The sequence below is a fragment of the Gobius niger genome, assembly GCF_951799975.1.
Source record: "Gobius niger genome assembly, chromosome: 11".
NCBI classification, from domain to species: domain Eukaryota; kingdom Metazoa; phylum Chordata; class Actinopteri; order Gobiiformes; family Gobiidae; genus Gobius; species Gobius niger.
In genome coordinates, this window is record NC_136862.1 from 2,577,522 (window position 1) to 2,640,752 (window position 63,231).

The 63,231-nt window shown below is 43.5% G+C and overlaps 3 protein-coding genes and 1 long non-coding RNA gene across 5 annotated transcripts in view; 1 reads left to right on the forward strand and 3 right to left on the reverse strand.

The window, feature by feature from the left end:
- The window catches only part of pou2f3 (POU class 2 homeobox 3), a gene marked incomplete at its 5' end in the record, with an annotated part of 20,693 nt that extends 14,201 nt beyond the window's left edge, over positions 1-6,492 (forward strand). The window contains 4 exons of the mRNA XM_079566760.1: positions 717-878; positions 2,371-2,413; positions 3,243-3,333; positions 6,372-6,492. Coding sequence (XP_079422886.1) covers positions 717-878; positions 2,371-2,413; positions 3,243-3,333; positions 6,372-6,411 — 336 coding nt within the window. The 3' untranslated portion in view covers positions 6,412-6,492. The remainder of the gene's footprint in view (positions 1-716; positions 879-2,370; positions 2,414-3,242; positions 3,334-6,371) is intronic.
- Positions 6,493-8,816: 2,324 nt separating this feature from the next.
- On the reverse strand, positions 8,817-33,102 carry slc37a2 (solute carrier family 37 member 2). The gene is made up of 18 exons (XM_079565653.1): positions 32,729-33,102; positions 27,970-28,051; positions 23,754-23,844; positions 23,485-23,563; positions 21,447-21,582; positions 19,318-19,394; positions 18,031-18,197; positions 17,921-17,958; positions 17,571-17,651; positions 14,342-14,432; positions 14,178-14,240; positions 12,471-12,556; positions 12,348-12,396; positions 12,213-12,286; positions 12,051-12,129; positions 10,817-10,914; positions 9,016-9,080; positions 8,817-8,934 (listed from the first exon to the last, which is right to left on the reverse strand). Exons 1-18 carry the CDS (start codon positions 32,785-32,787, stop codon positions 8,919-8,921), a joined length of 1,431 nt encoding a protein of 476 aa, XP_079421779.1. The 5' UTR covers positions 32,788-33,102; the 3' UTR covers positions 8,817-8,918.
- Positions 33,103-33,358: 256 nt separating this feature from the next.
- Positions 33,359-33,826, reverse strand: LOC306969928. The gene is made up of 3 exons (XR_013793362.1): positions 33,785-33,826; positions 33,709-33,752; positions 33,359-33,548 (listed from the first exon to the last, which is right to left on the reverse strand). It is a non-coding gene; the product is annotated as an uncharacterized lncRNA (long non-coding RNA).
- Positions 33,827-35,302: 1,476 nt separating this feature from the next.
- On the reverse strand, positions 35,303-60,105 carry ccdc15 (coiled-coil domain containing 15). Of its 2 annotated transcripts, XM_079565683.1 has the most exons (10): positions 59,848-60,105; positions 51,275-51,409; positions 45,834-45,899; positions 45,666-45,731; positions 45,529-45,600; positions 43,892-43,999; positions 43,667-43,770; positions 36,422-36,598; positions 36,213-36,361; positions 35,303-35,514 (listed from the first exon to the last, which is right to left on the reverse strand). In XM_079565683.1, exons 1-10 carry the CDS (start codon positions 59,977-59,979, stop codon positions 35,465-35,467), a joined length of 1,059 nt encoding a protein of 352 aa, XP_079421809.1. In that variant the 5' UTR covers positions 59,980-60,105; the 3' UTR covers positions 35,303-35,464. The 2 variants fall into 2 exon arrangements, with proteins under 2 accessions (XP_079421809.1, XP_079421810.1); XM_079565684.1 differs by lacking the exon at positions 45,666-45,731.
- Between the last annotated feature and the right edge of the window lie 3,126 nt (positions 60,106-63,231).

The window sequence follows — 63,231 nt, forward strand, 5'->3', positions numbered from 1 at the left end:
TAACTCTTGTTTTAGCTAAAGAGCATAAAGCAAAACAACAGTTTCCTCCACAGAGACTGTTTTGGCTTCTACAGGAAGTTCTAAGCACAAACTAACTAATATTGATTGTTTGTTGGAGGAGAGAGCCACGCCCCCAGCCGCTGACATCACTGCTGCTCGTTTCTTGGTCCAGCTTTTAATTGGTTCCCAACCGGCACCAGCTTTTGGAACCAAGAGCCAGCGTTTTTTCAGTGGAAAACGAAAGAAACCGGTTCTGAAACTGGAATTGTCCCAGAACCAGCACTGGCACCAGCCTGGTGGAAAAGGGCTATTAGAGACCCGGCCTCTGTTAGAGACCCGGGCGCTAATGGATTACAGGCCAGTATTAGAGAATTTACGGTACATGCATTACCATAGACCATAGATATAGTATAATAAAGATGAGCGGGTCCCATTCAGCCCCATTCATTGAAAAAGGTTCCCGAGTCCTGTGTGAACCTTAATGGCCGCCCTGTCTCCTCCTACGCAGCCTGTTCTTTATCAGACAGTCACAAGATGGCCGCCACAGCCACCTCTTTCACCTTTAGAGTTTTATCATAGACCTCGCTCACAGGTCGGTCAGGCACAGTTTCAGATGATTTTATTTGACAAGGCTGTGAAATAACATCATCACCATTTTAGTTTGACACGCTGAGACTCCAGTGTCCTCCGTCCCTCACGTCTCTCTCCGTCCTCAGAACCCGAAGCCGAACTCCGAGGAGATCACGCTGATCTCGGAGCAGCTGTCGATGGAGAAGGAGGTGGTCCGGGTCTGGTTCTGTAACCGGAGGCAGAAGGAGAAGCGGATCTACTGCCCCGTGGGCTCGCTGCCCGTCAAGCACAACTACTCCTCCAGGATGGTCAGGAGAAAGATCTTTACTCAGGACTTTTTTACTTTCATTTTGTCCTTTTACTCTATATTATTTATTTACTTTATGAGAACCTAAAAGTTTGCAGATTCTGTTCTTCAGCAACAAAGAAAATGTCTCTAAAATGTGATTATGAAGCGGCTTTTCCCATAGAATTATGAAACTGAATATTTGGTTAGTGAAATGTGAGCAAATGCTTTAAATTTGAGTGTAATTATTAAAGAAAAATTAGCCACGATTAATGATAAAAAAGTATCGATTGACTAATTACCACAAATGAAGTCTAAAGGTGAATTAAAGCCGTTACATTTGGAGCTCGTCCTCACGTTGGTTGACCTTGGTTTAGTTTTAGCTAAAATGTATTTCATCGGTTCATTAATTTGGCTGCAAAGGTTTTAGGCGAAACCAAAGGGAGTCCCACAGGGTTCAGTACTTGGTCCAGTCATGTTTACCTTCATTTTTGATATAAATAATGTTGAGTAAAGTTTGTTCTTTTAAAGGGGGGGTGTTATGCAAAATTGACTTTTTCTGTCATTCCCTCATTAAAAACATGCCTGAAGTGTTGCCTTGGCACATTCACATGTTTTTGAGTCACCTGTAAAAACTCTGATGGCGGCCATTTTAGGGATAGGTTTGCCTGAGTCCTCCTAGGAACGCCCCCACCTCCTGGAGACGCCTCCGAGCTTTAAGTAGGGGGTATTATGCTTTTTTCAGTCACATATCCCCAGTCTATATCACACTACAATGATGACAAACCTTCTGTTGGTCTGTAAATGCAGTAAATTAGAATAACTGCCTTGTATAAAATGTCTCTCTCAAAATGGCTGTAGTGAATGTCTTGAAATAGGCCTCTGTCTCTTTAAGAACCTCTGAGCCTTTTAGACACGCCCCCTCCACACGCTGTCTGTGGCATCAGTGGGGAGGGGGTTCTGCTGAGGAGCAGTGGTTGGTTACTCGGCTGGTGACGAAAGCTCGGAGGCGTCTCCAGGAGGTGGGGGCGTTCCTAGGAGGACTCAGGCAAACCTATCCCTAAAATGGCCGCCATCAGAGTTTTTACAGATTACTCAGAAATACGTGAATGTGCCAAGGCAACACTTCAGGCATGTTTTTAATGAGGGAATGACAGAATAACATGATGGAAAGCTTGAAAAAGTCAATTTTGCATAATACCCCCCTTTAAAAAGCATTAAATCAGAGACAGAATTAGAGACAGAATCCACAACAATGAGTGTTTTTACAGCGTACATTTGTCAAAAACACAAAAACAATAGTCTAAAACAAATTCAGCAGCAGTTCTGGATGAAATGTTCTCTTTGGCTCAAACATTTCCCTGTTGTGTCTAATTTAGTTTTGAATTTTGATAGTAATTGTTTGTCCTTGCTAAACTCTTACGTTAATAATTGAATCCTCAGTTTTGTCCTCCTTGATTCTGACTGAAGCTCCGACGAGTTTCCGAGTAAACGTGTCTTTGTTTCTTTCTCAGGCTGGAGCTCCCAGGTCCTACAGCCCTCTGGCCTCCAGCGCAGGTGAGGCCTGTTCCCCCAACCTCACACACGCGTGTTTACCGTGTTGCCTTCAGGGTCTGTGGGCAGATACAGTGTTGGTGACATTAACCCCTTAACTCCCACCTGAACCGAGCACATTTTCTCCAGTTTGGCTTTACCCCAGTCCAAAAGCTTCTGGAAAAAAGCTGTGAAAATAGAAACAAAACTGAGACGAAAACAATGATGGAAATGTGACAAAAAAGTGATGAAAAATTGATGAAAAAGTGGCAAAAATGTCACAAAAATGTCACAAGAAATTGACAAGAAATTGACAAACAATTACAAAAAAAGACAAAAATTGGATAGAAATTTGACAAAAAATAAAAATAAAAATAAAAAAATGGACGAAAAAATGACAAAAATTCAACAAAAAAATTACAAAAATGTGGAAAAAAAATGTGAGAAAAATTTGACAAAAATTTACAAAAAATTGACTAAAAAATTACAAAAAAATTATAAAAAATGTGATTAAAAAATGACAAAAAAATGAATAAAAAATCGACGAAAAAATTACAAAAAATGTATTAAAAAAATACAAAAATGTGATAAAAATTTGATTAAAAAATTGATTAAAAAAAAGACAAAAAAAGACAAAAAAAAGACAAAAATGTGATGAAAAAATTACAAAAAAATGACAAAAAAGTTACAAAAATGAGTTGGATACCTAACAAAAAAAAAGATGGAAAAAAAATCCAAAAAAAAGGAAAAGGATCCTCTCGGTTCAGACGGGAGTTAAGAGGTTAACACTGTGTTGCCTTCAGGGTCTGTGGGCAGATACAGTGTTGGTGACATTAACACGTGTTGCCTTCAGTGTCTTCCAGCTCGTCTCCCCCCAGTCCCGGTGGAGGAGGGTCCCCCGGCAGCTCCCCCTCGGTCGGCTCACAGGTCCACAGCTCCACAGGGTACGTCACTCACCTCTGTTACCACGGTTACTAAAGTGAAAATACAGACGGTGTCTCTGGAATCGGGGAAAACAATTTGGAGAAAAATCTAAACTTTCTCTAATTATTCAAAACTACTTTAACAAAAGCTGAATTCTGAATATAGTTGCTACTAAATAAAGATACAAAGACATGAAGTGGTTCAACAGCCCATAGATACATAAATAACATGAGACTAAAACTATGACTAAAATGTCCAGATATTTTAGTCGACTAAAATAAGACTAAATAAAAATGAAAAGGAGAGACTAAAATCATCCAAACTTCTATTGAGCGTCTGAAAGAGCCTCAGATCATGTAAATTCTCTGCCAAATGAACAGGTTTGTGCTTTATTCATGTGGAGCAGCTCCATGAAGTCGAGGTCCACGATTAAATATGATTATAATGAATATTATCAATGCAAAGTCGACTAAATTGACGTGTAATTTTAGTCGACTAAAACTAGACTAAAATTGCAAAGCTTTTTTAGACTAAATCTCGACTAAAATTAAATTACATTTTAGTCAAAAGACTAAAACTAAAACTAAAATGAAATATGTTAAAATTAACACTGGTGCTAATGCTAACGGCTAGCTAGCACTAGCTACGACTGCCATTTTTTCACTTATACTGAACAATCTGCTGTGAGAAAATATCCATATGGGCCCGATTTACACTTGGCTTTAGTTATGTGTGGTAAATAAGTTTATATTAGGGATGGGCGGATCGATACCAAAGTATCGATATATCGATAACAAACGGCTACTTTTTAAATAGCGATATTGGGCAAAAAGTATCGATGCTAATTTGCATATGTAAAAGGAAGGCGGGGCAGCAATTATCAACACAAAAGGATGATTTATTTCTTTGTTCTGAGCCAAAACTGTCACAACAGCAAAGGATTGAACTGAGCCGGGCTGATCATTCTGGTTTAGGTTCTGTTTGTCATTAAAGTATTAATTTTAAACTTTGTTTATGTATTTAATTTCACATTAACATTGTTTAATTAACCAGTTAAAGTAATATAATTTTAATGGACCAATTAATTATACAAAATAACCAGTTTTAGAAATGTATATTGATTGAAATACATTCACCCATATGAAATGACCAGTATCGGTATCGACAAAATAGACCCCAAAAGTATCGGTATTGTATCGATTCCAAAAACTGTGGTATCGCCCATCCCTAGTTTATATTCCATCAGAAAATGGTTAAAAAGAGTTGAAAATTGTATTTTCCCCCTTGGTGAAGCCCCGCCCCCTTCTATGACTCGATGCGTCTGTATCTATTTCCCATTGACATAACCTGCTGGCCATGGAAGTGAAACAATAAACATCACAAAAATGGTCAAACTAAAGAAAGCCACAATCTTCAGCAAAATCTTAAATATAATAACTTTAATAATGTTTTAGCAAAAATTGTGTCTAATGTGTCTTTAAACAAACTCCTGAAAGCTGTGCCATGTTTTTTCTAAAGCATTAATTACAATCCCATCTGCATGTACAATAATCAGAGGTCGAATTACTTTATTTCATTAAAATGTAAAATGTAATGTAAGTTCATACTACAGGCCAATATTACTCCAATAAAAGTAAAAGTTGCTCTGTGATATGACACATTACACAAACTACACTTAGATTTTGTTAGTTTGACTTTTTTTATTGTTTCACTTCCTTATTGGAAATACAGGAAGTAAATTCTATAACTGAGTCAATAGCGCCACCTACTGTTCATAGAGCATTTATTATTTGGCTTTTAACCTCTTAACTCCCGCCTGAACCGAGAGGATCTTTTTCCTCACGTCATCAGATTTTTTTTCCATCATTTTTTTCTTCGGTATTCAACTCATTTTGTAATTTTTTTTGTCACATTTTGTCACATTTTTTGGATAATTTTTTATCAAATTTTTTTCAATTTTTTTTCAAATTTTTGTTATTTTTTTGTCACATTTTTTCATCAATTTTTCATCACTTTTTTGTCACATTTCCATCATTGTTTTCGTCTCAGTTTTGTTGCTTTTGTCACAGCTTTTTTCCAGAAGCTTTTGGATTGGGGTAAAGCCAAACTGGAGAAAATGTGCTCGGTTCAGGTGGGGGTTAAGGGGTTAGAAGTAAAAGTTCATACTACATTACTCCAATAAAAGTAAAAGTTGCTCTGTGATATGACACATTACACAAACTACACTTAGATTTTTTTTAGTTTTACTTTTTTTTTATTGCTTCACTTCCTTATTGGATATACAGGAAGTAAATTCTGTATCTGATCAATAGCGCCACATTTTCATAGAGCATGTAGTATTTGGCTTTTAACCTCTTAACTCCCGCCTGAACCGAGAGGATCTTTTTCCCCACATCAGATTTTTTTTCCATCATTTTTTTCTTGGGTATTCAACTCATTTTTGTAACTTTTTTTGTCAAATTTTTATCACATTTTTGTCACATTTTGCCACATTTTTTCTTTTTTTTGGTCAATTTTTTATCAATTTTTTTGTCACATTTTTGCAATTTTTTTGTTGAATTTTTATCACATTTTTGTCATATTTTTGTCATTTTTTTATTCATTTTTTTGTCCATTTTTTATCAAATTTGGTCATTTTTTTGTCACATTTTTGCAATTTTTTGGTCGAATTTTTAACACATTTTGGTCATTTTTTTGTCATTTTTGTCACATTTTTGTCATTTTTTTGCCAACGTTTTCTCGCTTTTTTGTCAAATTTCCATCATTGTTTTCGTCTCAGTTTTGTTGCTATTTTCACCGCTTTTTTCCAGAAGCTTTTGGACTGGGGTAAATGTGCTCGGTTCAGGTGGGAGTTAAAGGCTTAATATGAATAAAACACCTGGACAGATTAACTTTTTACTTTGGAGCCTTTTTAGAAATGTAGTGGAGTTTAAAGTATTTATCGTTCAAATGTTGCAGCGTAAAAGTAAGAAGTTCTCAACACAAATACTACACAAGTAAAGTACAGATCCTTTACTTTGACCCCTGACCCCTGACAGTAACTGAGCTGTGTTTGCAGGTCGTGGTATCGGACGTGGAACGGGGCCTATCACCACTAAACCCTCGGGGACCGGACAGGGGTGCCCCTTACGCCCTGCTGTTTTTACCTTCTTCTGTTGATAGAATCTCCTCGAAAACCCCCCTGTTTTTTTGGTTTTTTTGATTGTGATAGTTTTGGATTTACTGATTTATTTAAAGAGTATTATCTATTTAACTTTGTTCTTTATTAGTTTGAGTTCATGAAGCTTTTTTATTTAATCTAAAAGGGAGTTTAAATAAGCAAAATTACCAAAGAACAGCATTTGTATGTAGAGTTTACCGCGGGGGTGTCCAGTTTCTTTAGATAGATCTCATTTGGGACAGATTTTTCTATTATTTTTTAAGCAAATGAGCACGAGTAACAGCAGAATACCAGCCTTTTGCACTAAAATAATTTGACAGATCAGAAAATGAAAGAAAAACACTACTCCAGTTGTTTGTAGACGAGGGCACAACTTTATGACAAGTTAATTTAACACAATATGGCACTTACAGAAATGCTTCGTCGACATGTTTCTCGTACCAGGCAGAAATAAGACCCGTGAAAGCACTTACGATTGAGTTAATTCTCGATAAAATAAAATAAAAATGTGGACACCCCTGATTTAGAAGCCTTGTAGCAGCTCACAGTCTGGATTTGCGATGTTTTTTGGAATGTTGTAATAATTAAAAGCTTTAAAAAGTCCCCTTTGCCGGTTTCACTTCTCCTTTACATTATATTTTAAAACGTAAAACCGTAATTTAAGGGGAGACACTGCAGGCAAAACTCAATTGTTTCAGTTTGCAGGTTTATGGAGGGCCGATTTTCTTCATTTCCAAAACACCAAGGGCCCAAAGTAACGCAGTTTTTCTCTACAAATATAAGTTTTGCCCCTGATAGATGTTTTGCTGGGAAATGTGAAAATATTGACAGTATTTTCCACATTTTAGAGCCCTTTTCATGCGTTTGGTCTCGGATTTAAAATGTTTCTTCAAAATTCTCTCCTGACGTTGCCTACCCCTGCGTTACATTGTTGATCTCCAGTCGAGAAGCTTTTAGATTTGGGTAAAGCCCAGTATAAAAAAACACGAATCTAAAAGGAATTCCGTGGAGTATGGTGCACCACAAGGTTCCATTTTGGGGCCGTTATTATTTATTATTTATATTAATGATTTTGCTTCTGTTTCTACGACCGCCTTTCCAGCAGGGATGGGCGGATCGATGCCAAAGTATCGATATATCGATTCCAAACGGCTACTTTTTAAGCATCGATATTGGGTAAAAAAGTATCGATGCTAATTTGCATATGTAAAAGGAAGGCGGGGCAGCAATTATCAACACAAAAGGATGATTTATTTCTTTGTTCTGAGCCAAAACAGTCACAACAGCAAAGGATTGAACTGAGCCGGGCAGATCGTTCTGGTTTAGGTTCTGTTTGTCATTTAAGTATTAATTTTAAATGTTGTTTATGTATTTAATTTCACATTAGTATTGTTTAATTAACCAGTTAACCCCTTAACTCCCACCTGAACCGAGCACATTTTCTCCAGTTTGGCTTTACCCCAATCCAAAAGCTTCTGGAAAAAAGCTGAGACAAAAACAATGATGGAAATGTGACAAAAAATGGTCGAAAAAATGACAAAAATGTGACAAAAAAATGATTAAATTTTTTTTTTTTTAAATGACAGAAATGTGACAAAAAAAGAAAAAAAAAAAATTAAAAACTAAAAAAAAAAATGACAGAAATGTGAAAAAAAGAAAAAAAATGGATTAAAAAAATGACAAAAATGTGACAAAAAAATGACAAAAAAATGATTAATTTTTTTTTTTTTAAATGACAGAAATGTGACAAAAAAAGAAAAAAAAATGATTGAAAATAAATTTTAAAAAATGACAGAAATGTGACAAAAAAAAGAAAAAAAAATGATTAAAAAAATGACAAAAAATTGACAAAAAAATGAAGAAAAAATTTTACCAAAAAATGTGACAAAAATGAGCTCAATACCCAACAAAAAAATGATGGGAAAAAAAATCTGATGACGTGAGGAAAAAGATCCTCTCGGTTCAGGCGGGAGTTAAGAGGTTAATTATATAAAACATATATATCACCCACATGAAATGACCAGTATCGGTATCGGTATCGAGAAAAATGACCCCTAAAATATCGGTATCGATTCCAAAAAATGTGGCGTCGCCCATCCCTACTTTCCAGTTCTTTTGGCTGATGATACCAATCAAAAAAATAATAATAAAAATCCGAACTGGGGAAAATGCACTCGTTAATGCTAAGGCGGGGGGTAAGAGGTTAAAATACGTATTTGTGGAAGTGTCGCATTTACGCTGATTTGGGCCCGGCTGGTCAGAGTCCAGGGCTGGTTTTCAGTCCCGGTCCGGCCCTGGCTTTAAGTGCAGTAAAAGTGTTTAAGCTCACGCAGAACATCCCGGAGTCCAGGACAAACAGTACGGTTTACAGATAAAAGGATCATAAATAATTCAAATGGTGATAAAACGGTGATGTTTCCCTGAGAGGTTGTGGCCGCAGACGGTTCAGAGCTGCTCGAACCTGCAGAGGAAACACAGGCCGTTAGTTTGGAGGGAAAGTGAAGCGGCGTGAAGGAGGGAAGAGAGAGGGGGCGTGGCTTACTCTCGGCGCCGCCTCAGACGCGAACACCAGCTCTGGACCTCTTTGAAGACCAGACGGGACAGGAGCTGGAGACACACAACATCAGGACACGTTACATTTGGACTGGAGATTATGATCTGACAGTGAGTGGAGCCTGTGGAGCGATCGGGTCGTGTGGAGGGGAAAAAACTCAACAAAAAAGGCACAAAAGAGCAACAAAAAAGTGAGAAAATAGTGTTGAAAATGTGGCTAAAGCCTCGGGGACCGGACAGGGGTGCCCCTTAAGCCCTGGTGTTTTTACGTTCTTCTGTCGATAGAATCTCCTCAAAAGACCCCTGTTTTTTTTGGGATGTGATGGTTTTTATTTACTTATTATCTATTTAACTTTGTTCTTTATTAGTTTGAGTTCATGAAGCTTTTGTTATTTTCTTTAAAAGGGAGTTTAAAATAAGCAAAATGACCAACTTGAACCTGACACAATCTGAAAAATGGTTAGAAACAGGTTTAACCTCTTAACTCCCGCCTGAACGGATTCAGTTTGGCTTTGCCCTAATCAAAAAGCACCAAAACAGCCACAACAAACAAAACAAGAGAAAACAGGGATGTAAACGCAACAAAGATGTGACAAAAACTCAACAAAAAAAAGACAAAAATTCAACAAAAATGTGACAAAAATTAAATAAAAATGTGACAAAAATTCAACAAAAAGCAACAAAAATGTTAGCCTGGCTAACACCAGACTAAAATCACAAGTGATGTTTAGTCTGGGGACAGCAATTCATTTTCTCGTAGGAGAGGTGTGGTTTACGAGCGTCCATAGTCGATTATTGGGCGATACGAAAAGGAAAAAAAAGTCTATCATGCGTCTGCACGAGGCCACAGCCAATCGTATCCTCGTATGAGATGACGTATGACGTACCCGCTGTAAACTTTTGAGATAAATTATTTACAACAAGGTCTAAAGCTCGATCGAAAAATACCGTTGTGTCTGCTGCTGTCACGTTGGATCCGTAAATAAACTTTTTCTTTTTAATCCGTAAATAAACTATAAGCTTCCGTATATCGAATAGCGTCATCATCTCGCCGTCCCTCCTCGTTCTGTGATTGGTTCCCAAATCCATGCGAAAATTTGGGCCATGGTCCCCAGGCTGTTGTGCAGTTCCAAATGATTCAAGCGCACACAGCAGCGTGGCGTTAGCCAGGTTACGAAAATGTGACAAAAAATCAACAAAAAAGTGACAAAAAATCAACAAAAATGTGACAAAAAATCAACAAAAAAGTGACAAAAAAATCAACAAAAATGTGACAAAAAATCAACAAAAAAGTGACAAAAACTCAACAAAAATGTGACAAAAAATCAACCAAAAAGTGACAAAAAATCAACAAAAATGTGACAAAAAATCAACAAAAAAGTGACAAAAACTCAACAAAAATGTCACACAACAAAAAACAAAGAAAAAGATCAGTTTTGTGGGTCTTAATTTCAAATGAGGTGCTACACAGGCCTATATAATGGCCAAAGAGGACAGAAGGCATTTGGTTCAGGCGGGTGGTAAGAGGTTCACTCAATATTCAAATCTGAAGAGAGTTTGAATTTGTATTTTTTACAAGCTGTGAGTCAGAATCCTCCGGCAAAGTGAGACGTATCGACCTGTTATTTGTTAGAACTTTGATAATTATGGCTCAGCTCATGAAAACTCCAAATAAAACATCTCAGAAAACAAGAATATTTTGAAAATGGACTAATTGTTCAAGTTTCAGGGGTGGTTATGGTTATGGTTCTGGTTCTGGTTATGTTTATGGTTATGGTGGAGACACTAACCAGACAGGCCAGCACGTCTGCGGTGATCAGCATGTAGAAGACGTTGTTCCAGCCGCTGGGGGAGATGACGCCGGCCAGGAGGGGGCCCAGAGCCGCTCCTGAACACACAGAACACCATCAGAAGAGGAGCAGGAAGAGGAGCAGGGAGAGGAGCAGGAAGAGGAGCAGGAAGAGGAGCAGGAAGAGGAGCACCAAGAGGAGCAGGAAGAGGAGCAGGAAGAGGAAAAAATGACCAAAAAATGACAAAAAAATTGACAAAAAATGGATAGAAAAAAGACAAAAAATGTGACAAAAAATGGATAGAAAAATGACAAAAAATGTGACAAAAGAGGAAGAGGAGCAGGAAGAGGAGCAGGAAGAGGAGCAGGAAGAGGAGCAGGAAGAGGAGCAGGAAGAGGAGCAGGAAGAGGAGCAGGAGGAGGAGCACAAAGAGGAGCAGGAAGAGGAGCAGGAAGAGGAGCAGGAAGAGGAGCAGGAAGAGGAGCAGGAAGAGGAGCAGGAAGAGGAGCAGGAAGAGGAGCAGGAAGAGGAGCAGGAAGAGGAGCAGGAAGAGGAGCAGGAAGAGGAGCACAAAGAAACCGACCCACAGAGCCGCTCCTGAACACACAGAAACACCATCAGAAGAGGAGCAGGAAGAGGAGCAGGAAGAGGAGCAGGAAGAGGAGCAGGAAGAGGAGCAGGAAGAGGAAAAAAAATGACAAAAAATGTGACAAAAAATGTGACAAAAATGACAAAAAATGGATAGAAAATGGATTTTTTAAAAATGACAAAAAATTTACAAATAAATGACAAAAAATGGATTTAAAAAATGACCAAAAATTACATAAAAATGACAAACAAATTGACAAAAAATGACAAAAAATTTAAAAAAAAATATACAAAAAAATGGTAGAAAAAAGTGACAAAAAATGTGACAAAAAATGACTAAAAACTGTCAAAAAATGACAGAAAATGGATAGAAAAATTGATAGAAAAACGGACAAAAAAATGTGACAAAAAATTGATTTAAAAAATGACAAAAAAATGTGACAAAAAATGTGACAAAAGAGGAAGAGGAGCATGAAGAGACCGACCCACAGAAACACCCTCACTTTGGAGTCTCAGTTTCAGTGAGGGAGAGGAGCGCAAAGAGGAGCAGGAAGAGGAGCAGGAAGAGGAGCAGGAAGAGGAGCACAAAGAGGAGCAGGAAGAGGAGCAGGAAGAGGAGCAGGAAGAGGAGCACAAAGAGACCGACCCACTGAGCCGGTCCCGTCGATGATGGCGGTGACGGTGGACAGCGCCCTGGAGTTCCCCCTCAGGCTCTCGTGGGTCCCCTGGAACAAAAATAAATAAATAGCAATGAGGAAACAAATATGGGAAAAACGTGGCATATGTTATTTGAAAAGAAGCAAAGTACCAGGTCTGCGGACACGGCTGTGGTGATGAGGGCGTAGGGGCCGTTCACCAGAGCTCCACACAGCATCAGCATCCCTGAGGAGCAACAACACGTCAGAGAACATCCTTTTGTAAACACAGGAGACGAGCCGCTCACCGATGGACACGCCCAGACTCTGCTGCCCGATGCTGTTGTACAGGAACAGCTGGAAGCAGAAGCAGAGGCGCCGTTTACTCGTTTACTCGGGATTAAAGGAGCGAGTCCTGATCCGACACTCACCATGGGAGCTGCAGCGACCAGCATGACCCAGCAGGTGGCAGCGCGAGCCCCGGTGTAATCCGACACCAGTCCGGCCACGATCCCCCCTGCACAGACAACACCAACAACAGTCAGGCTCAGCACCCACAGTCAGGCTCAGCACCCACAGTCAGGCTCAGCACCCACAGTGAGTCTCAGCACCCACAGTGAGTCTCAGCACCCACAGTCAGGCTCAGCACCCACAGTCAGGCTCAGCACCCACAGTCAGGCTCAGCACCCACAGTCAGGCTCAGCACCCACAGTCAGGCTCAGCACCCACAGTCAGGCTCAGCACCAACAGTCAGGCTCAGCACCAACAGTCAGGCTCAGCACAAACAGTCAGGCTCAGCACCCACAGTCAGGCTCAGCACCCACAGTGAGGCTCAGCACCCACAGTCAGGCTCAGCACCCACAGTCAGGCTCAGCACCCACAGTCAGGCTCAGCACCCACAGTCAGGCTCAGCACCCACAGTCAGGCTCAGCACCCACAGTCAGGCTCAGCACCCACAGTCAGGCTCAGCACCAACAGTCAGGCTCAGCACCCACAGTGAGGCTCAGCACCCACAGTCAGGCTCAGCACCCACAGTCAGGCTCAGCACCCACAGTCAGGCTCAGCACAAACAGTCAGGCTCAGCACCCACAGTCAGGCTCAGCACCAACAGTCAGGCTCAGCACAAACAGTCAGGCTCAGCACCCACAGTCAGGCTCAGCACCCACAGTGAGGCTCAGCACCCACAGTCAGGCTCAGCACCCACAGTCAGGCTCAGCACCCACAGTCAGGCTCAGCACCCACAGTCAGGCTCAGCACCCACAGTGAGGCTCACTACGACTGTGGAAAAGTCTCTTAACCCCTTAACTCCCACCTGAACCGAGAGCATTTTCTCCAGTTTGGCTTTACCCCAATCCAAAAGCTTCTGGAAAAAAGGTGAGAAAATAGCAACAAAACTGAGACGAAAACAATGATGAAGATGTGACAAAAAAGTGAGAAAACTTTGACAAAAAAGTGACGAAAAATGACAAAAAAGTGACGAAAAATGACACAAAAAAATGACCCAAAAAAACGACAAAAACAACAAAAAATTGACAAAAAAAAGACAAAAAATGACTTAAAAATGACCCAAAAAGTGACAAAAAATGACAAAAAATGACCCAAAAAGTGACAAAAAAAAGACTAAAAATGACTAAAAATGACCCAAAAAAATGATTAAAATGACAAAAAAAGACACAAAAAATGACAAAAAAATGTTTAAGAAAATGACCCAAAAAGTGACAAAAAATGACAAAAAAATGACCCAAAAAGTGACAAAAAAAGACCAAAAATTACAAAAAAAAGACACAAATAATGACAAAAAAATGTTTAAGAAAATTACAAAAAAATGTGACAAAAAATGACCCAAAAAATGACAAAAAATTGTTTAAGAAAATGACAAAAAATGTGACCAAAAAATGACAAAAAATTATTAAAAACATTACAAAAACGTTACAAAATTGATGAGAAAAAAAATGGAAAAAAGATGGAAAAAAATCTGATGACGTGAGGAAAAAGATCCCTTTAGATGAGTTTTGTAGGTCTTAGCTTTCAAACGAGGCGTTACACTGGCCTACAGGATTTGGGTAAAGCTGAACTGGAGGAAAAGCTCTCGGTTCAGGCGGGAGTTAAGAGGTTAAACTGAACGGGTCTGAACGCACCGACGATCCCTCCCACGTCGAACAGCGTGGACGTGTCTCCGGCCTCTTTGGGGTCGAAATGAGCTGAAAGAAAAACCCGGCACACGGTGAGAGACGGACCCGGGTTCGAGAGGCGGATCCGGGTTCGATCGTGGACGGCGCGGCGGCCGAGCGTCGACACTCACCCACGTTGGAGATGTAGAGCGGGAGCCAGTACAGGAACGTGTAGCTGACCAGTTTGGCAAAGAGCAGACAGAAGGAGAACTCCAGCACGCCCTGGAAAACACCACGCTGTTACTGTGAAAGTGTCATCGGGTCAGAATCTCGGTGAAAAATGAAGGCAAGGCAAGTTTGTTTGAGGAGCACAATTCATACACAAGGCAATTCAAAGTGTTTCACTGTTAAAGCAGCAGAAAATATAAGAAAAACAAATACAATCAATAAAAACATCAACATAGAATTAATCAATTACAGTAAGAGGCAAGAGTGCAGATAAAATACTTTCATATGTATTTTAAAGTCTTGTTTTGACTCGCTCTGTCTTGAGAACTATTTTAACCTCTTAACTCCCGCCTGAACCGAGAGGATCTTTTTCCTCACGTCATCAGATCATTTTTTTGCTGGGTGTTCAACTCATTTTTGTAACTTTTTTGTCATTTTTTTCGTCAATTTTTTTTATCAAATTTTGGTCATTTTTGCTATTTTTTTGTAGAATTTTTATCACATTTTGGTGATTTTTTGTCAGTTTTTTAATCAAATTTTTGTCATTTTTTGTCATATTTTTGCAATTTTTTTGTAGAATTTTTATCACATTCTTGTCAAATTTCTGTCACATTTTTGTCATTTTTTGGGTCATATTTCTGTTATTTTTTCTTCAATTTTGTATCAAAATGTTGTCATTTTTTGTCACATTTTGTATCAAATTTTTCTCATTATTTTCTCTTTTTTTGTCACATTTTTGTATTTTTTTCGTCAATTTTTTATCAATTTTTTGTCATTTTTTCGTCATTTTTTCTCTTTTTTGTCACATTTTTGTCATTTGTTTCGTCCATTTTTCGTCAATTTCTTGTGACATTTTTGCCACTTTTTCATAATTTTTTTGTCACTTTTTTGTCAATGTTTTCTCACTTTTTTGTCACATTTCCATCATTGTTTTCGTGTCAGTTTGTTGCTATTTTCACAGCTTTTTTACAGAAGCTTTTGGATTGGGGTAAAGCCAAACTGGAGAAAATGTGCTCGGTTCAGGTGGGAGTTAAGGGGTTAAGTCTTGTTTTGATTCGCTCTGTCTTGAGCACTATTTTTTCTTGCTCGTTCACACAAAGTTACCTCTGTTTTGTCGCTCCTTCTCCTCAACATCAACATACAATTAATCAATCACAGTAAAAGGCAAGCGTGCAGATAAAATACTTTCAGTTATATGTTCGAGTAAAAAGAACTGTTTTCAGCCTGGATTTGAACATTGTCAGAGTTGAGGCCTGTCTCACATCCTCATGACTGTTCCAGATTTTAGCTTGAGCCTCAGCGTGTTTAGTCCTGACTCTGGACTCTGGATGTTCTGCAGCTCTGACACTGGATCTTTTCACACTGAAGCTTAAAACCTCTTCATCCCGCACTGACCAACCGGACTGACCCTGAACTGCACTTGTGAAAACCTCCCTCAGTCCCTGCTCTTTGTTTAAGCCGTTAAAGCCGTTAAGGCCAAACCGAGACGCTTTGAACGCAGTGTCATCACATTTCTATGCTGAGGTGATGAACCGCAGGCTTTACCTCCTGCAGAGACACAGACATGTGGCCTGAGACGGACACAGAGACGGCTCTGAGCTTTGTTGGGAAGCATGTGAGGGCAGGAGTGGGTGTTTAGAGCAGGAGTCTCCAACCTTTGTTAGAGAGTTACTTATATTCAAATAAGACTTAGGTGGAGTTCACCCAGAAGAATGACTTGCCAATGTGGTATTTCAGAGAAAGTTTAGTTTAGTTTAGTCCTTATACTTTACTATATTGAATCAGATCACAGATTGTGTTCAGCAGGTGCAGAACAAACAGAAATGCATCTAAAATTTGAGTAATGAAGCGTGTAGAGATGTAGAAAGTCTTTGAGCTAGCTTTGAGCGAGCTACTGATTGGAGATATCTGATTTAGAGGTACAGCTAGGAATCATTATTATTATTTATTTATTTTTCCTGTTAGTTAGACTGTGGCTGGAATGTTAGAGTGTGAGCTCACTGTTTGACCCATCCTCTGAAACAGTAGGTGGCGGTAATCTCTCTTAGAACACGGACATACGTGTGGTGTTTTATGTTTGATAAATGGATAAATCGTGTGTTTAAAACAGTGTGAGGAAAGTCTTTGAAGAGGCGCTGCGTTCTGTTGCGCTGGCCTTTAAAAAACTCGGGACTTGTCTTGTGCAGGTCTCTAGGGTTTCTTTCCCAGATAATAATTGAGGACAGAGACATGGGATGATACTAGCCTAATTTATAACCAATCACGGCCGACCTTTGCTTTAGCCGACCACGTTTGCCTTCGCCCTCGGGCCCCAGGGGTCTGATGGGTTAATTGGGGGGGCGTGTTTCACACACTGGTTGTAGCACCTTTTTAAACTATTTTAACCCCTTAACTCCCACCTGAACCGAGCACATTTTCTCCAGTTTGGCTTTACCCCAATCCAAAAGCTTCTGGAAAAAAGCTGTGAAAATAGCGACAAAACTGAGACGAAAACAATGATGGAAATGTGACAAAAAATGACATAAATTTGATTAAAAAAATGAAAAAAAAGAAAATAAATTACAAAAATTGACAAAAAAATGAAAAAAATTTTTACAAAAATGTGACAAAAAATTACAAAAAACGACAAAAAAATGAAAAAAAATGAAAAATTTTTACAAAAATGTGACAAAAAATTACAAAAAACTACAAAAAAATGAAAAAAAATGTGACAAAAAATTGATAAAAATGTGACAAAAAATTACCAAAAATTGACAAAAAAATGACAAAAAAAATTGAGGAAAAAATGAAAAAAATGTAACAAAAAAATGACAAAAATGTGACAAAAAATAAAAAAAAATTGATAAAAAAAAATTGAGGAAAAAATGAAAAAAATGTGACAAAAAATGTGACAAAAAATGTGACAAAAAAATTACATTTTTTTTTTTTAAATGACCAAAAATGTGACAAAAAATTGACGAAAAATTTACGAAAAAAATGCGACAAAAAAATGAACATTTTATTTGATAAAAAATTGAAAAAAGTTACAAAAGTGAGTTGAATACCCAACAAAAAAATGATGGAAAACAAATCTGATGACGTGAGGAAACAGATCCTCTCGGTTCAGGCGGGAGTTAAGAGGTTAAATTTTAAAGATCCAGAAACGACAGTCATCCAAACACGTAAACCCGGCTCTGTCCGCTCCCCACTCACCGGGATCCTCAGGGCCCTGCAGAAGCCGATGGCCTCGCTGTCCTCCGGCGCCGCCCCCGCCTCCACCACCTCCTCTTCACTCTGCAACACAAGGCAAACTGAGCGTGAAGCGCAGAGCGAGCACCAGGGGGAGCTCTAACTGAGAGGTGAACGTGAAGCGCAGAGCGAGCACCAGGGGGAGCTCTAACTGAGAGGTGAGCGTGAAGCGCAGCCCGAGCACCAGGGGGAGCTCTATAACTGAGAGGTGAACGTGAAGCGCAGCCCGAGCACCAGGGGGAGCTCTAACTGAGAGGTGAACGTGAAGCGCAGAGCGAGCACCAGGGGGAGCTCTAGCTGAGAGGTGAACGTACGTGCTGCAGCGGCGAGGCGCAGCCCACGTCCTCCGGCTCTGCACACACACAAAGGTTCACAGGGTTTAGTACCAGGACCCGGGTCACGGTCGCGGAGCAGTGACACTTACTGTCCACCAGGAGGCAGAAGCAGAGCAGGCCCGTGGCGGCGATGATGGCCCCGGGGACGATGAAGGAGAGGCCCCAGGCGGACGACACGAAGGCCCCGGCGATCAGGGAGCCCAGGATGTTCCCCACGGAGGTGTGAGAGTTCCACACGCCCATGATCAGCCCACGCCTGGACACAGGAGGCCGGAGTCAGAGGAGGTTATGATGGAGGAGAGAGGAGAGAGTGGAGGACAGAGGAGGTTATGATAGAGGAGAGAGTGGAGGACAGAGGAGGTTACGAGAGAGGAGAGAGTGGAGGACAGAGGAGGTTACGAGAGAGGAGAGAGTGGAGGACAGAGGAGGTTATGATAAAGGAGAGAGTGGAGGACAGAGGAGGTTATGATAGAGGAGAGAGTGGAGGACAGAGGAGGTTATGATAGAGGAGAGAGTGGAGGACAGAGGAGGTTATGATAGAGGAGAGAGTGGAGGACAGAGGAGGTTATGATAGAGGAGAGAGTGGAGGACAGAGGAGGTTATGATAAAGGAGAGAGTGGAGGACAGAGGAGGTTATGATAGAGGAGAGAGTGGAGGACAGAGGAGGTTATGATAGAGGAGAGAGTGGAGGACAGAGGAGGTTATGATGGAGGAGAGAGTGGAGGACAGAGGAGGTTATGATAGTGGAGAGAGGAGAGAACCAACCAGACGCTGCAGGAGAAAATCAACCCTCTGGTCTTTCATTCACAAACACTGACATGTTTGGTATCCACGTGTAGCTCGAAAGGCTGTGACCGAGATGACGCTGTGATCCAAATATGGTCATTTCCTTTGTGGGAGACGCAGCGGCTAAAGACGGGAGGAATATACACAGAGCGCATGTGCAGACTAAACTTTAGGGCCGTCACAGCCTTTCGAGCTACACATGGATACCAAACAGGTCAGTATTTGTGAATGACGACGCCATGTTGGAGCTTATTTCAGACTGTTTTTCTCCTCAGCGTCTGGCCCGACGTCCTCAGGTTTCTCGTGTCTCCAGTGGCGGAGTCTGTGTGACGGCGTGTGATTCCTGATTGTTTGTGTGACGGCGTGTGATTCCTGATTGTCTGTGTGACGGCGTGTGATTCTGATTGTTCGTGTGACTGCGTGTGATTCTGATTGTCTGTGTGACGGCGTGTGATTCTGATTGTTCGTGTGACTGCGTGTGATTCTGATTGTTCGTGTGACTGCGTGTGATCCTGATTGTCTGTGAGGCGGCGCCGACTGAAGGCTGAGTCAGCGCCGCCTGTGGACGCTCCTGACTCAGAGATACTCACTTCCCTTTTCCAAACCAGTTCCCCACACAGGCCACGACGGCCGGCCACCCGGTGGTCTGAGCCAGCCCGTTCATCACCTGCCAAGAAAGGGGGCGGAGTTATGCAAATACAGAGGCGGAGTTATGCAAATACAGAGGCATCGAAGAAGAACGTCCTCGTCATCGACCCGGACATTCTGAGCAGGAGGACCCGGACAGAAGGAGCAGCTGATGCTTTTGTTCTAAACCAGGGTCTCCAGGGTCTTGGACTGGGGGGCCAAAAATACGAACCCAGTGTTGGTCGGGGGCGACAGACGAAGCCTTTAATATTAAGTCAATTATGATTTAGCAACTTTTTATTGTTTGCTGTAATATAACTTAAAATAGACTCTACATGTTTAAGCTTCCAGGGGTTTCCAATCTGCCAAACATTTACTGAGCTTCTACATTTGAAATGACAGACTTAGACAATTAGTTTTTTTGTAATGAATCCCATTTTGGTTCAGGGCATCAGTGATGTTTCAGGAGTCAGGTCTAGTTTCTGTCTGTGAGCCTGTTCAAGAAATGCAAAATGTACAAATGTCATTTTAATTTAGTGAAGAAAAGCCCGAGCAGGGACTGGAGCTGATCATGAGCACCAGCAAAACCATCAGCTTCAAACTGGTTTTGTTCTGTGTTTATTTTCAATAATAAACACTTCAGTGAATGAGTCGACTCGGACACTTTTCCAGACTCTGGAGTGTCTGAGATCAGCTCAGTGAGATTCAGCTCATGTAAATAATGTGGAGTCTCTGACCTCTGACCTCAGGCCCGTTTGTGACCGACTGTTAGAAGTGATGGGCTTATATTTTTACTGTCAATGTTGCTGAAATTATTTACAGTATTTTAATACATTTCCATATTCTCTATTTTTAATTTAAAGCTATAGCGGAGGATGTTCTATTTCCGGGTGGATCATCAAGACGATTGGTCCTCATTGTCATTCATTCTGGTGATCTGCCTACGTAAGGCCGTCGTGCGCGCTCGCCTTTTGTTAATTTCTGCGCATGCGTGAGTTACGCTGTTAGCCGTTCATCGCTGCTGCAGAAGCACCGAGTCGTTTGAAAATGGCAGAGGGGCAAGAGAAAAAGTGTCTTCGAAGTGTCTGAGAAGAAGAGAAAGGCTTCAGAAGAGAGAAACAAGAGAGTGTTTTTGGGAGATTCTTCCTCCTCGGAGGCAGGGAGAGCAATTATTGTGCAATTATTGTGCATTATTTTTTAAAAGTGGAGAGGGCGGTTCTTTCCTAAAATTCGGGAAAATCCTCCTGTATACCTTTAACTCTGGATCATGTGTCCTTAATAAAGATTAGATTCATGGACATGATAATGTAGCTCTGAGAGAAAAGGCTCCTCACTTTGTGTTCACTTTGTCCTAAAGGTAAATATGTAAAGGTGCTTTTTGTCTTTCTGCTGCTGTAACTTTTCCAGCTCATGTTTAGCTGAACATCTGAAGTTTCTCCTCATGTTCTGAGTCTCCTCCTGTTTCAGAAGCTCCTCCCTCTCAGTCGCTGCTTTAGTTTCTCTGTTGAATAAAGTTGATGAGTCTTTTTGCAGAAGCGCCGCGTCTCCTCCCGTCTGATGTTCACGTTCTCGGGAAATGTAGTTCTAACGTGTTTAATGCATTTGGCCCCCGGGCCGCATTTGGCCCCCGGGCCGCGTGTTTGAGACGCCTGTTCTAAACTAAAGGTTCCTCAAGGTCGACCTCATGACGTCGCCTCAGAGGTTTGAGGAACAGGAGGAACGAGAAGGAGGAAGGAGAAGGAGGAACAAGGAGCAGCCACTCTCTCAGAGCTTAGTCAGAGCTCGTGTGACCTGCTGAGAGTCATGTGACCTGCTGAGAGTCATGTGACCTGCTGAGAGTCGTGTGACCTGCTGAGAGTCATGTGACCTGCTGAGAGTCATGTGACATCAACTGCAGACGCCTGTGACATTCTTTAACGCTACACTTCAGCTGCTGTCGGCTCAAACGCTGAGGGGGAAGAAGGAGGGTCATGAAAAGTGGGAGAAACAAGATGGCCGACGGCAAAAAAACGTTATAAACCGTCACCGGGAAACGAGTATAAAGATAAAAGACACACTGACGAACGTGAGTCCTGTGGCGGGCGGGGAGTACCTGTATGAAGGCGTAGTACGTGAGCGAGTGGATGTTCCAGTAGAAGCCGAGGCCGAAGAGGCAGGTGAAGAGGCCGCTGAGGAGCATCCCGACCGTGAGGTAGAGGCGCAGGGGGAGGCGCTCGCCGAACATCCCACTGAGACACAACACAGTCAGACTCGAACCAGGTGGAGAAAGAAGCTAATGAGCTCTTTCAGTAATATCCGCACAGTAAAGTGAAGATATTACTGCTCGGGTGTCGAACTACGACTACGGTATTATTACGCCTTATGACATAGTTCCCCTTTTTAGAAAATCCACATTGTTTAATTTTGAGAGCTTGGTATAGGGTTGTGCCGATGGACGATGAACTTTGCAGGGATTGCACTGTAAATTAAATCACGGATGTAACTAATATACACGCTAGTTTCAGTACCTGCCAGAAGACATGATGTGTTGGCCGTAATTATTAAAGTAAAGACGCAGATGCTGTTTCTGACGCGCGGAGCTCTCTCTCTCTCTCTCTCTCTCTCTCTCTCTCACCGTTTTAAAATGACGAGATGGCTCTCACATCGGAGCGAGCTGAGCGCGCATGGGTTTGGATTATTCTCACGAAGAACCGAGAGAGAGGAGAGAGAGGAAAGAGAAAGAGGCGGTGCAGGAGGTACGAGGTTTACGAGCTCACGGACCGGGCGGCGCCTGGAGCGGCTTCAAAAACGTGGCTACGACGCAAACTTCTAAATATTGTCCCGTTCACCCACTGCTTCTTAAACATTACGTTTACATTGAGCAAATGCAAATAATAAGCTCTGATTTACATTTGTGTTAGTGTGATGAGAGTCTTGGTATTGAGGAGTTGACTCTGAATAAGTCGTTCTCTCAGACTTTACGCACGAGTTTTAACACATTTCTGTTGCAAAAGTCGTGTCCGTGACTCTGTTCAGATCATGTTTAGTTTAGATCCATTTATCCTGAGATCTCACATTTTCCTAACATTCATAGTAATATGCAGCTTCTATATAGGCGATGGAAATGTCTTTAAAGATGCTTATAATGAGAAATGGACGATGTCATCACGATGGTTCACTGTAAACATCGTCAACGGCCAATTAAGGGACATCGCCCAAGCCTAACTCGGTAGCTTCTGTCTCCACCTGGTTTGGAGCCATAGAGGAGGAGAGGCTAAATGCTAACGCCGTCTGTGCTGTGTTTACGTGACTGAGGACACGCGTGACGACCAGACAGATACACATGAACTCGTCTAAGCTCAGGTAAGAACACGTCTCAGTCTGGAAACACGCTGGCCTGTTCCTTTAACCTCTTAACTTCCACCTGAACCGAGCACATTTTCTCCAGTTTGGCTTTGCCCAAATCTAAAAGCTTCTTGAAGATAAGCACCAAAATAGAAATGAAAACGAGATGTAAACAAACAAAAAAGTTACAAAAATGCCATAGAACACTTACAAGGAAGTGGCAAAAACTGGTAAAAAAAAGCAGAAAAAATGGTTGAAAAATATGAAAAAAAATGTTAAAAAAGCAGGAAAAAAATGTCAAAAAAGCGGAAAAAAATGGTTGAAAAATATGAAAAAAATGTTTAAAAAATATGAAAAAAATTGTTAAAAAATATGAAAAAAATTGTTAAAAAATATGAAAGAAATTGTTAAAAAATATGAAAAAAATGTTTAAAAAATATGACAAAAAATGTCAAAAAAGCAGAAAAAAATGGTTAAAAAATATGAAAAAAATGGTTAAAAAAGCAGAAAAAAATGTCAAAAAAAGCAACTAAAACCCAACAAAAAGCTGGAAAAATGCAACAAAAATGTGACATAAACAGAGCAAAGAAAGTGTCACTGTGATAACGACGCAGTCTCGCTCACAGATCAGCCGAACTCTCCAGTCAAGAAGCTTTCAGATTTGGGTAAAGCTGAACATTATAGCGGGAGTCCAGAGGTTAAAATTGCATAAAAATGTGCTTTGGATTTGCCTTGAAACTCCTCCGGCCTGTGGCTTTGGGCAGCAGGTGGCGCTGTTTCCCCAGTGTGGTTAATGAGCGACTCACCTGAAGAACATGCCCACGGCGTACGCCACCAGGAAGCAGTTATCCAGCAGCCCGAACAGCGTCTGGTAATTGTCCTGGTCTGAACACAGAGAGAGAGAGTCAGAGACAGAGACAGACAGGGGGAGCTGCAGACAGACAGACAGGGGGAGCTGCAGAGAGACAGGGGGAGCTGCAGGCAGACAGACAGGGGGAGCTGCAGACAGACAGGGGGCGCTGCAGACAGACAGACAGGGGGCGCTGCAGACAGACAGACAGGGGGCGCTCCTTACCAAACGGGGCCCAGTCGCACCACGTGGCATTATCGCTGACGTTCAGGTCGGCCGGGCGGATGATGTTGGAGCAGTTCCTGTGGAGCTCGCTCTGAGGAAAAGAGAGTTTTTCATCACTTAAAGCTCTGAACTCCCGCCCTCTTAACTCATGTCATAAGATTTTTTTTTCCCATCATTTTTTCAACTCATTTTTGTCAATTTTTTGTCATTTTTTTGTCAAATTTTTATCACATTTTTGTCAATTTTTTGTAATTTTTTAGTCAATTTTTGGCCATTTTTTTTTTTCATTTTTTGCCCTTTTTTCGTCAATTTCTTGTGACATTTTTGTAATTTTTTGGTCACATTTTTTGACATTTTTTTCATCAATTTTTTTTCATTTTTTTGTCAATTTTTTATTTCATTTTTGTCACATTTTTGCTACATTTCTGTAATTTTTTTGTCACATTTTTCATTTTTTTGTCAATTTTTTAATCACATTGTTGTCATTTTTTGGTAAATTTTTTGTCATTTTTTGGTCAATTTCTTGTGACATTTTTGACATTTTTCTGTCAAATATTTTGTCATTTTTTGTCACATTTTTTACATTTTTTTCATCCATTTTTTGTCAATTTCTTGTGACATTTTTGCAACTTTTTCGTCCATTTTTCATCACTTTTTTGTCAATGTTTTCTCACTTTTTTCTCACATTTCCATCATTGTTTTCGTCTCAGTTTTGTTGCTATTTTCACACCTTTTTTCCAGAAGCTTTTGGACTGGGGTAAAGCCAAACTGGAGAAAATGTGCTCGGTTCAGGTGGGAGTTAAGGGGTTAAAGGGATAATATTTCAGGATTTTTCACACAGGGCCTTTCCTAGTTATCCAGAGTGTTGCTGATTTCTGGAGATAGTGTTTTTTTAGGCTAGTGCTAGGCTAGTGCTAGGCTAGTGCATGTCTATGGTAACTAGTAGCCTGCATTAAAAACCTCATTATTCAGTCACACAGACATTTATATGGTTAGTCTGGTGTTAAAAGTGATTTACGTCAGGCGCTCTGTGCTCGGGTCAGACTGTTTTTAATGGAGGCTACTAGTTACCATAGACATGCACTAGCCTAGCACTAGCCTAGCATCAAATATCTTCAAATATAAGGACTGCATGAATTAAAAAGATATGTACATCTCCAGAAATATCCCTTTAACCCTCACCAGAACCGAGCACATTTTCTACAGTTTGGCTTTGCCCAAATCTAAAAGCTTATTGGGAAAAAAAGCGTCAAAATGAGAAGAAAAATGAGAATGTAAACGCAGCAAAAAAAGTTCAAAAAGTGACAAAAATAGCGACAAAAAACCAACCAAAAAGCAACAAAAAAGAGACAAAAATGTGACAATAAATTGAAACAAAAAAGCGATAAAAAGTGACAGAAAAACCCAACAAAAAAGTGTCAAAAGAGCAGCAAGAAATTAACAGAAGTGCAACAAAAAAGTAGCAAAAAAGTGACAAAAAAAGTTGTCAAAAACGAGAGGAAAAAAACATGAACATATTGACACAACACGGCAACAACGCGAGGAAAAACATCAGTTTTGTGGGTCTTAGCTTTCAAATGAGGAGTTACACAGGCCTTTAGGCAAAGAGGAGAGAAGGCATTCGGTTTAGGCGGGTGGTAAGAGATTAAAACACTGACACATTATTCATCATTTGTAAAGTATTTGTTCTTATTTGTAAAACATTTCCTGCACTTTCGTTTGTTAATCATTTATAACCAAACCACAACAGCGTTATCTTTACAGCTCAGACCAGGGACATGTTCAGACCCTTTTCCTTCAGCAGAGTCGCCAACTGTAAACTGTACTTTCAGAGTATCCTGAGTAATGTTGTAATGCAGGTGTCGTAGCATGATGTGTTTTTTACTCATTAATCGTCCGTGAGAGTAAATCCTACGCTGACAGTAAAGACAAAGGGACAGAGGGATATTGTTTCACGATGGAGATTATTTGTTTCACTCAAACCTGGCTGTAAATACAGTTTAACCTCTTACCACCCGCCTGAACCAAATGCATTCTGTCCTCTTTGGCTGTTATATAGGCCTGTGTAACACCTCATTTGAAAGCTAAGACCCACAAAACTGATTTTTTTCCTTGCGTTGTTGCTGTGTTGTGTCACCTTTGTTGTTGAATTTTTGTTGAATTTTTGTTGAATTTTTGTTGAATTTTTGTTGAATTTTTGTTAATTTTTTGTTAATTTTTTGTCACATTTTAGTTGAATTTGTGTCATTTTTTTGTTGAATTTTTGTCATTTTTTAGTTGAATTTTTGTTGATTTTTTGTCACATTTTTGTTGATTTTTTGTCACATTTTTGTTGAATTTTTGTCATTTTTTTGTTGAATTTTTGTAATTTTTTTGTTGAATTTTTGTCATTTTTTGGTTGAATTTTTGTCATTTTTTTGTTGAATTTTTGTCATTTTTTGGTTGAATTTTTGTCATTTTTTTGTTGATTTTTTGTCATTTTTTAGTTGAATTTTTGTCACATTTTTGTTGAATTTTTGTTGAATTTTTGTCCCATTTTTGTCGCATTTACATCCTTGTTTTCTTCCAATTTTTTTGTGGCTGTTTTGGTGCTTGTTTCCCCAAGAAGCTTTTGGATTCGGGTAAAGCCAAACTGGAGAAAATGTGCTCCGTTCAGGTGGGAGTTAAGAGGTTAAATGGTGCTAGCTCACAGTTAACTTTGCCCGTTAGCCTGTTAGCTTCTTCCTCGTGATTCCATTAGTGTATATTGGTGATTCCGACCTAGAGGCAGGAAAGTTTTCTGCTCAGAGACACCAGGGGAGATGAAAGACCCTCCAGTCATCCCTTTAACACTTGTTTTACGTGCATTACCCCCAGAGGGACTACGGGGCGTCAGCTCAGAGCTCGGCTGTAACGTCTGCAAACATACACTTGATCAAACACAAAAAACAGTCACTAATGTTCACGGCAACGAGGGCTGGGAAAGTCATCGGAAACAATCGAAATCGCAATCTCTGCTTTGGACTTTATAATCAGGTTTACAGACATTTCTTTGAGCAACTTATCAAAGCTGGGAAAAGTCCTGTAACCTGTAGTTTACTAATCGATCTCATTGATCTGGAACATCCTGTTTGCAAGAAACGATAAGAGGTTATTGATCCGACACTGGAGAAACCGGAACATTCACTTTCTCTCAGAGACACTTTTACTGTGAAGCTCTTTGTGAACATGTCTGTGGAAGTGCTATAGAAATGAACCTTTTAACCTCTTAACCCCCGCCTGAACCGAGAGGCTCTTTTCCTCACGCCATCAGATTTTTTTTCCATCATTTTTTGTTGGGTATTCAACTCATTTTTGTAACTTTTTTTTGGTCATTTTTGTGGTCATTTTTGGTCTTTTTTTTTTTTTGTCTTAAATTTTTTCATAAATTTTTTGCCTTTTTTGTCAATCTTTTGTAATTTTTTTGTCAATTTTTTATCACATAATTGTCACACTTTTTTGTTATTTTTTTGGGTCATTTTTTGTCACATTTTTTTAAATTTTTTCGTCAATTTTTTTAAATCAATTTTTTTTGCCTTTTTTGTTACATTTTGGTCTTTTTTTTTTTCTTTTTCTTTTTCGGCAATTTTTTATAAAATTTGAGACTTTTTGTACATTATGGTAATTTTTTGGTAATATTTTTGTCGCATTTTTTTCATTTTTTTGTCATTTTTTTTGCCTTTTTTTGTCACATTTTTTTCAATTTTTCGTCAATTTTTTATCAAATTTGTGACTTTTTTTGGCAATTTTTTTTCTCAGTTTTTGTCATTTTTTTGGTCATTTTTTTGCCTTTTTTGTTACATTTTGGTCTTTTTTTTCTTCTTTTTTTTTTGTCAATTTTCTATTAAATTTTAGACTTTTTGTTACATTTTGTCATTTTTTTTGTCGTATTTTGTCACATTTTTTCGTCAATTTTTTTTAATCAAATTTTGAACTTTTTTGTCACATTTTTTTCATTTTTTTGTCATTTTTTGTCATTTTTGTCACATTTCCATCATTGTTTTCGTCTCAGTTTTGTTGCTATTTTCACAGCTTTTTTCCAGAAGCTTTTGGATTGGGGTAAAGCCAAACTGGAGAAAACGTGCTCGGTTCAGGCGGGAGTTAAGGGGTTAAGAAAGTCTCTTGGTATCGGTTAATATCAGATATCGGCCGATACTCAAACCCCGACTATCGGTGCATGTGTAATTGTGTGCGTTACCTTGACGATGCTGATGGGTTTCCTGGACAGGTGATAGGACGTGTAGAACAGGAAGGTGAGGACCAGGGTGAGGCCGCGGTACCTGCACACAAACCCACAGAGAGAGGCTTTAATCGGGGAGAGTCTGACGAACATCAGGGTCTCAGGACGCGGAGAAAACATGTCCCGCCCCGAGGAAACCGAAGAATCCAGAACAATAAACTGTTTAAAGAGTAAAGTTATGCAGGTAAATCCTCTCCACTGTCATCATCGTTTTATTTTAAGTTATTTTCTCTCAGAAGCTTTGCCTTTAACCTCTTAACTCCCACCTGAACCGAGCACATTTTCTCCAGTTTGGCTTTACCCCAGTCCAAAAGCTTCTGGAAAAAAGGTGAGAAAATAGCAACAAAACTGAGACGAAAACATGATGGAAATGTGACAAAGAAGGGAGAAAACATTGACAAAAAAGTGACGAAAAATTGATGAAAAAGTGGCAAAAATGTCACAAAAATGTCACAAGAAATTGACAAAAAATTGATGAAAAAATGACAAAAAATTGACGAAAAAATTTACAAAAATGTGACGAATAAATGACAAAAAATGACAAAAATGTGACAAAAAATGGACGGAAAAATGACCAAAAAAAATGGCAAAAATGGCACAAGAAATAGACAAGAAATTGACGAAAAAATACAAAAATGTGACAAAATGTGACAAAAAAATGACAAAAATTTGATGAAAAAACAAAAAAAAAAATGACAAAAAATGACTAAAAAAGACCAAAAAATGACCGAAAAAATGACAAAAATGTGATGAAAAAAATTTACGAAAAAATTATAAAAATGTGACAAAAAATGTGACAAAAATTAGTTTAAAAAAATGATATGAGGAAAAAGATCTTCTCGTTTCAGGCGGGAGTTCAGAGGTTAAGAGGAAGCTTCACACTGTCCTCTGACTCTTCACACTTTGCTGTCGCTCCTTCTGAGGCTTAAGTAAAAGTTTAATTAAATGTGGAGGCGACGGTGGCTCAGAAGGTCAAAAATCTACATCCCCAAAGTGAACACGAGGAGCCGTCAGACAAACACCTGCTTAATACAAATACCAGCTCCAGTGAGACGGAGCTGAATAACACTCTGGACATGTGGATTTGGACGAGATGTTTTCTTTTCTCTTAGTGAGGATTTAGTCTAAACCAGGGGTAGCAAGTTTGTGTCATGGACGATTTTCTTAATTTCCAAAACGACATGACCCAATCAGGTGTTTTGCCGGGAAATGTGAAAATGTTTCACATTTTAAAATCCTTTTCATGTGTTTGGTCTTTGATTTATGAATAAATGTTTCTTCAAAATTCTCTTGGGGCCAAAGGGGAATTTCCTCACTTTGAGTCTTAGTGAGGACGGTGCTGCTCGAGTCCTGACCAGAACCAGGAAACACGACCATATTAGTCCAGTGCTCCGGTCTCTGCGCTGGCTTCCTGTCGCTCAGAGAATACACTGCAAAAAGTGGATTCTAAGCAAGTAAAAAATGTCTTTCTTTAAGAAATAAGTTCTTATTTTTTCCCTAAAAAGTAATAATGTCTTGTGTGGCAAAGTTTTCTTGAGAAAAAAAAATCTTATTTTAGGAAATAAAATCTAACCATTTCTTGTTCAGATAAATTTGCTAAAAACATGCTGATTTTATCTGTAACAAGAAAGAAAAACTTTTTGAATCTTCTTCAGCTTTAGACAAAGAATATTTATTCTTTTGTTAAGAAAGATCAACAGCTCTTAATGTAAGAACTGATTCTCACAGAGAGATAAAACATTCCATTCTTTAAAGTGGCGGCTCGGTGGCACAGCGGTTAGAGCCTCAGCTTCACAGCTCGAAGGTCCCGGGTTCGATTCCCACCAGGACGGGGCCTTTCTGTGTGGAGCATGTTCTCCCCGTGTCTACCACTAAAAACATGTACAATAGGTGAATCCTCCAGCAGGTGATTCTGACCATCAGCCTGGCTCCACATCATGGAGACGGGTCCCCGGGCAATATTTTCCTTAAATATAAGTATTTATTAAGAACATTTTGCTCAAAAATGTGAGTCATTTAGAACATTTTACTTAAATCAAGCAACATTTAAGTAAAATACCCACAATTTTTCACTAAATAAGAATGTTTTCCTTAAATTATTCCATTTTCTGAGGACATTTTGCTTAATTGTAGCCACTTTAAGATTTATTTTAAGATTTTTTTCCTTGTTTTTAGTCGGGTACTTTTTGCAGTGTGGACTTTTAAAACAGCTCTGCTTTTTACAAGTCTGTTCATGGTTTAGCTCCAAAGTCCATCTCTGACATGTTACAGCCGTATGAACCATCTCAGGGAGGGGAGGGGCCTCCTGGTGGCTCCCAGAGTCAGGACTAAACACGCTGAGGCTGGAACAGTCTTCACGAGGATGTGAGACAGGCCTCAACTCTGACAATGTTCAAATCCAGGCTGAAAACACTTCTTTTTACCGATGCATATGACTGAAAGTATTTTGGCCTGTCACGATCATTACTATATCTTATTGTTCAGTAGATAACAGGTAAACATTATTATATTTCATGTTTATTGCAGCTTGTGTTGTTTTTTAGGATATGATGATGATGCACTTTTAGAACAAAGGTTTACTGTCACTCTTAAGCCTGAGAGTCGACAGTATCGTCAGAGTCAATAACATCGTTTATCGCGATACTTTCCTGACTCAATATATAGAACTTCAGATTAGTTATCGTGACAGACCTGACTGTAACAATGTGTAATAACCTGTTCCTATGGGTCAGATACACAAACTTGTATTAGTACTTTGTAGGTACATCATGTAATAGGACACGAGAGTTATTACACATTGTTACAGAGCTCATTTTTATTGTACTCAATTTGTTTAACCTCTTAACTCCCGCCTGAACGGATCCCATTTTCTCCAGTTTGGCTTTACCCGAATCAAAAAGATTCTTGGGGGAAAAAGCACCAAAACAGCCACAAAAAATGAGAAGAAAACAAGGATGTAAACGCAACAAATGTGACAAAAACTCAACAAAAATGTGACAAAAATTCAACAAAAATTCGATAAAAATTCAACAAAAATGTGACAAAAACTTCCTTACCACCCGCCAAAACCAAATGCATTCTCTCCTCTTTGTTTTTGTCACTTTTTATGGCACTTTTGCTACATTTTTTGTCACATTTTTGCCGGATTATTGTCATTTTTTTGCTCTTGTGTTACTTATTTGCTGCTCTTTTGTCACTTATTGTTGAGTTTTTGTCATTTTTGTCACTTTTTTTGGTCACTTTTTAGCGCTTTTTTGTTTTTTGTGTTTACATCCTCATTTCCTTCTGTTTTGAAGAAACTTTTAGATTTGGAGAACTGGAGAAAACATGTTCAGGTGGGAGTTAAGAGGTTAAAGTAGGACAAAAAACTAAACCTCTGCAGAATCACGTGACTCACATGTTGGATGTATTTGAATGATTATGTTCTTTGATTTGAGGAACTCTATTCTAAATATCCTCAAAGGAAAGAGAAACTGCAGAATATAGTTACTCAGACTGAGCATGTGTGTCCATTACCTATACTGTGCACATGGGCGCTGTGTGGGCACTGTGTGGGCACTGTGGGGGGGCCTTGGGGGCCGTGTGGACATGTCCAGACCTATATTCCATGTGGAGCTCGTGCACAGAAGCTTCAGCAGTGACTTTAACCTCTTACCACCCGCCTGAACCAAATGCATTCTGTCCTCTTTGGCTTTTATATAGGCCTGTGTAGCGCCTCATTTGAAATGTTTTTTTTTAAATTTTGGTTGAATTTTTGTCACTTTTTGGTTGAATTTTTGTCACTTTTTGGTTGAATTTTTGTCACATTTTGGTTGAATTTTTGTCACTTTTTTGTTGAATTTTTGTCACTTTTTTGTTGAATTTTTGTCACATTTTTGTCACATTTTTGTTGAATTTTCGTCACTTTTTTGTTGAATTTTTGTCACATTTTTGTCACATTTTTGTTGAATTTTTGTCACTTTTTTGTTGAATTTTTGTCACTTTTTTGTTGAATTTTTGTCACTTTTTTGCTGAATTTTTGTCACATTTTTGTTGAATTTTTGTCACTTTTTTGCTGAATTTTTGTCACATTTTTGTTGAATTTTTGTCACTTTTTTGCTGAATTTTTGTCACTTCTTGGTTGAATTTTTGTCACTTTTTTGTTGAATTTTTGTCACTTTTTTGCTGAATTTTTGTCACTTCTTGGTTGAATTTTTGTCACTTTTTTGTGGAGAAAATGGAATCCGTTGAGGTGGGAGTTAAGAGGTTAAACGGTGTCACTTGAAGTTCACACATTATTAGTGCTTTCTTTCTGTTTCCATGCGCTCGTGACGCATCTCCGCACTTCTCAGTCACAGTTTCAGTCTCGTGAACTTCTTCTGATTGAGTTTCAGTCCGCGGACTCGTTACTTTGGCTGAAATCACGGCGGAAGTTTGAAGTCAGAGGGAGAGAATCACCCTCCACATCGATCACTTTGGGGAAACAAACTTCTCTTCATGTGAAACAGGTTTGGGAAGAGTCCGCTAACATATGTTCCTTTTGCTAAATCAAAACAATATCAGGTTTGTTCGCGTAAAAGTGGCTAAAATTCCAAACTTCCTCCTCATTGGGGAGAAGCTGGAGTTATTTTTGTGGGAAGGACAAATCCGGGGCATTGAACTCCGCCTGAACGAGCTGCCGCTGCACAAACTTTTCAAGCCTATTCCCGGTTCCAAAAGCCTTTACGCGCAGACTTACCAAGTGTCCCGGGACACGGAGGTGGCGAGGCGGATTCCCGGAGCCAGCGAGGACTTCATTGTTGCTGCTGTGCGCGTTATTACCGCGTCCTAACACGGAGCCGACTGTGGAGCAGGAGCTCAGACCGGGACGGAGCCGTGGTCCCCGGAGAGCGCGCGCTGGCCCGGCTCCATGACACTCTGGTTATAGACGCGTCCGTGCGTAAAAGAAAAATGTGCCCAAAATGGTTCGGTTCGGTTCGGCGCGCGCGTGTGTTTGTCCGCGTCCTGCGTCCAGCCCGATATGCTCCTGCTGTTTTTCCCAACGCGCTGAGGCACCGCCGAGGTCATGTGACTCGGAGTGACGTCACAGGAAGAGTGGTCAGCGCGCGGGTGGGGGAGGAGGGAGGGGGGGGGAGGCTGTGGCACGTTTACGCACGGACTGAGGTGGACGCAGGAGCAAGTTTACGCTTTGGTTTGGTTTCAGGAAAGTTATAAATAAATGTTTTCACTATTTCCAAAGTTCTAAGTTTGAGAATTACTGTATATAAATACTCTATTAAACAGAAGAGTCTGTTATAAACTCATTCATAGTTATAACACTGAGCAGCTGATAATAAAGCGCTTAGTAAGAAGTACAAGTTATTGGTACTTTTACTTTACTTAAGTACATTTTATGGTGAATACTTTTTACTTTCTTCTCCACTACATTCGTAAATTGTGTTAAAAGTAAAAGTATTTTATTTTCAAAGTGACTTTTCTACAATGAACTGGTTTAGTCCCAGTTTAGACTTGGTTTAGTTCCTGTTTTTGACCCGAGTTTGTGGTTTACTCCTTTAGACCTGGTTTAGACCTGGTTTAATCCTGGTTTAGACCTTGTTTAGACCTTGTTTAGATCTGGTTTAGACCTGGTTTAGTTCCTGTTTTTGACCCGAGTTTTTGGTTTGCTCGTTTAGACCTGGTTTAGATCTGGTTTAATCCTGGTTTAGTCCGGGTTTAGACCTGGTTTAGATCTGGTTTAGACCTAGTTTAGTCCGGGTTTAGACCTGGTTTAGACCTAGTTTAGTCCAGTTTAGACCTGGTTTAGTTCCTGTTTTTGACCTGAGTTCGTGGTTTACTCGTCTAGACCTGGTTTGATTCAAATGATTTCAAAAAATCCTTAAATCCTTTTACTTTTGTACTTTTACTTAAGGAAACATTTTATCAAATACTTTTACTTTTGTACATTTTTGGTCCTGTATCTGTACTTTTACTTAAGTAAGAATATCGAATACTTCTACTTCTTCTACTCTGCTTCCAAGTTTTTAAAAATGTGGCTAAAAACTCTGTGGCCTGTGGAGAAAAAACAGACTAAAATTTGGTTTAGGCGTTTACTCCTCTGGACCTTGTTTAGATGTGTTTTAGACCTGGTTTAGTCCCGGTTTAGACCTGGTTTAGATGTGGTTTAGACCTGGTTTAGACCTGGTTTAGATGTGGTTTAGACCTGGTTTAGACCTGGTTTAGACCTGGTTTAGACCTGGTTTAGACCTAGTTTAGTCCGGGTTTAGACCTGGTTTAGATGTGGTTTAGACCTAGTTTAGTCCCGGTTTAGACCTAGTTTAGTCCCGGTTTAGACCTGGTTTAGATGTGGTTTAGACCTGGTTTAGTCCCGGTTTAGACCTGGTTTAGACCTAGTTTAGACCTGGTTTAGACCTGGTTTAGACCTGGTTTAGACCTGGTTTAGACCTAGTTTAGACCGGGTTTAGACCTGGTTTAGACCTGGTTTAGACCTAGTTTAGACCGGGTTTAGACCTAGTTTAGACCTGGTTTAGACCTGGTTTAGACCTAGTTTAGACCGGGTTTAGACCTGGTTTAGACCTGGTTTAGACCTAGTTTAGACCGGGTTTAGACCTAGTTTAGACCTAGTTTAGTCCTGGTTTAGACCTGGTTTAGTCCGGGTTTAGACCTGGTTTAGACCTGGTTTAGACCTAGTTTAGACCGGGTTTAGACCTGGTTTAGACCTGGTTTAGACCTAGTTTAGACCGGGTTTAGACCTAGTTTAGACCTAGTTTAGTCCTGGTTTAGACCTGGTTTAGACCTGGTTTAGACCTGGTTTAGACCTGGTTTAGACCTAGTTTAGACCGGGTTTAGACCTGGTTTAGACCTGGTTTAGACCTGGTTTAGACCTGGTTTAGACCTAGTTTAGACCGGGTTTAGACCTGGTTTAGACCTGGTTTAGACCTAGTTTAGACCGGGTTTAGACCTAGTTTAGACCTAGTTTAGTCCTGGTTTAGACCTGGTTTAGTCCGGGTTTAGACCTGGTTTAGGCCTGTGGAGAACAAACAGACTAAAGTTTAGTTTCGTGGTTTCCCGTTTGCAGCCGATGTTTCAGCCATGTTTTTGAGGAAAGTCTGGAGTAAAAAAAAAGTAAAGTCAATGTTTTTACGAAAAACAGAATTTTAATCCCTGAATAAAACGAAGAAGAACGAAGAAAAGTCCAAACATGAGAGGCCATGGAGCCAACAGGAGGTCAGACGAGGAGGTGCCGGCCTGAGGTCAGAGGAGGTCCCGGCCTGAGGTCAGAGGAGGAGGTCCCGGCCTGAGGTCAGACGAGGAGGTCCCGGCCTGAGGTCAGAGGAGGTCCCGGCCTGAGGTCAGAGGAGGTCAGAGGAGGTCCCGGCCTGAGGTCAGAGGAGGTCCCGGCCTGAGGTCAGAGAAGGTCCCAGCCTGAGGTCAGAGGAGGTCCCAGCCTGAGGTCAGAGGAGGTCCCGGTCTGAGGTCAGAGGAGGTCCCAGCTGTGGATGGCGGTCTGTAAGGCCTGGATGTAGGCTGTAAAGAGCAGAAACAGTATTTGTAATGTCGTCCTCTTGTTTTTACGTCATAACAAATGGCCTCGTGTCATTAACGCGTTGCCTGTGAGGTTTAGGTCAAGTCAAGGTCAAGTTTATTTCTATAGCACATTTACAACAACCACAGCTGCCCAAAGTGCTTCAAAACACAAACAGATGATAAAAACTATGAATACAAATACGTCAAAATCAAATTTAAACAAAAATACAATGGAGAAACAGTGTAACATATTAAAAAGCCTGTGTAAAGAGGTGGGTTTTAAGGGAGGACTTAAAACTGCTTAGAGTCGGGGCCAAACGGATGCTGAGGGGCAGACCGTTCCACAGTCGGGGGGCAGCAGCAGAAAAAGCTCTGTCTCCTCTGGTTTTCATGTGCGTTTTGAGCACATCCAGGAGGAGCAGGTCAGCTGAGCGAAGTGCTCTGGACGGGGCATGGACAGAGAGTAGCTCAGACAGATACAGAGGTGCCAAGTTTGCCATTTAAACATTTAAAAACAATTAAAAGAATCTTAAAATTGATTCTGTGACAGGTTTAGTTTAATTTTAGTTTCTTTTCAGTGGGGATCTTCACACACAGACACTTTGAGGAGCAGGTGCACAGCCAAGGGGGCGGGGTCTGTGCAGAGTGAAGGGGGCGGGGTCTGTGCAGAGTGAAGGGGGCGGGGTCTGCGTTCTCACCTTTGGGGTTGTTGTGGAAGGTGCAGTTGTTGGCGCAGGTGTCGGGGTGAGTCTCCCAGAAGGATCCGCAGCAGCAGAGCGGCGGCGGCGGCTCAGGTCCCGCCCCCGAGTACAGCGCCCTCAGCTGGGCGCGCAGGGCACTGACCCGCCTGCAGAGACACAGCAGTGACGGTTCGTCCACAGGGGCGTGCGAGCTCTGGGGTTTGTACCTGTCTGTCTTTGGAGCCTCTGCCGCGTCCCCGTCTCCAGGCTCCGCCTCCTGCCGGAGCGCCGCCTGCACCTGCCGCTCCCTGAGGTCCAGCGTCTGCCAGGCGGCGGACAGGAGGCGCTCCTCGCCGAGGCGCCGCTCCTCCTGCAGCCGCGCTCGCTCCTTCTCCTGCTTCAGGCTGTACACGGGACAGAGACACACGGGACAGACACACACACGGGACAGAGACACGGGGCAGAGACACGGGACAGAGACACACGGGACAGAGACACGGGACAGAGACACGGGACAGAGACACACGGGACAGAGACACACGGGACAGAGACACACGGGACAGAGACACACGGGACAGAGACACACGGGACAGAGACACACGGGACAGAGACACACGGGACAGAGACACACGGGACAGACACACACGGGACAGAGACACACGGGACAGAGACACACGGGACAGAGACACACGGGACAGAGACACACGGGACAGACACACACGGGACAGACACACACGGGACAGAGACACACGGGACAGAGACACACGGGACAGACACACACGGGACAGAGACACGGGACAGAGACACACGGGACAGACACACACGGGACAGAGACACACGGGACAGACACACACGGGACAGAGACACGGGACAGAGACACACGGGACAGAGACACACGGGACAGAGACACACGGGACAGAGACACACGGGACAGAGACACACGGGACAGAGACACACGGGACAGAGACACGCGGGACAGAGACACACGGGACAGAGACACACGGGACAGAGACACGGGACAGAGACACGGGACAGAGACACGGGACAGAGACACGGAACAGAGACACACGGGACAGAGACACGGGACAGAGACACACGGGACAGAGACACGGGACAGAGACACGGGACAGAGACACACGGGACAGAGACACACGGGACAGACACACGGGACAGACACACACGGGACAGAGACACACGGGACAGAGACACACGGGACAGACACACACGGGACAGACACACACGGGACAGACACACACGGGACAGAGACACACGGGACAGAGACACACGGGACAGAGACACACGGGACAGAGACACACGGGACAGAGACACACGGGACAGAGACACACGGGACAGAGACACACGGGACAGACACACACGGGACAGACACACACGGGACAGACACACACGGGACAGAGACACACGGGACAGAGACACACGGGACAGAGACACACGGGACAGAGACACACGGGACAGAGACACACGGGACAGAGACACGCGGGACAGAGACACACGGGACAGAGACACACGGGACAGAGACACACACGGGACAGAGACACACGGGACAGAGACACGCGGGACAGAGACACACGGGACAGACACACACACGGGACAGAGACACACGGGACAGAGACACACGGGACAGAGACACACGGGACAGAGACACACGGGACAGAGACACACGGGACAGACACACGGGACAGACACACACGGGACAGAGACACACGGGACAGAGACACGGGACAGAGACACACGGGACAGAGACACGGGACAGAGACACACGGGACAGAGACACGGGACAGAGACACGGGACAGAGACACACGGGACAGAGACACACGGGACAGACACACGGGACAGACACACACGGGACAGAGACACACGGGACAGAGACACACGGGACAGAGACACACGGGACAGAGACACACGGGACAGAGACACGCGGGACAGAGACACACGGGACAGAGACACACGGGACAGACACACACGGGACAGAGACACACGGGACAGAGACACACGGGACAGAGACACACGGGACAGAGACACGCGGGACAGAGACACACGGGACAGAGACACACGGGACAGAGACACACGGGACAGAGACACGCGGGACAGAGACACACGGGACAGACACACACGGGACAGACACACACGGGACAGAGACACACGGGACAGAGACACGGGACAGAGACACACGGGACAGAGACACGGGACAGAGACACGGGACAGAGACACACGGGACAGAGACACACGGGACAGAGACACGGGACAGAGACACGGGACAGAGACACGGGACAGAGACACGGAACAGAGACACACGGGACAGAGACACGGGACAGAGACACACGGGACAGAGACACGGGACAGAGACACGGGACAGAGACACACGGGACAGAGACACACGGGACAGACACACGGGACAGACACACACGGGACAGAGACACACGGGACAGAGACACACGGGACAGAGACACACGGGACAGACACACACGGGACAGACACACACGGGACAGACACACACGGGACAGAGACACACGGGACAGAGACACACGGGACAGAGACACACGGGACAGAGACACACGGGACAGAGACACACGGGACAGAGACACACGGGACAGAGACACACGGGACAGACACACACGGGACAGACACACACGGGACAGACACACACGGGACAGAGACACACGGGACAGAGACACACGGGACAGAGACACACGGGACAGAGACACACGGGACAGAGACACACGGGACAGAGACACGCGGGACAGAGACACACGGGACAGAGACACACGGGACAGAGACACACACGGGACAGAGACACACGGGACAGAGACACGCGGGACAGAGACACACGGGACAGACACACACACGGGACAGAGACACACGGGACAGAGACACACGGGACAGAGACACACGGGACAGAGACACACGGGACAGAGACACACGGGACAGAGACACGCGGGACAGAGACACACGGGACAGAGACACACGGGACAGACACACACGGGACAGAGACACGCGGGACAGAGACACACGGGACAGAGACACGGGACAGAGACACACGGGACAGAGACACGGGACAGAGACACACGGGACAGAGACACGGGACAGAGACACGGGACAGAGACACACGGGACAGAGACACACGGGACAGACACACGGGACAGACACACACGGGACAGAGACACACGGGACAGAGACACACGGGACAGAGACACACGGGACAGAGACACACGGGACAGAGACACACGGGACAGACACACACGGGACAGACACACACGGGACAGAGACACACGGGACAGAGACACACGGGACAGAGACACGGGACAGAGACACGGGACAGAGACACACGGGACAGAGACACACGGGACAGACACACGGGACAGACACACACGGGACAGAGACACACGGGACAGAGACACGGGACAGAGACACGGGACAGAGACACGGGACAGAGACACGGGACAGAGACACGGAACAGAGACACACGGGACAGAGACACGGGACAGAGACACACGGGACAGAGACACGGAACAGAGACACACGGGACAGAGACACACGGGACAGAGACACACGGGACAGAGACACACGGGACAGAGACACGGGACAGAGACACGGGACAGAGACACGGGACAGAGACACGGAACAGAGACACACGGGACAGAGACACACGGGACAGAGACACACGGGACAGAGACACACGGGACAGAGACACGGGACAGAGACACGCGGGACAGAGACACACGGGACAGAGACACACGGGACAGAGACACACGGGACAGAGACACACGGGACAGAGACACGGGACAGAGACACGGGACAGAGACACGGGACAGAGACACGGAACAGAGACACACGGGACAGAGACACGGGACAGAGACACACGGGACAGAGACACACGGGACAGAGACACGGGACAGAGACACGGGACAGAGACACGGGACCAAGACACACGGGACAGAGACACACGGGACAGAGACACACGGGACAGAGACACACGGGACAGACACACACACGGGACAGAGACACACGGGACAGACACACACAGGACAGACACACGGGACAGACACACGGGACAGAGACACACGGGACAGAGACACACGGGACAGACACACACAGGACAGACACACGGGACAGACACACGGGACAGAGACACGGGACAGAGACACACGGGACAGACACACACAGGACACACACACACAGGACAGACACACGGGACAGACACACGGGACAGAGACACACGGGACAGAGACACACGGGACAGACACACACAGGACACACACACGGGACAGAGACACACGGGACAGAGACACACGGGACAGAGACACACGGGACAGAGACACACGGGACAGAGACACACGGGACAGACACACACAGGACAGACACACGGGACAGACACACACGGGACAGAGACACACGGGACAGACACACACAGGACAGACACACGGGACAGACACACGGGACAGAGACACACGGGACAGACACACACAGGACACACACACGGGACAGACACACACGGGACAGAGACACACGGGACAGACACACACAGGACAGACACACGGGACAGACACACGGGACAGAGACACACGGGACAGAGACACACGGGACAAAAGACAAAAGTGTGACAAACATGTATGATGAAAAAGGGACGACACGCAGTCCCCATGTAGATGAGCCTATGTGAGTCTCGCAGGCTCATCCTGAACCTCCTCATGAAACTAAAACTGGCAGAAAGTTGAGTCATCACATTCTGTTCTGCTAATTTTGAAACATATTTTAATTGAGTTTTAGTCTTTTGACGAAAATGTCAATTCGTTTTAGTCTAGTTTTTGTCGACTGAATTAAAAGGGACTATACAGAGTTTAAACATGTTGAACTAAGTATTTTCCTCCCCCTACATGTTCCTCCATGTCCTCATGTGTAGAATGAGCTCAGACCTGTTCACCACAACTGCCTCTAAAATCCTGCACTGTCAGAAAGGTGTTACTTCGGGTCTGAGGTGCCGTCATGCACGACCTTAAAGGAACAGGCCACCGTTTTTACATACTGAGATATGTTCTTACCTGAGCTTTGACGAGTTCTTTAGGACCTGTCTGGTCTTCCCCCGTGCCTTCAGTCACGTAAACACAGCACAGATGGCGTTAGCATTTAGCCTCTCCCTCTCTCCTTTTTATCCGCTTAGAAAATCCACATTGTTTAATTGTGTGTAATTATACTTTGTAGTGGAACACTTCACGTAACCATATTTAAATAGGGAAAACGTGGAAGAGCTTGGTAGCTTCTATCTTGACCTGTTTTGGAGCTATAGAGGAGAGAGGGAGAGGCTAAATGCTAACGCCGTCTGCGCTGTGTTTACGTGACTGAAGATCAGACAGGTCCTAAAGAACTCGTCAAAGCTCAGGTAAGAACATATCTCAGTATGGAAAAACGGTGGCCTGTTCCTTTAAGGTCTCTAAGGTTTGAAAGCTAAGACCTACAAAGACCTCGTTTTTGTCGCTCTTTTGCCACTTTTTTGCTTTTAGATTTGGGTAAAAACCAAAGAAAGTGTGCTCTGTTTGTGTGGGGGTGAAGAGGTTAATCAAGCATGTTTTCTTCTCTCAGAGCTGATCCTTTTTTGGACTGAAATGATCTTTGGGATGATTTTTAGTCATTTATTCTTAGTCATCCTTTAGTCGACAGAAATATCAGGACATTTTAGTCTTTTTCTTGTTTACTGTCATTCGCCGTCACAGTTAAAACATCTGTCGGAAAAACACGACTTTAATGACTAAGATAAAACATTAATCGTTTTCTCTGAGTCACGTTCTTCCCTTTGTCTGTGTGGGTTTAGCTACTACTGGAAGCGTGTAGGGCAGGAGGCGGGGCGTGTTGGGCAGGAGGCGGGGCGTGTCAAGCAGGAGGCGGGGCGTGTAGGGCAGGAGGCGGGGTGTGTCAGGCAGGAGGCGGGCCGTGTGTGACAGGAGGCGGGGCGTGTAGGGCAGGAGGCGGGGCGTGTAGGGCAGGAGGCGGGGCGTGTAGGGCAGGAGGCGGGGCGTGTAGGGCAGGAGGCGGAGCGTGTAGGGCAGGAGGCGGGGCATGTCAGGCAGGAGGCGGGGCGTGTAGGCCAGGAGACGGGGCGTGTAGGCCAGGAGGCGGGGCGTGTCAGGCAGGAGGCGGGGCGTGTAGGGCAGGAGGCGGGCCGTGTAGGGCAGGAGGCGGGGCGTGTCAGGCAGGAGGCGGGGCGTGTAGGGCAGGAGGCGGGGCGTGTCAGGCAGGAGGCGGGGCGTGTAGGGCAGGAGGCGGGCCGTGTAGGGCAGGAGGCGGGGCGTGTCAGGCAGGAGGCGGGGCGTGTAGGGCAGGAGGCGGGGCGTGTCAGGCAGGAGGCGGGGCGTGTAGAGCAGGAGGCGGGCCGTGTTGGACAGGAGGTGGGCCTTGTGTGACAGGAGGCGGGGCGTGTAGGGCAGGAGGCGGGGTGTGTAGGGCAGGAGGCGGGGCGTGTAGGGCAGGAGGCGGGGCGTGTCAGGCAGAAGGCGGGGCGTGTAGGGCAGGAGGCGGGGCGTGTAGGGCGGGCCGTGTGTGGCAGGGGGCGGGGCGTGTAGGGCAGGAGGCGGGGCGTGTCAGGCAGGAGGCGGGGCGTGTAGGGCAGGAGGCGGGGCGTGTCAGGCAGGAGGCGGGGCGTGTAGGGCAGGAGGCGGGCCGTGTAGGGCAGGAGGCGGGGCGTGTAGGGCAGGAGGCGGGGCGTGTAGGGCAGGGGGCGGGGCGTGTCAGGCAGGAGGCGGGGCGTGTAGGGCAGGAGGCGGGCCGTGTAGGGCAGGAGGCGGGGCGTGTCAGGCAGGAGGCGGGGCGTGTAGGGCAGGAGGCGGGGCGTGTCAGGCAGGAGGCGGGGCGTGTAGGGCAGGAGGCGGGCCGTGTTGGACAGGAGGTGGGCCTTGTGTGACAGGAGGCGGGGCGTGTAGGGCAGGAGGCGGGGTGTGTAGGGCAGGAGGCGGGGCGTGTAGGGCAGGAGGCGGGGCGTGTCAGGCAGAAGGCGGGGCGTGTAGGGCAGGAGGCGGGGCGTGTAGGGCGGGCCGTGTGTGGCAGGGGGCGGGGCGTGTAGGGCAGGAGGCGGGGCGTGTCAGGCAGGAGGCGGGGCGTGTAGGGCAGGAGGCGGGGCGTGTCAGGCAGGAGGCGGGGCGTGTAGGGCAGGAGGCGGGCCGTGTTGGACAGGAGGTGGGCCTTGTGTGACAGGAGGCGGGGCGTGTAGGGCAGGAGGCGGGGTGTGTAGGGCAGGAGGCGGGGCGTGTAGGGCAGGAGGCGGGGCGTGTCAGGCAGAAGGCGGGGCGTGTAGGGCAGGAGGCGGGGCGTGTAGGGCGGGCCGTGTGTGGCAGGGGGCGGGGCGTGTAGGGCAGGAGGCGGGGCGTGTCAGGCAGGAGGCGGGGCGTGTAGGGCAGGAGGCGGGGCGTGTCAGGCAGGAGGCGGGGCGTGTCAGGCAGGGGCCGTGTCGGGCCTGTGTGCTCACCTGGCCGTCCTCAGCTCGTGCCTCTTGTGCTCCTGGTTCTCCTTCACCTTCTGCCGGTCGTTGCTCAGGAACAGGCGGCGCTGAGTCAGGACCTGGACCTGCCGCTGCACAGTCAGGACACACCCATTACCTCCTCAAACCCACAGGTTATGGGCAGTTACAGCTTTGGCCTGTAGGGGCAGCGTCGTACAAAGAGGCGCACAGTCCCCAAACCCCTAAGGTCACCTGTCTGCGCAGCTCCTCAGAACGGTCTATGGGCCACAGCGCTCTGTAGACGGACTCCTCCCTCACAGACTCCTCCCTCACAGACTCCTCCTCCTCCTGCTCTTCATACTGAAAGAGAAAGTGGGAGTCATGTGAGATGGACAAACTGATCGATATTGTTTGTTTTATTCTGGATAGCTGAAAATAACAAGAGCCACACGTGCACAAAACATGACTGAATAAAACAACACTCACAGTTTGCTCCCCCTAAGATGTGGCTCACAAAACATTCTAATCCAGAAAGTGAAGACACTATTGGATTTAAATTGGGACATTCTAAAAATTTGGCAAAATAATTGTGTAAAACTGACAAATGAAATACTGAGATCAGGGGCGGACTGGGACTGAAAAATGGCCCTGGACTCAGCCTGACACAAATTAGCGTAAATGCAACACTTCCACAAAGACATATTTTAACCCCTTAACTCCCACCTGAACCGAGCACATTTTACCCCAGTCCAAAAGCTTCTGGAAAAAAGCTGTAAAAATAGCAACAAAACTGAGACGAAAACAATGATGGAAATGTGACAAAAAAGTGACGAAAAATTGACAAAAAAATTACAAAAAATTGACAAAAAAATGACAGAAATTTGATAAAAAATGAACAAAAAATGAAAAAAAAAAATTACAAAAATGTGACAAAAATTTGATAAAAATGTGACAAAAAAACTACAAAAATATGACAAAAAATTACAAAAATGTATTTTTTTTTTTTTAAATGACCAAAAATGTGACAAAAAATTACAAAAATTAGTTGAATGGAAAAAAAGCTGTGAAAATCGCAACGAAACTGAGACAAAAACAATGATGGAAATGTGACAAAAAAGTGAGAAAACATTGACAAAAAAGTGACGGAAAATTGTTGAAAAAATGACAAAAATTTGAACAAAAATTTACCAAAAAATGACCCAAAAAATGACAATAAAGTTACAAAAATGAGTTGAATACCCACAAAAAAATGATGGAAAAAAATCTGATGACGTGAGGAAAAAGATCCTCTCGGTTCAGGCGGGAGTTAAGAGGTTAACTGAGTGCATTTTCTCCAGTTCAGCTTTACCCAAATCTAAAAGCTTCTTGACTGGAGAGCGACGCCTCATTTGAAAACGATGGCCGACAAAAGTGAAGTTTTTGTCACGTTGTTGCTGCATTTTTGTCATGATTTTGTAGTTTTTGTTGTTATTCATTACTTTATTTGTGGCGTGTTTTCCTCAAATTTTTTGGTCACTTTTTCTGGCTTTTTCATTGCCTTGTCATCTGGTTTTCGTCACTTTTTCTTGGCACTTTGGCTTTTTTAGATCGCTTTGTTGTTGTGTTCATCTCTTTTGTCATGTTTCGTTGAGATCCAAAGATCAAAAATCCCTCTGAGCAAATCTTTGTAACTAATATGTCACTAAATAAAACCACACATGTAAACCGGGCCATTATTTAGATTTTGGTCGTCGATAATATGGCCAGTTTACACATAAAATGCCTCATCCTTAAATATAAATGTCAGAAATCTCCAGCAAACGTTTCAAATTGATATAAATAAATCCTGTTTTAACAGTAAAATCCCTGAATGTTGAGCGTTCCCCATGTGACGCTGCAGACGGCGGTACCTTGTGCGCGGTGACTGAGCGTCTCCACTCGGCCTCATCATCCTCGTCCTCGATCATGTGACCTCCCGCTTCCTGTGCATCAGAGGGAAACTTTGATATCAAACTAAATCAAGTGTGTAAAAGAGGAAGAGGCTCACATGACGACTGGGCTCAGGCGAAGGGGGGCGAGGACGGGCCAGACGCCGCCGCACCCACAGGCCGGACTGGAAACACACGCCGGGAAATACTCAGGTCATGGAAACACGGCGGAATAATCAGGTCACGGTCACTTTAACATGACCGAACCACACACACCCGGGCGGTACCTCAGGTCTCTGCTGGTCTCTGTGGCCACACGGGCTCCTCTCTGCTCCTGAAGCCGACTGCGGCGCCTGAAAACACAAAACAACACAGAGTCTGACGAGAGCTCACACTGAAGGCAAGGCATTTCGTACACAATGTGCCTTACAAGAGAAAATATGCAAAATTACAGTCATTAAGTTTTAAGTTAAGGCAAAGCAAAGTAGGGAGTAAGTTTGTGAAAGCCGACGCAGAGGATTAGGGCGTTCAGGTGAAAAGTCCTTTAACCTCTTAACTCCCGCCTGAACCGAGAGGATCTTTTTCCTCACGTCATCAGATTTTCTTTCCATCATTTTTTGTTGGGTATTTAACTAATTTTTGTAACTTTTTTGTCATTTTTTTGGTCATTTTTGTCTTTTTTTTTTGTCAAATTATTATCACATTTTTGTTTTTTGTCACATTTTTGTCATTTTTTGTGTGTCATTTTTTCGTCAATTTTTAATAAATGTTTTGTCATTTTTTTGTCAAATTTTTATCACATTTTTGTCATTTTTTTGTCACATTTTGGTCACATTTTTGTAATTTTTCTTTTATCACATCTATGTTTTTTTTGTCACAATTTGTCACATTTTTGTCATTTTTGGTCAATTTTTTTATAAAAAGTTTGTCATTATTTTGTCACATTTTTTGCAATTTTTTGGTCAAGTTTTTATCACATTTTTGTCTTTTTTTTGGGTCAAATTATTGTAATGTTTTTGTCAAATTTTTGTCATTTTTTGTCACATTTTGGTCATTTTTTTGTCACATTTTTGCCACTTTTTCATAAATTTTTCGTCACTTTTTTGCCAATGTTTTCTCACTTTTTTTGTCACATTTCCATCATTGTTTTCGTCTCAGTTTTGTTGCTATTTTCTCACCTTTTTCCCAGAAGCTTTTGGATTGGGGTAAAGCCAAACTGGAGAAAATGTGCTCGGTTCAGGTGGGAGTTAAGGGGTTAAATGAATGTTGTGAGTGTATGTTTACATAGTCACAAAAGCCTCAGTCCGTATATCTGGCTCAGCTGTGACTTGACCTTGAGTGGGGAATGCTGGCAGAGAAGGAGAGATAAGAGTTCCAGATGCTTCAGTTCAGTGTCCTATAGGATCAAGTTTAATATTCTGGTTCCTTCTTACATCAGTGCTTCTTACGTAGGCTCTGAGGTCTGAAGATCAGGCTCTGCAGAAGGTTCCACGCACTTGTTTTCATACTCGAGGTGACCGATCCTTCCAGGCCGTCGCTCCCAGGCTCTGGAACGATCTTCCGCCCTCTTTGCTCTATTGACTCTGTTGATTCTTTCGAGCTACTTTTGGGCTGCTATGATTTCTGTGTTGTCTTGACCCTTTTTATATTGTATGTCATTTCTGCTTTTTAACTGTGTTGTGAAGCACTTTGTGGCCTTTGTCTGTGAAAGATTACTTACTTACTTACTCTGAGGAGGAAAATAATTATTCCAGTATTAGTTCATCAATTTATAATCAATCATTTCAGTTCTCCAGAGCAGGCAGTTCCTTCACTGTTCATCCCAGGATATGGCCCTCCTTTTGTCCGAGGGCGAGCTGCCAGGTCCAATACAACAGTCCATCTCTGTGCGTTACTTTCCGGTGTAATTCCATCACTCGGTCCCTCCCTGCTCCAAAGTGCTCGTTAATAGAGCTGCACAGTCCCGCCTCCTCTCCGGTCCGGAAGTAAAACTCCCCTCGCTTTGAGACCGTATTGATTTGGAATAAAGTCTTTAACTCTTGGGCTGAATCCAGCTCTGTGGTTCTAAAGCGACCGCAGAGTCAGACGCAGGTGAAAAAAGCACGTCTGAGATCCATCTAGTTTAACTGCGAGCCTTCGTCCTAGAACTACATTACCCAGGATGCTCGGGAGTCCCATGATCGACTACAAGGCTTTTGATTGGTGGAGCTTCACGTTCCCACACGTGTTTATTTATTGTAATGTAGACGACATATTATAAACAATTTATTAAAACATAATGCAGGCAGAGAGTGGACGTTTTATCCAGATCTAACACTGAGAGGAAGAAAAACGTCAAAAAAATGTCCCAACGATCCAGTTAAAAGAACCACAGATCATTTTTATTCCCATTAGCAGGATTCAGATTGTTTAACCCCTTAACTCCCGTCTGAACCGAGCACATTTTCTCCAGTTTGGCTTTACCCCAGTCCAAAAGCTTTCGAAAAAAGCTGTGAAAATAGCAACAAAACTGAGACGAAAACAATGATGGAAATGTGAGAAAAAAGTGAGAAAACATTGATGGAAAAGTGGCAAAAATGTCACAAAAATGTCACAAGAAATTGAAAAAAAATGGACAAAAAAAATACAAAAATGTGACAAAAATTTGATACAAATTTGACAGAAAAATGACAAAAAAATGTCCAAAATGTGGCAAAATGTGACAAAAAAATTGGACAAAAAAATGACAAAAATTTGATAAAAAATTGACAAAAAAATTACAGAAATGTGACAAAAAATGACAAAAAAAATGTCCAAAATGTGATACAAATTTGACAAAAAAAATAACAAAAATTTGACCAAAAATCTGATTTAAAAAATTGACGAAAAAATGACGAAAAAATGACAAAAATGTGACAAAAATGATTTGAACACCCAGAAAAAAATGATGGAAAAAAAATCTGATGAAGTGAGGAAAAAGATCCTCTCGGTTCAGGCGGGAGTTAAGAGGTTAATAGTGAAATAATGTAGAACTTGTGTCTGCAAAGTAAAAGAAACTGGCCGTGTTTGCTGAAAACCTGGTTGCCTTGACCAGCGGGCGCGATGTGGCAATGGTTCTTGGGATACGGAGTTTCTATAGTCAGGAAGTGAATGATGTCACAGCCTTGTACCTTTGCCTTTTCTTCAACATGTCGTCTTCTTTTTGGATTGAAATCAAACATTTTATGGTCACAAATTGCTACATAGCTGATTAGCTTTTGCGGTGACGTTAAACTCTTAATATTTGAATTTTTGGAAAATCGACGGTCGTGGAGACGGGGGTTTTTTGCCTCTGGAGCAACAAGACTGCAAGGGGCGGGACTGTGGAGCTCTATATCAAGCGACAGCATCGGGGTGCAAGCCGTCGACTTTCCGATAAACCAGGGCAGAGCCAAGTCCGTACCCTGTTATCAAGAGTCCAAATAAGTAAATATTTTTTATGTCTACGACCAACAGGAGCGCGATGGGTCAAATGCAAGTCTCCCTTTACTTACAATTCCTCTCCTCTTTAACAAGGAAGCTATTCTTTGTTTGCAAAATGAGTTTAACCTCTTAACTCCCATTTTCTCCAGTTTGGCTTTACTCTAATCAAAAAGCTTCTTGGGAAAAAAGCACCAAAACAGCCACAAAGAAAACAAGGATGTAAACGCAACAAAAATGTGACAAAAACTCAACAAAAAAGTGACAAAAATTAGACAAAAAGTGACAAAAATTCTACAAAAAGTGACAAAAAATAAACCAAAAAGTGACAAAAATTCAACCAAAAAGTGACAAAAACTCAACAAAAATTCAACCAAAAAGTGACAAAAATTCAACCAAAAAGTGACAAAAAATCAACCAAAAAGTGACAAAAAATCAACCAAAAAGTGACAAAAATTCAACCAAAATGTGACAAAAACTCAACCAAAAAGTGACAAAAACTCAACCAAAAAGTGACAAAAACTCAACCAAAAAGTGACAAAAACTCAACCAAAAAGTGACAAAAACTCAACCAAAAAGTGACAAAAACTCAACAAAAAAATTCCAAAAACTCAATAAAAAAATGACAAAAACTAAACAAAAATGTGAAAATTGAAAAAATAAAACCAACACAGCAAAAGATCAGTTTTGTGGGTCTTAGCTTTCAAATGAGGTGTTACACAGGCCTATATAACGGCCAAAGAGGACAGAATGCATTTGGTTTAGGCGGGTGGCAAGAGGTTAATGATTTACTGACTTTTTTAATGACTATTCCAAAATGTCCCTCCTGGAACCGCCACCTTAAGGGGCTGGTGCTGTGTGATAAGGCTGCAACTAACGATTATTTTTCTATCGATTAATCTATCGATTATTTTTTCGATTAATCGATTAATCTATCGATTATTTTTTCGATTAATCTATCGATTATTTTTCATGTTACCGATTATTATTTCATTTAAAATGAAGAAAAAAACATTGATGTGTCCAAATGGCATGGCTTTTATATATTTATTTACTACTAGTCTATTTTCCCCACTTTTTAAAATAGTAAATGGCAAATGGGCCCATTCTCTCACTTCTGGCCCTGACCCACAGTTTGGGAACCGCTGATTTAAAACTAACTGAAACCTGCACCTGACGGTTATTTCTGTCTGACCACTGAGAATCAGCCTGTGAGTCGCCCAATTCGTTATAGACTGTGCACATTCAGAGAACCAGAGTTACTGTAAGTTACTGTGCTCGTGAGAACCATGTGGATTCAACTCCTCTTTGAGACAAAAAGGCCACGGACACGGCTTTACTCTCGTCTGTCATCAAACTACTGTCCTGATTCTCCGCAAGACACAACAAGAAGAGAATTTAAATGAGTGAGTGGCCGATGCCCCGAGTCCGCGCAGAGAAAACATGAGAGCTGCGCCCGGGACACGGGGACGGGATGCAGCCGCGCATGAGGGCAGCATGAGGGCAGCATGAGGCGAAGCGAGAACCGGGAGACAGACGGCCGAGCGGGGCACGAGCGGAGAAGCACTCGCGTGTTGGGAGAGACGGGGAAGGCGGTCGGTCTCTCCTGCTCATTCACTTCAGCAGACTGCTCCGTTTTGGTTTTATATGTGACAAAGTAGGCGGAGAGTGAGTGCGCGCTGTCAGAGCCTGTCCCGTAACAACGCGTTGATTAATCAGAAACAACACCGTAGTTTGACTGAGATACGGGGCCCTTGCAGCCGCGGGTGTCTTCGTTTCACATGTTCGTTCATAGCCGTTGTGCTGTAGCCTGGCTAACGCCAGACTAAAATCACAAGTGATATTGCAGTTCGAAATGATTGGAGCGCACACAGCAGTCTGGCGTTAGCCAGGTTAGTTGTGCTGCTGTGATATGACATTTCCGCTTGACAGTGTGCAAACAACAACATTATTAGGCCGTTTCTGGAAATACTCCCACACTTTTGACGACTTTTGCCGTGCTTTTTCCCCCTCGGTCGCAGCGTCTGCATTACGCGCAGCCACGCTGGAAGTGAAATGTAAACAAGCGACGCGTCGACGCACAAAAACGGCGTCGACGTATTTACGTAATCGACGACGTCGACGACGTCGACGCATCGTTGCAGCCTTACTGTGTGATTTGGGCAGATCCACCGGCTGCCCCCACGACCCGGCAACGGACAAGTGGAAGAAGATGGATGGATGTTCCAAAATGTAGAAGCCTAACAATCATTAAGATCTCGATTACATCATATCTTTCCTCTGCTCTCACCTGTGGCCGCTCCCTCCTCCTGCGCCGCTCCTGCTCGGCCACACGGAGGCGCACGTTCTCCTGGAAGAGGCGCAGGTGATGCTCGCTCCTCAGCCTCCTCTGCTGCTGCAGCTCCTCCGTGAGAGCGGCCACCGTCTGCACAGCACAGAGATGTAACGTTAATCATGCCGCTATGTTTTAATGCTATATTACACATCTTTATTTTACTCTTTATTATGCTAAGTGGTGATGTCATCGCTCTACTTCCTGGTCCAATGGAACTTTAGCCCTATTCCACATGATGGGATTTTGTAGAGACAACTACAATTCACTTTTAAACATCCGATCGCTCCAAAATGGCCATATGTCCTGTATTCTGGAAGAGCACAGAAGGGCCACCAGTCCCGCCTCAACCGAGCTTTACCCAAATCTAAAAGCTAAAAAGAAAAGCATCAAAATAGCGAGAAAAAGAGGATGAAAACATGAGAAAAACACGGACAAAAAAACACAACAAAAAATGATAGAAAAAATTATTAAAAATTCAACAAAAATGTGACAAAAACTAAACAAAAATGTGACAAAAACTAAACAAAAACGTGACAAAAATTCAACAAAAATGCGACAAAAATTCAACAAAAATATGACAAAAACTCAACAAAAATATGACAAAAACTCAACCAAAGAGTGACAAAAAATCGACAAAAATGTGACAAAAATTAAATAAAAATTCAACAAAAATTCAACAAAAATTCAACAAAAATGTGACAAAAATGCAACAAAAACTCAACAAAAATGCAACAAAAACTCAACAAAAATGTGACAAAAATTCAACAAAAATGTGACAAAAACTCAACCAAAGAGTGACAAAAAATCGACAAAAATGCAACAAAAATGCAACAAAAACTCAACAAAAATATGACAAAAATGCAACAAAAACTCAATCAAAAAGTGACAAAAATTCAACAAAAATGTGACAAAAATTCAACAAAAATGTGACAAAAATGTGACAAAAATGTCACAACAACGAAAAAAACATACAAAAGGTGACACAACACAGCAACAGCGTGAGGAAAAAGGCTTTCAAATGAGGTGCTACACAGCCAAAAGAGGACAGAATGCATTTGGTTTAGGCGGGTGGTAAGAGGTTAACGTATGTATTTGTGGAAGTGTCACAATTACGCTCATTTGGGCCAGGCCGGTCAGAGTCCGGGGCTGTTTTCAGTCCCAGTCCGCCCCTGGCCACCGCAGCTTATATCTTCCACTGGGAAACCGGGAAAAAATGTTGATGCCCGAGCTCCCGAGATGGGCTAACCTTTGACCTTTCAACCCCACAGACAGCAGTAAGATTATACATTTTTTAAGCCTTTTAGCTGATTGTTATGAAGCCGACACTATGCATTTAGCCATTCGGCTAAACAACAACTAGATATGCCTCACTGATCGAAGCAGTTTGTAGACGACTTTCTCACGTTAGTTCATTTGTTTATAGTGTATTTGTGGGTTTCAGTTTGCTACGTCACAACAGCACTTGAACGCTCGTATTTCCCACTTATTTATTTATTTGAGCATACATTTTGCTCAAAAGGAGTATAGGCTGAGGCAAAAGCTTATGAGCGCCTGCCCCCAACTCAAAATGATAAAACTCTTCATTTCTCATAGTACAATCAATGTAAACAAAACAACAACAAGGAACAATAGCAAAAAAATGAAGAACTCGTTTCCTTTCAGAACAGCTTTTTGACGCTAACCAAAACTCACAACCACTGTTTGAATGCATCAATACAAAACAATACAAGTTTTCTGTTCATCATTTTGTGATCACTAATATCAATTAAAGTGGCACTGTGGGATGTGATTCTACTAGGTTTGGTAATTAGGGGAAACAGACCTATACTCAATAAAGTGTTGCTAAATTCGTCAGTGTTTTTTTGTGTTTTATTTGGGTTTAACAGATCGATGTTAAAATCTCCCCCCACAAACATGACTTTATGATTGGAGTTAGAAAAGTGCTCCTCCATCCAATTAGAAAAAACCTCTATATTAGACCCAGGTTTTCTATAAATACAACTTACAATAATATTTTTCTTTTTTCCCTTGCAATTTCCACAGTAAGGCCACCATAGTGTTATTTTCAATCACTGTGTACTTATAATTTGAGTCTATAAACATAGCTACGCCCCCACCATGCTTATTTATTCTGTTCATGCTTGAAAACTCATAACCTTCAATAGAAAACTCCATTTCCCTGTCATCATGAATCCATGTTTCTGTTATTAAAATTACATTGAAAGGTTTTGAAAACTGATTTAAGTAGCTCTTGATGTGGTCAAAGTTCGCATACAGGCTTCGGCTATTAACCTCTTAACTCCCGTCTGAACCGAGAGGATCTTTTTCCTCACGTCATCAATCATTTTTTTGTTGGGTATTCAACTCATTGTTGTAACTTTTTTGTCATTTTTTTTGTCATTTTTTGTCACATTTTTGTCATTTTTTCGACATTTTTTGATTTTTTTGGTCAAATTTTTATCACATTTTTGTCATTTTTTGGTCACATTTTTTTGGTCATTTTTTTGTCACATTTTTGTCATTTTTTCGACATATTTTGGATTTTTTTGGTCAAATTTTTATCACATTTTTGTCATTTTTTGGTCACATTTTTTTGGTCATTTTTTGTCACATTTTTGTCAATTTCTTGTGACATTTTTGCCACTTTTTCATCATTTTTTTGTCACTTTTTGTCAATGTTTCCTCACCTCACTTTTTTATCACATTTTAGTCATTTTTTGGTCACATTTTTTTGGTCATTTTTGCCACATTTTTGTCATACTGTAGCAATCCGGTGAAAAACGACTCCGTAGTATTTCTTGACTATTTAATAGTGGCAACAGAACAAAAAGGGCCACTGTAGGCCGTGACCCACGCCAAAAGCAACACACACCTTCTTAGTCCCCAAAAATGTCTCTCCTGTCCTCAACTGTCACTCAACTGTCACTCAACTGTCACTCCCCAGCAACGCTCCTCGCGTTGTCATGACAACCAGATCATGACAACCAGAGTGTTAACCACAACACAGGGTAAATTAACTTGAACAAACGAGAACATAAACATGAGATCATTACACTACCCCCCCTTATCAAAGTTCCTCGCCCACGAGGGGCACATAAAAGTCACCCAGGTATGTGGGGGGTCGACGAGCCCTTCTCGGACGCTGGGGTGGAGAAGGCAAGGGAACAACAGCTCCATTGGGTGAATTAGAGGGGTCTACAACAGGTGGGGCAACATCAGTGTCTCTTGGGAGATCCTGTCCTGGTGGAACACTCACACCGTTGTAAGGAGCCAGTCTGTCACGGTGTAGTGCCACCTTGCGACCTCTAGGTGGTAACTGAACCCTGTACACAACCTCTCCAAGTCTCTCTAGAATAGTGCAGGGTCCAATCCAGTTACTGTCCAGTTTAGGGCACCTGCCTTTCTTCCTCTGCGGGCTATAGACCCATACCTGCTCACCCACTGCAAAGTGGCGTCCCTTGGAATGCACATCATAGTTCCTCTTCTGTCGTACTGCTGCATTCTGAAGTTGCTTCCTAGCAAATTCATGAGCAGAGTCTAGTCGGTCCTGAAGTCTTTTTGCATACTCCGGTCCGGGTGGAGTAGCAGGCACGTCGGGCGGTCGTCCCATCATCATCTCTGCAGGCGTCCTGATTTCCCGCCCCAGCATAAGGAGAGCAGGGGAACAGTTGGTGGAATCCTGAGTAGCTGAGCGATAAGCCATGAGCACAAAGGGCAAATGTGTGTCCCAGTCCCGTTGGTGCTTGGCTGTGACCATAGCCAGCTGCTGGGCCAGGGTCCGATTAAATCTTTCGACCAGCCCATCGCTTTGAGGATGTAGAGGGGTGGTGCGGGTCTTGTGGGAGCCTAGCTTTGTACACATAGCTGCAAAAACGCGAGACTCAAAATTGCGGCCTTGGTCCGTGTGTATTACCTCTGGGACCCCAAACCGACTAAAAAATCCCTCCACCAATGCATTCACTACAGTCTCTGCTTCTTGATCCGGAAGGCTGTATGCTTCCGGCCACTTTGTAAAATAATCCATAGCGGCGAGAACATACCGGTTGCCTTTTTCTGTTTGAGGAAACGGACCGAGAATGTCGATTCCGATCCTTTCCATGGGACAGCCGGCTTGAAACTGTTGGAGAAGAGCCCTGGATCTGTCAGTGGGTCCCTTGTGGGAAGTGCAACGGTCACATCGACGACAGTAGTCTTCAACATCTCTCCTCTGTTGGCCCCAATAGAATCCTTGCCGCAGTCGGAGAAGTGTTTTAGTGATCCCAAAGTGGCCAGCGCCTGTAGCTCCATGACAGCCAGTGAGGACAGTCTCCCGTAAGGCCCTAGGCACAACAATCTGCCACCTCACTTCCCCTGTTCTTGGGTCTTTCCAACCCCTTTGCAACACCCCGTCAATTAAGCGTAAGGCCTCCCACATCGACCAGAGTCCTTTAGTAGCTCGGGGAAGGGCAGCAATTTCATCCCAATTAGGTCGCCGTTGGTCGGTCAGCCATGTGACCACAGGACTAATTTCGCAGTCCTGTTCCTGTTGACGGACCCACTCAGCAGCATCAACTCCCACTAGTTCATTGTAGGCTGGTTCACCAAAGTCGACAGTTGCACACCTGACTGTTGACTCTAGCTCCATGCTCTCCTGGGCCTCCTTCCTTGTACAGTAGCGGCAGTCGCTCGGATAGCACGGCCGACGAGAGAGAGCATCTGCGTTGCCATGGCGCACTCCTGGTCTGTGCACCACAGTGAAGTCGTAGGCCTGTAGCTCCTCAATCCAGCGTGCCAGCTGGCCCTCCGGTTCCTTAAAAGACATGAGCCATTGTAGGGCTGCGTGGTCCGTTCTGACGGTGAAATGGAGGCCCCCCAGGTAGTACTTGAAATGGCGTATAGCGCTCACTACAGCCAAAAGCTCCCGTCTGGTGACACAGTAGCGTTTTTCTGCCTTGTTAAGTGTCCTGCTGTAATACGCCACCACTCTCTCCCCCTCGGCAGTGAGCTGGGAAAGCACAGCACCAGAGCCAGCACCGCTGGCATCAGTGTCAAGGATGAAGGGAAGGTTAGGGTCAGGTGGTGAGAGAATAGGGGCATTCACCAGGGCGTTCTGTAGCTTTTCAAATGCAGCACTGCACTCCTCCGACCACACAAACATCTCCCCCTTTTTAAGAAGGTGGAAAAGGGGTGCCGCAATGCAGGAGAAGCCCTTCACAAATCGCCGATAATATGAGGCCAGGCCGAGGAAGCTCTTCAAGTCAGAGACGCATGTAGGAACAGGCCAGTCTTTGACAGTTTGCACCTTGTCCTCCATAGTGCTCACTCCTCCCTCTCCAATCCTGTGGCCCAGGAAAGAGACCTCGCGCCTCATGAAGCAGCATTTCTGGGGGTGGAGTTTAAGTCCAGCTGCCCTAACCCGCTCCAGGACACGTCTGAGTGCCAACGACGCAGATGAGAAGGTCTCGCCATGCACCAGGATGTCGTCCAGATAAACAACGCACTCCTGGCGGGGAACATCAGCCAGCACCTTGTCCATTAGTCTCTCAAAAGTCGCAGGGGCATTGCATAGACCAAAAGGAAGAACTTTGAACTGCCACAGCCCCTTAGGGGTGGTAAAAGCTGTCTTTGGTCGGTCCTCTGGAGCAAGGGGGACTTGCCAGTAACCGCTCCGTAGGTCTAATGACGAGAACCACTTCGACCCTGCCACGGAGTCCAGGGCTTCATCGATGCGTGGTAGTGGGTAAGGATCCTTCTTGGTCACATTATTGAGGGGCCTATAGTCCACACAGAAGCGCCAATCAGTCTTTTGCTTTTTGGGAACCATTACAACTGGGGCGGCCCAAGGGCTTGTTGAGGGCTCAATGAGTCCTGCCTTTTCCATTTCTTGCAAGGCCTTATCTGCAGCCACTTGTCTTGCCAGGGGAAGCCGCCGTGGTCTCATCCGGATCGGAGAAGCAGCTCCTGTGTCAATGTTGTGTTGGATGAGATTTGTCTGGCCCATATCGTCCTCCGATATGGAGAAGCTGTCTTTAAATTCTTGCAGCAGTTGCCAAAGTTGGCCCCGTTCCAACTCATCCAATCCATCACAGTTCTTATCCCATACTGCTCTCACAACCTCCAGCGCTCTTTTCTGGTCAAAATGAGGCTCTAATGTGGGCACAGTGTCAGTTTGGGATACAGGGCAACTCTTTCTAGACAGCTGTTTGTGCATCTGGACGGTGTGTTTGTCCGGGAAGGTTAGGGTGCCCCTTTTGGTGTCGATAACACATCCAAAGCTCTCAAAGTGTCTAGGCCGAGTATACAATCCTCCAAACCCACGACCCACACCGGACAATAAACTGAGTTCTTTCCCACTCCCAGGGTTACTGTAGTCTCCCCGACCATGGGAGCCCTCTCACCAGTCACAGTTTGTAGCTGAACAGAAGTAGGCACAACAACAGATGTACAGTCCAATACATCTGGCCTCAGAAGAGTGGCTGAAGAGCCTGTATCCACCAGTGCGGAGCAGTTCACCTTTCCCACTGTTATTGGCACATACCAGCAATCCCCAGTCACAGTTCGGCCCACTACCACAACATTTCCAGGTCGGGACAGTGTCACGGGGCCCCGCAATGTCCCGATTATGCGGTGCCCGGGTCGTTTCCCTGTGTTGGTCCGGGGCAGTCACGGGCCATGTGTCCAGGCAATCCGCAGTTCCAACAGATCAGCTGACGCCGTGGCCTGGGTCTCGGCCTCCTCTCTAATGTGGTTGCACGCACCAGTTGAATAAGCTCACCCAGTTCGGAGGTTTCTGGTGTGCTGAGGTCAGAAACATTTGCCATATTTACTTGCACGGGCTCCTTCACCATAGGGGCGCTCAGCAGTTCCCTCTCAGTGGCCAGGTCCAGCGCTTCTTGTAGAGATTTAGGGTGAGACAGGAGTGTCTGTATGCGGAGATCAGAGGGTGACAGAGCCTGCAGAAAGTGGTCTCGGGCCAGCTCCGACTGTATAGCAGGAGGCATGTGTGAATAGGTGCGATGAACCAGCCCCTCAATGTCATTTGCGAGCGCTCTCAGCTGTTCACCCGGGCGGCGGTGGCGACTGCACAGTTCTGAGCGGAGTACACTGGATGTGTAGCAGGGCCCGAACCTCCTCTTTAAAGCGCCGACTAAAGCTCCATAGTCGCGCCTGTCTTCGGGGCTCAGTAGCAGGAGACTAGAGAGCGCATCCCCAGTGAGACACATAGCCAGTTGGAGGGCTTTTTCTTCTGTAGACCATCTTGCTGCCTGGGCTAACAGTTCAAACTGTGCGTGAAAAGCTTCCCAGTCCGCTTTACCGTCATATCTTGGGGTTTTTATAGCCCGAGCTGGAGAAAATTCAACATGAGGGGTGATGTCAGACTTCACACCCCTGGGGACCTGCCCATTCTGCGCGCTCACGGTGGCTTCTCGTACAGCGCTGCGCGGGTTACTCAGACCGGCTTCTGCTGCGAGCTGTTTGGCCATGTCTCTCACCCGTTCTCTGTGCTCTGTTGCCGAAAATGGAGTAGTTATGTCCCACCGATCTGGAAGATCATCACCGTCTTGCTCTTGTTTAATCTTTGAATGAGCCGTTGAAAACATCTTTGAGTGGAGTTGCCAGACGTAACACGGAGGTTGGCTCGATACTTCTGACACCAGTGTAGCAATCCGGTGAAAAACGACTCCGTAGTATTTCTTGACTATTTAATAGTGGCAACAGAACAAAAAGGGCCACTGTAGGCCGTGACCCACGCCAAAAGCAACACACACCTTCTTAGTCCCCAAAAATGTCTCTCCTGTCCTCAACTGTCACTCAACTGTCACTCAACTGTCACTCCCCAGCAACGCTCCTCGCGTTGTCATGACAACCAGATCATGACAACCAGAGTGTTAACCACAACACAGGGTAAATTAACTTGAACAAACGAGAACATAAACATGAGATCATTACAATACTTTTGTCACATTTTTGTCAGGTTTTCTTCAATTTTTCATCAATTTTTCGTCACATTTTTGTCAATGTTTTCTCACATTTCCATCATTGTTTTCGTCTCAGTTTTGTTGCTATTTTCACACCTTTTTTCCTGAAGCTTTTGGATTGGGGTAAAGCCAAACTGGAGAAAATGTGCTCGGTTCAGGTGGGAGTTAAGGGGTTCAAGTGGATTACAGAAAAGGCATTCACGTTCCTAAATGTTCCATCGTAGACATCCTCTGCGTAACACTGACAGTCATTGATAGATCTCATATAAACGTTATTTTCAGGGTCGATGAAATTATATTGGGGAAATTGTAACTCCAGGTTTGTTTCAGTAAATCTCCTTTAAGAAGAGCTTCACAAATGGAAACGTGAAGGCAACGTAAGGAAAGCGGTCCGGCGTTACCATGGAGATCAGCTGCGATACGTCACTTCAATAAACCGCTTGAGCTAACGGTACATTAACTGCTGATATGTAGATTAATGTGCATCGTCCTGAATAAAATAAATGAATAAAATTAAAAGGTGTTGGTGTAATGTGAAGGTGTTATGATGGTGTGACGGGGGGGACTCACAGCCGGATGCTCCCGTAGCTCCGCGCCGCTCTCCACCCAGGCTCCCACCGCCGCCGCCGCCTGGTTCCTCTCGGCCAACACCCCGCTCCCCAGCGGCTTCGGCACTTTGGGGGCTCTGTGTGTCCGGTTCATGACGAACTACGGGCAGAAATAACGGGAGGGAACGAGAAACGTCCACCGAGTTTGAGTTTGGCGCCGCGGGGGGACACACTGCCGCCCGTGGAAGAGCGGAAGCACAACAACACGGGTAAACGGCTATGGTAATGCTTAAGCTAACGTCTAGCTCCGGCGGCCATGTTGTGATGGTACACGCTACTCAAGCACGCACGAGAATCTGCTTATTTTATTCTCTTCATTCAACCTCTTACCCCCCACTTTAACCAAGCGCATTTTCTTGGCTTTACCCAAATCTAAAAGCTTCTCGACTGAAGATCAAGAGTGTAATGCCTTATTTGAAAGCTAAGACTTTCTGTCAAGTTGTCGCTGGGTTTTGTCACATTTTTGTAGTGTTTTGTGTTTTTGTCCCCCAGTTTTTCAGGGTAAAGGATCCAGGAAATATTTGATCTGCTATAATGGTGTTTAACCCCTTAACTCCCACCTGAACCGAGCACATTTTCTCCAGTTTGGCTTTACCCCAATCCAAAAGCCTCTGGGAAAAAGCTGTGAAAATAGCGACAAAACTGGAACAGTGATGGAAATGTGACAAAAAAGTGAGAAAACATTGACAAAAAAAGTGACAAAAAATGGATGAAAAAGAGGCAAAAATGTCACAAAAATGTCACATGAAATTGACAAAAAATGTACGAAAAAATTACAAAAATAGAATAAAAATGTGATTAAAAAATGATGAAAATGTGACAAAAAATGTCAAAAAAATTGTTAAAAAAATGGATAAAAAATTGACAAAAAAATTACAAAAATGTGACGAAAAAATTACAAAAGTGACAAAAATGTGACAAAAAATGACAAAACATGACAAAAAAGTGAGTTGAATACCCAACAAAAAAATGATGGAACAAAAATCTGATGACGTGAGGAAAAAAATCCTCTCGGTTCAGGCGGGAGTTAAGAGGTTAATGAGAGTGTTTCAGCAGCTGTTTTGGCCTGTTCCCTGAATCCATCACATCAGACAAAAAGTGTTCCTGGAACTACAAATATACAAATTAAGCACTGTGCATTTTCATCCTGTTTTTTTGGTTTTTTTTTTTATGTTTTAGGTTTGTATAAAGCCAAACTGGAGAAAATGTGCTCAGTTCAGGCGGAGGTTAATTTTATAATTTGGATTTTTATATACATGTCCCTAATCTAGCGTCTATTGTATTTTATTATTACACCTATTTTATATATTTTTATTATATTTTGTATTTTTATTTGCTATACAAATCACCCTTACATTTGATGAAAAAATACAATACATAATCAGGGGCAGACTGGCTGTATGTTCATTCTGGAAGAGCACAGAAGGGCCACTGGCTCTAGGGCCAGTCTGGCCTCTCAATGTTCTCCTCTTATCAAGCTTTACCTAAATCTAAAAGCTCAAAAGAAAAGCATCAAAATAGCGACAAGGATGAAAACGGAACAAAAATATGCCGGAAAAGCAACAAAAAACGTGACAAAAAAGCAACGATAAAAAGCTATGAAAAACCATCAAAAAATCCACAAAAACACAATAAAAATGTGACAACAACACTACAAAGCGACAAAAAAAACAGAAAGAGTGAAAAAAAACATGACAAAAACATAACAAAGCAACGAAAAAAAGCAATGAAAAACCAACATAAACATGACAAAAAAAGATGAAAACACAACAAAGCAATGAAGAAAAGCAATGAAAAACCAACAAAATAGCCATAATAACATTACAAAAACATAAGACAGTGACGAATACACACAAAAACCCCCCACAAAAAACATGACAAAAATGTGACAAAAATGCAGCGATGTGACAAAAAGTTTCAATCACTTTTGTAGGTCTTAGCTTTCAAATCAGGCATTACGCTGTTGCTCTTTGGTCAAGAAGTGTCGCATTTACGCTAATTTGGGCCAGGCTGGTCAGAGTCCAGGGCGTTTTTCAGTCCCAGTCCGCCCCTTTACATAATATAAGATAGAACTTTATAGATCTCACAAGGGAGAAAATCACTTTAAGGCCTGGCCTGTACCACATATTTACCCATTAGTGAAATGAAATTAGTTTTTTATAAAGACTCTTTGCTTCACATTATTATGTATTTTGTCACTCGAGCAGTAGTTGTTGTTAGTATAATTGTGACCCTGAGAGATGAAATGTGCTTAAAAATTTAGAGGGCAGACATTTCCCTGAGAAATAAAGAGATAGTCTGTCCTTGGCACATTTTCTAATCGTCTAAAAAAGGTACAAAGCTTCGATCTTATCCCAGTATCAGTTCATGATACTACGTCATGGAGGCGCGTAAACAAGCAGCAACTCCCCTCTCTCTTAGTACAGCTGTGTGTTTTGCCTTTTTCTGTGAACTGCATGTGCGTGTGTTCCACATTGTTTTACTGGATGTGTAAAAACATGGTGAAAGACTGTTGTGGCGCGGAGGGAGCTGCGCAGGAGGAAGTGGAAGGAGGAGATGGAGGAGCTGACCAGTGCAGGACGCCACGCTCTGAAACAGGAACAAACCCAGGAGGCGCTGCACCGTTTCAGAGGAGACTGAAGGCAGCCAGGTTTCCTCCGGGAGCTACGGTTTCCCCGACCTCCAGAAACATGGTCAGGTTGGACCACAGTGGTGTCGCGGCTCAGTCGCAGCGGCTCAAGACTAACAAATGAACACAATATCGTTGTACAATGACAAATAAAGCACTAAGTTATGAAATGTGGCCTCATTTTCTTGAGTGAGTGAAACAAATGAAAGTAAGTCCCCAGCAAAATGAATGTCTTAAAGGGGGGGTGTTATGCAAAATGGACTTGTTCAAGCTTTCCATCATGTTATTCTGTCATTCCCTCATTAAAAACATGGCTGAAGTGTTGCCTTGGCACATTCACGTATTTTTGAGTAATCTGTAAAAACTCTGATGGCGGCCATTTTAGGGATAGGTTTGCCTGAGTCCTCCTAGGAACGCCCCCACCTCCTGGAGACGCCTCCGAGCTTTCGTCACCAGCCGAGTAACCAACCACTGCTCCTCAGCAGAACCCCCTCCCCACTGATGCCACAGACAGCGTGTGGAGGGGGCGTGTCTAAAGGCTCAGAGGTTCTTAAAGAGACAGAGGCATAATAGGAGGCGTTCACGATTTAGAATGTGATGATGTCATAATGTCAGGTGGAGGGCAGGGCCAATACAACTCTATGGGAGAAATGCAGTTTTTGGAAGAAATCTCCAAAACGAAAATTGACAAATGTTTTTCCTCTTCAGTATTTGATC

Excerpts from the sequence above, each read along its gene's own strand:
- slc37a2 (XM_079565653.1), bottom strand. The coding sequence starts at position 32,787 with ATGAAGTCCTCGCTGGCTCCGGGAATCCGCCTCGCCACCTCCGTGTCC. Across the intron at positions 19,395-21,446 it reads CGTACTACGCCTTCATACAG|GTGATGAACGGGCTGGCTCA; the intron begins GTACTCCCCGCC and ends CTTTCTTGGCAG. Across the intron at positions 12,557-14,177 it reads CGACGTGGGAGGGATCGTCG|GGGGGATCGTGGCCGGACTG; the intron begins GTGCGTTCAGAC and ends TTGTCTGTGCAG.
- ccdc15 (XM_079565683.1), bottom strand. The coding sequence starts at position 59,979 with ATGAACCGGACACACAGAGCCCCCAAAGTGCCGAAGCCGCTGGGGAGC. Across the intron at positions 51,410-59,847 it reads AGCTACGGGAGCATCCGGCT|ACGGTGGCCGCTCTCACGGA; the intron begins GTGAGTCCCCCC and ends TGTGCTGTGCAG. Across the intron at positions 43,771-43,891 it reads CTGAGGAGCTGCGCAGACAG|CGGCAGGTCCAGGTCCTGAC; the intron begins GTGACCTTAGGG and ends CTGACTGTGCAG.